Here is a 71683-nt window from a genome sequence, read left to right on the forward strand (position 1 = left end):
ACTATAACAATGTTTTAGAAGCAGGTTTTAGATATATAGGTTCGATTGCAGTGTGCCTGTTACAGTCCCCTACTCAGTTTGTGCAGCTCATTAAGTAACTAGTGCAAGAATTGCACCAGTCTGCTTGAAATGAAATGGTCACATCCACACTCTTCTATTGGGTTTAAACAGCAGCAAATACCAAAAAAAGAAAACCCAACAACAACAATAACAACAACAACAACAACAAAAAACCAAGAAAAAAACCCACCAAAAAAAAGGTATTTCCTGGACTGCCAATTTTATTTCTGAATGAGGTAATGAGGTACCACAGAATTCTCAAACATCACCAAAATATTGGTAAAAGCTTTGTAATGATAACAAAAGCTCAAGTTCTGAATGGGACTAACACCTGGGCAATCTGTGTACCAACTGCCATCCTGCTGAGCTTACCCACTTCTGTGAGTTTAACATTGAAACATAGGGAGAGAAAGAAGGGAATGGGGAATGGGGAATGGGGAATGGGGAATGGGGAATGGGGAATGGGGAATGGGGAATGGGGAATGGGCAGGAGAGGAGAGGAGAGGAGAGGAGAGGAGAGGAGAGGAGAGGAGAGGAGAGGAGAGGAGAGGAGAGGAGAGGAGAGGAGAGGAGAGGAGAGGAGAGGAGAGGAGAGGAGAGGAGAGGAGAGGAGAGGAGAGGAGAGGAGAGGAGAGGAGAGGAGAGGAGAGGAGAGGAGAGGAGAGGAGAGGAGAGGAGAGGAGAGGAGAGGAGAGGAGAGGAGAGGAGAGGAGAGGAGAGGAGAGGAGAGGAGAGGAGAGGAGAGGAGAGGAGAGGAGAGGAGAGGAGAGGAGAGGAGAGGAGAGGAGAGGAGAGGAGAGGAGAGGAGAGGAGAGGAGAGGAGAGGAGAGGAGAGGAGAGGAGAGGAGAGGAGAGGAGAGGAGAGGAGAGGAGAGGAGAGGAGAGGAGAGGAAAGGAGAGGAAAGGAAAGGAAAGGAAAGGAAAGGAAAGGAAAGGAAAGGAAAGGAAAGGAAAGGAAAGGAAAGGAAAGGAAAGGAAAGGAAAGGAAAGGAAAGGAAAGGAAAGGAAAGGAAAGGAAAGGAAAGGAAAGGAAAGGAAAGGAAAGGAAAGGAAAGGAAAGGAAAAAAAATCTTCCCCAAGTTCAGCCAAGGCTAAGAGCTAAGATAAAAGATAGGGGCACCAGCAGCAGGGCGGCGTGCGCGCTCCGCCCGGGGAAATGCCGGGGGCAGTGCTGCTGAAGATGCGGGGTGAGGAGAAGTGAGAAAGAAGCTCCTCCATTTCTCCCTCCTCATCTGTAGCGGGGTACCCGCCTCTCTGTCGACCCTCCCCGAGCCTCCATGAAGGCTTGGGTGTATTTATATATTCATACACACACATACACACACATATATGGACTTCCCGGCCCCGGCGGAGCATCCTACTTGGAACGGCGCCGCTCTTCTCACAGAGCCGGGGAGAGCGGGGGGCATCCCCCCAGCCCCTGCCGCAGGGGTGTTTTTCCTTTTACCCAAAATGGGGGGAAGTTATTCAAAGCTGAGTACAGCAATGAATTGCCAGAATTCACAAATCCAGCTTTGTTTCCAGCCGAAGAAGGAACCCTTACGCTGCTCCAAACCTCTTTGTCATTCCCATCAGGTGGCACTTGGCAGCAGGGACAATTCCATCCGTGCTGTCTGCAGTGACTCAGAAAATATCAAAGCAGGAAACTCTTAAGAAAATATCAGGGAAAAACTGTTAGAAGGCTAACTTACTGTGTATAAGCCTGGAAATATTTTTTTCTCTTACTGGCTGATGAGTCTTTACTTCCACGATTTGGAGCTCCTCGAGTAGCTCAGGATTCTGTCTTGGGATCTATGTGGGGGTGATGTGACCCGTTTCCTCTTATCTAAGGGAAGAAAGCTGCCTTGAGGGTTTGCTTTTGGAGGGCCCCTAATGTGCCAGTGTAGCCCTCAGTCCACATTTGTTAGTAGATAAGTGTGGGAGTATCACCAGTGAAAGAAACCTGTTGGCTACTGATTGCTTGTGCAAGTTAAGCCACTCAGAGTCCACTACGTGCTGTTGGTCTCGGTCAGGTTTTCAGTTTTCAGTGGGAGCCTGGATAATTTATGTGTGCTAAATCCAAGCTGAGTGTAAGAAGTCATTGCTAAATGAGCTGGGGGTTAGGTGACAGGTGTAGTATTCTAATATTGATTGGGAGATACACACCTATATGTGTGTACACAAAAACATGTGTCTATGTGTTTCTGTTTCTACAGATGAATGTATTTATACACATGGGATTTTTTAGAGGTATCCTAAAAGAGAGGTTTTAACCACAGGCTTCTGCATTTTAGTATCTCTGCCAATTTGAGGAGTTTATAGGGAGAGTCAGCCAAAAGGTGATAGCAAAAATTGGGGATTTCCTGCTCTGGCTCCTGTGGTTAGTTTGCTTATCTCCTGAAAAACCCGAGTGTGAATGTCTTACTAGATCGTCCTGTGAGTCTGGCAGTGACGTTTCACTTTCTGGGTAAGACTGGTGATAGTTCCTTGAACTGGAAAGCAGGGAGTTGGTCTTAGCAGTTGATCACCTGCAGATCAGTTAATAACTGGTCTTGGAAATGCCACACTGTCACTTAAACCTGTCTTCCCAGCACAGTGCTTTACGAGGAAACCTGCAGCTGCTGATCCTGGGGACATGCCACGTGTGGCTCTGAGCAAGGTTTTGGGGGCAGGCAGCAGTAGCATAGACTCATAGTCAGGACAGCAGCAGGGGGAACTGGAAGCTCTGCTCTTCTCTTATCAGGCCAGCCCCAGCGTGTCCTTGGTTCTTATCAGCCCTGGCACAGCTGGTTTCTGATGCGTCGAGCCTCTGCAGTCCTGCCATAGGGTGCTGTAGGGCCTGGCCCCATTCCTCCTGCTGGCACTTAAAGAGGGGCTGCAAAGCACCTTGTGACATATGGGAGCAAGGTAGGGCAGTGGAGATAGACCCGGTGAGGAGACACAATGATGGACCTCATCATCCTCGGCCTTTATTATTTCATCTGCTTCCTCATCTCCATTGCAATCTGGTGTGGACCAAAGGTACAGTGCATCTCTCTGTGGCTCTGCACCCCCCTGCAGCCAGAGGGACAACCACCCCCTGCCCACGGTTCCCCTTTCTATGTTTATAAAGATCTGTTTTAGCCTTATTGTTCTGAGGAAGTGAGGTTGTATTAGGAATTTGGGAAGAAGTGGAACACAGTAGCTAATTGTAAGTAAATTTAATGGGAATGTTGCTTTTGTCATAAAGTGGCTTATATTCTCTCTTGTCAGAGGGACAGTCTGTTATATCTTTGAAATATGTAAGAGGCAGAAAGGAAAGGCAGGCACATTTGCTAAAAATATCAGGCAGAATTCAGCTTCTCAGTAAATAATGTTTTCTTTCCTTTGCAGAATAATTTTTATTAACTTAAATCACTTCATATTTCTAGCCATAATATTCTCTAAAGAGTATTTGATTTATATGTAAATGCTACCCATTGCATACCTGAGCTGTATAATATTTTACATTTGTTGTCCTTCTGTTTGTTTGCACATGGGTTTTGAGAGGCAAAGGTGGTTTAGGTGCAGAGTAAATGAATAGTGATTGAGTGTTTATCTTGTCTTGGCCTCAGGTATCAGGTTTACAACAGCTGGTTTTCCTTGTCCTGTTAGGTCTGTTAGTGGACACACTAACTGAACATTATCACCAAGCTCTCAGCTTTTCTACCTCTGCATGTTGATAGTCTTTCACTGAAATTTTTCTCCCTTGCCCAGCATGAAATCCAAATGTGAATTGCTTTATAAGTGACCTTTTCATTTATTTGTATGTGTGTTTTAAGGATTTGCACAGCTCAAGCACAGGAAGACCTGAAATGGACCCAGATGGTCTTATATTCATTGGCAAAGAAGAGGACATAAAGAAGTCCCAAAGAATAACACCCAAAATCAACGGCAGAGAAATTGTTGTTTTCTACCATGAGGGGAAATTTCATGCTCTGGACTCCCGCTGCTACCGTAAGATATTTGCCTGTGTGATCTCAGTGTTGTTAGAATTAAGCATAAAATCTGCTGCATAAATTAATATGGTGTTCTGATGTGTTTCAGATGAAGGAGGCCCCTTATGTCGCGGAGAAATAGAGGTATGTAAGCAAAATAAAAATAATACAGAGGCATAGAGTAATGTGAAAACTTTAATGGATTTTTTCTAATGCTTTTATCTGAACATTATATTAAAAAACCACAGTCGTATACATATAACAGCGGACAGCCATACAACCAAACTACCAAACACACCTTTTGTCCTAGAATATGACTTGCTAACTTTTCTTCTTCTTCCTGCAGGATATTGATGGACAAGCATGTATTGTTTGTCCTTGGCATAAGTTTAAAATTACCTTGGAAACAGGAGAAGGATTGTATGAAGGAATAAACCCTCTGGAGCCATCACCAACACCAAAGTGGCAATCAAAAGGAGTCAAACAAAGGATTTATAAGGTCACAATAGACAATGGAAATGTTTATGTGAGTCCTCCAGATTTCTCTGTGAGCTTTGACTCTGATTATTATGCTGAGCTGTACCAAAAAGGTGGTGAATTAGCTATGGGAAAACAAAACCACTCAGAAGAGACAAAATAGATCATGGCCAGACAGCAGAATCCTGGGGATTGCACAAATGAGGAACCTTTGTTGGGAAATAAAAATGTACTGTGCCATGAAGATTGTCCTCAAATTAAATTTTAATGTTAATGTTATTTTAAAGCATTGAAATACATAGAAATGAGTAAGATAAGAAGTCCTGCATTGTCAGAAATGTGACTGATCTTGTGCTGAGGATTTTTCTGCACTTGCATTTCAAAAAAGACTTAATCACAGCAGAGCACTTCACAATGTTTGGTATTTTGATAGAACTATTTTAAATTTTAAGAGGGGATATAGTATACTATGACTTATAAAACTTTTTTTTTTCTACATAGTTTAAGGTAGATAGTCAGGTATAAAGGTTATCTTTATATACGTAACAGTTTATACTTCTGATGCCTGTGGCAAAAATGACATGAAAATTTTAAACTCTTGAGATATTTCTGTGATCTCTAGGGATTTATTAAGTGCCACAAAGGGAAGTGCAGAACTTCAGCATATTTTGGTGCACTCTTTTATTGGTGCATTACTACCTTGAGTATATAGAGGTATTTCTTTTCCTTCTGCTCACTGAACTCCTCTCTTTAACCCATTGAATAATGTGGCAAGGATGTATTATTATGTATAGCTTGTTTTTCCTGATTCTGTTGGTTAAAGAGGGAGCTGTTTGATGTGATACATGAACTAGTGGCTCTTGTTTGCTTGTTATTTATTGTAACCACATTTTTATACATTCATTTGAAAAAAAAAAATTGCTTTCTGTGTAGAAAAAAAAACAAACAACGTGTGTTTTTCTCTGTGTGTTCACTGTACAAGATCAGATCTGCCTCAAAAACCCCTTCCAAGGAAGTTTCTCTCTGAGCTCTGCTGCATTCCAGGACATGGTGGGTTCAGCTGTTCAGCCTGTGGAATTCAGAGATACCCTGTGAACACAGGGCATCACAGAATCATTGAAACTGGAAAGCACCTCTAAGACCTTAAAGTCCAACTGTTAAATCAGCACTGCCAAGCCCACCAAGCCCAGCACTGTACCATGTTCCCAAATGCCCTATCTACACACCTTTTAAATACACCATCCCACATGGCTGCAATAATTCAGTGTGGGTTTTTTGTGTGATTTGTTGGTTTTTTGCAAAGTTCATAGTCAGGTTCATGCCTGCATGCAGGCAGAAATGCTTGCTCTTTATCTGTAAGTTTCTCTTGTGTTTGCAGCAGGGGGACTTGCTTTTAATATGTGTCACAGGTAATGCCTGTGTCAACACTATTGTGGGCACACATGTGTTTAGAAGTAGTATGGCAGAGGGAAGAGTCAAAGGAAAATTTTTCCACATTGATCACAATGGAAAAAGCAAAATACACAACCAATTAATTTCACAACATCTAAATTGCATGTAACTTGAAAGAACCTCCTCTGGTCATTCCTCCTTGACATGGTTTTTGCAGCTGAAAGGGGAAAGTGACACCTTGAAAGTGCTGTTGAGGTGATCTACCCCAGTTTTGTATTTTGTAAGAACTACAGCACAGAAATACTTTTCTTGTTATCCTCCTCTTCCTCCTCCTTCTCTTCCCCTCCCTGACCATTCAGCCAGCCAGTGCCAATCATCAGATGCAAATGCCTGCCTTCTGTCAGGTGAATCACATCTTGATTATCTGCTAGAAAATGCTGTTGTGTACTGACCTGTTCTGTGATTTTTTTTTTTATTTTTTTTTTTTTTAATTACCGTTTGTTGCTTTTAAATGAATATGTCAGCTTCTCCTCTTGAAGATACCAGGTAAATGGCAGGAAGGTGGAGCATGTACCTTCCTGCCATCTACCCCAGCTGATGCCCCAAGGGGCTTGGGTGGTGTCAGGGGGATGGAGAATTGGTGCCCTTCCCTCTCTCCTCACCTAGGTACCAGCAACAGTGATAAACTTGACTACAGCTGCTGTGTCCTAGTAAAAGACATGGATCATATAAGAGGAGAGTATTTCAAGATCTTCAGATACCCCTGTATTAACTCATGTGATTGCTGAGATAGTGTGAGAAAGGACACTTGCTTTTAAAATGTCAAGGGTTTATTAAACCTTAACAAAATATAATAAAAGACTAAATAATGAAAAAAGGCAGTGCTGGGAGCGTGGAACTAAACCGCCATGTGCTCACCCACAAAAGGGCTGCTCTGCCTTTTAAACCCCCAGGGTTGCATCAGGTAACCCTGGCCCTTCCCAAAGTCTGACAATCAATTCTCCTGCACCATCCATTGGTGGAGACTGCTTTTTTGCAACTTGACTGGAGGTCAGGTCTTGCCACACCATGTGTCCTAGTGATGAGCCTTCCCTCCTCCCAAATGCCCCATGCAAGGGGGGCAGGTACACACCTTCCCTCTACATGTCCCAAATACCATGGCCATCCCTTGGCAACCAGACAAGGGGAAAGGGGACTATGGAGAGAACAGAGGATGTCCAAACAACAAATCACAGTAACATAACTATACATTAATAAAACTTCTCTTAACATACACATATTCATCCCTTAATTGCGAGAGCCAGCCATCACATTACTCATCTATAACAATAGTATTTTATAAAGATAGTACATTTCTTGAAGTAGTGTTTTACTAGAAATTGACTCTTTAAATTCATAAAAATGCTGTTCAGTTTAAGAAAGCACTGTCTCTGAACAATATGCTATTATTTGTATGATATTTAGAAGAATGATGGAAATAGGAACCTTTATTTGAAAGCTTCAATATGTTCATACTAGTGGAAGAGTGCTCAGGATTTTGCAGTATTGCATTTACTGGCTGATATTCAGAAGAGTGTTTATCCATGGGCTTAACCTTTTCCATATTGAATAAATGCAACTGTATATCTGGGAATAGGTAAATCCTTTTTCTTCAGTACTTCCCAGGCATAATAACTATCTGCAAGCTTTTATGGTTGTTTTGAGTTTTTTTAAAAGTTTTCTTTCCTAGGAAGCTTCCATTAATTTAAAATCTGAACTTTGCTCATTTGTTCCCCTTGATTTTCCTGCTGATGATCACAGAAGGAACAGAAAATCATTAACTTAGGCTGGTGTGAACAAAGCAGGGAAGGTTGGTGGGCTGTTAGTTTTACTTTATTTTACTGTTTCCTCTTTCTTCTTTTCCCTTTTTCCTTTTATTTTTTTTTCCTTTTTTCTTTCTTTTCCCCTTATTTCTTTTTTCTTTCTTTTTTTTTTTTTTTTTCCTCTTTTTTCCTCATTTTTCTTTCTTTTTTATTTTTGGCAGCAAAGAACAAAGCCTTCAACATGTTAAAGTTACTACATTTAAAAAATACATGGACTATTTTGAGCTTTGAAATACTAGACTATGCACCTAATTTGAAAATAATTTAACTATTAAACGTCCCATAGATGAACATTCTGAGTCTCTTATCTTTGCAGCCCTTTCTAGGTTTCTAATTATACTAGTAAGAGTGCATGAAGACATGGAAAGCACAGGGAGGGAAATGAGGAGTGATTAAGTCAAGGCAATGGTGCTAAGGTGGCATTTAAGGCACATTCAAGAGACAGAAGGAATGAGTAGCTGTGGGCAAGAAGTCAGTGGGTCAGTGGGTGGATAATTACCACTTCCTAGAGAGATTTGTTAATGACAGCGATCAATCAGAAGACTGTTTTGTTTGTTTGTTGGGAGGGAATTTAGTTTAATTTGACAAATTAACAAATACCATCTGTTTTTCATCAAAGATCAGCCAGGCAGGGAGCAGAGAAATACATTCTGTGCTTTGGAATAAAAATTTTTGTGATGATTCTGCAAGACATTCAGGCTCTATAATAAGCAAGCAGCTTGAAGACAGTAAATATGTTTATGCTACCATCGAAATATCTTTTCAACAGGTGCAAACTATGTAGCAGTTTGAAGTACAGCATGAGCCTTGACCTGATGTACCTGCAGTGCAAACCTTGATTAGACAGTATTGACTGTAAGGCTGGGTGCTGTTGTTTTCCTTCTATTTGTAGTGCCTTGTTTTGCAATGGTCCCCTGGCTGCACTCAGTGTTGCACATTAAATTAAGGACTCCTTCATGCTAATAAGCTGGGACTGAGAAGTTCATTATGGAGCATATTACTTGGGGGAGAACAGTTTGCAGAATGGCAGAACACAGGAAGAGAAAAATGTTAATTCTGTAGGAAAACAATTTAAAGAACAGTCTGTCACCCTTGAAGCCTTTTTCAATAGCTTTGTGCAGTTCCTAATTTTATACTTAATACTGGAATGAAATCAGGTCTGAATTTTGCATCTCTGATTTCTGAAATGATCAGAAGTATCTCATGTGGTTCAAACACTGGTTTGCTGGTGGTATAAACACTGACTGTGAGAGTCAGCATCCACTGACCCCTGTCACCCTGTCCTGCTGGCTTAGCAGCTGCTTTCCAAAGTTACTGGGGGAAGCAGGATATGGGGAATGGAATATAGTGGAGATGCACTTCAGCCTCTGTATGTGTGTGGGGAGGCTGCTCTTTGCTGGCAGAGCCGTGCAAGAGCTGCTGCCACACCAGACTCCACCACTGGGGTTTTCCCCACCCTGGATGCACCTGAGGTGTCTGGGGTCCGAAGTTTTCTGCTGGGCCTGCAAATTCAGCCAGCTCCATCAGTAAGTGAGCAGGCACCATGCTGGGAGAGTCAGTAAGACTTAAGGGGGTGTGATAAATTGGGTCAGTTCTTCAAACTATATTCTGCAAACACTGTTTTTGATGTGGCATTTATTCATACAAACCCATGGATTTCATTAAGTGGATTGTTTAGCTGGATGAAGCATTGAGCACAGTTTTCAGCCTCTGCATCTATAAACTACTGAAGTAGACTAAAAATGAAAGTGACAGTTTTGCCTGTAGGTAAAAAAAAAACCAAAAAACAAACCTGGAAAATCAGTGCAGATGTCTTAATTAGCCCATTTGTGACTCTTCCTCCATGAGATGAAGAGAGTTCCCTGACAAGAAGTTATGATGCTTGAACAATGGAATTGTTCTCCTGAGAGATATCAGAATAGTATGGTTTATTGTTGCAAACCATAGTAGTTAGAAATCCAAGGCTTATGAAGGAAAGATGACTCCAGAAATAATTATTCTATTATGCCCAGAAATAATTATTCTACTTGAAAGTAAAATATGTGTTACCTTGTTAAAACAAACAAACAAAACTTTATAATTCATTTAACTGTTCAAATTATAATTAATTGTTGCTGCAGGTGTGGTTGACTAAGGACACAGATAATGCAGAGATTAACAGTAAAGGTGGTCCCTCTTTATTAAGGCAGCCACTACAGTGAAAAAATGGTAAAGTTTTTGCCCCTACTGATGTAAGATGTAAGTCTGTTGCACCTGAAGGTTTTCTGATTTTTTAATGTATATATGTGAGTTGCTTAATGAGAGGTTTCACCTCTGCACACATATATCCTTTCTTGATTTCAATAAACATCTAAGGTTTACACTCAGGGGAAAACTATTTATTTTATTACAGTGTGTGCTGAACATCCCCTTCCCACCACCACACGCACACACACACACACCCACACACACCATACACACAAAACAAAAAAACCCAAAAAACCAAACCAAACCAAACCAAACCGAACCAAAAACAAACCAACCAACCAAACAAACAAGACCCCAAAAAAACCAACAAACAAACCCATGTTTATTTGGCACAGATTGCTCTAGGAAGAACTGAGTACTTATTTAACTTTGTTTTGACCCAAGAAAGCACAGAAGAGCAGCGAAGTGATGCCTCACTTATGCTCATTACAAACCCTTGAGTACTCCTGGCACTACTGGCTCAGCACCCAGGAGAGCAGCCATCATCTGAATTTGAAAAGCCATGGGTGCTCAGGATCAGCAGCACTTCCCTGGAGGCTGTGTCACCTTGCAGTGCTCATGATATTTTTCATGAGACTCAGCACTGAAAGAACACCTGAAGCTAGCAGTTTGGACAGCTAAATAAGTTTGGAGGTGTTCACACCAATTTTCATTTATCAATTTTCCTGGGCTAAACAGAATGGAGGTTTGATGTTAACTAAATGGATATGCAAGGTCCTGCACCTGGATCAGGGCAATGCCAGGCACAAATACAGGCAGGGCAGAGAATGGGTGCAGAGCAGCCCTTAGGAGAAGGACTTTGGGTGTTGGCAGATGATAAGCTCAAGATGAGCTGGCAACGAGCACAGACAGTCCGGAAAGCCAAAAAGGTTCTGGAGCAGAAAAAGCAGTTTGGGGCAGCAGTTGAGGGAAGTGATTCCACACCTCCACTCAAGTGAGAACCTACCTGCAGTGCTGCATCCAGCTCTGGGGTCCCACTATAGACGGATGTGGAGCTGTTGGAGCAAGTCCAGAAAGGCCACAAAGATGATCTGAAGCTGGAACACCTCTGCTGTGGAGACAAGCTGAGAGAGTTGGGGTTGTTCAGCCTGGAGAAGAGAAGGTTCTGGGGAGACCTTAGAGTCCCTTCCAGTCTCTAAATGTACTCCAAGAGAGATGGAGAAGGGACTTTTGACAAAGGGCCTGGAGTGACAGGTCAAGGGGGAGGTTTAGATTAGGTGTTGGGAAGAAAATCTCCCCTGTGAGGGGCTGAGGCCCAGATGCAAGTTGCCCAGAGAAGCTGTAGCTGCCCCATCCTTGAGATGTTCAAGGCCAGCATGGATGGGACTTTGTATGAGCAGGTCTAGTGGGTGACCTAGTGGTCCCTGCTCATAGCAGGTGTGTTGAAACTAGACACCTTTTAAGTATCCCTTCCAACACAAACCATTCTGTGATTTTGTTATTTTATGAGATGTGATAGTCTAGTTACTTTTCCCATTGATTTTAATAGCTGATAACTATGAAACTGAAGCAGAAATAAACATTCAAAATGTTTCCTAGTTTTGGTATAGAGTATTATCCCTCTATTTAAAAAATGTGAATACTCTAAATGAAACAATAAAAATACTAAATGTGGTTTTGGCATTTATGCAAACACTTTCCCCATACCCCCCTACTGCAAAACAGAAACAAGAAGGAACTCAAAATTTCCCTTAGGCAAAAGAAAATAAATCTTGATTTTTTGTCTTTTGAAGTTTAAATGAGACAAAACCAGAGCTGTTCTAAATTCCCTTCCTGAGACGACTGATAAGCAATGAAGCACATGGCCAGTGCCCCTTGTTCAGAGCAGCAGTTTAGTTCTCCCACAGTGGTGATGGGGCTGTCCTGTTACTGCAGCTGTGACATATTTGTCATCTCCTTACCTGTATAAGGCAGCTTGTCAGAAAGCTCCCAAGCCCTCCCCGTCCCTGGCTCTGTAGAACTCATACCAGAACATGTGTGGCTTGGTCCACTAGGTCTCAGATTTGCTTGACAGCCTGTCAAGCTCTTTAGTCTGTGTCTAAAGAGTTCTTATATCAGCAGGTTCAGCTGGAAACACAGGTTTAGAGTCTTTGGGCTTGTGGAATGCACAATAACAAAGGAATAAATTGCCTATAGACACACTTTATGGGGTTTAACCTGTATTCTGTCCAGAAGTGAGAGCTCTCCAGACTTCCATTTAATGAACCCTGCAGGAATTCCTGTAGGGGGTGTCAGTGTGTGCATATGTGTGTTCCATTCAGAAGCTGCCTGCAACATCATGAGACCAGTTAGCCTAGTCTCCAACAGCATTTTGTGCACTTTTACAGGCTGATGTGCTCCAAATCCAAAACTCCCCCAGCTCTGGAATGCACTGATTATGTGAGTATACAGGCAGTTCCCCCCTGCAATTCCCATCAGTTGTTTCAATCTTAGGAAAAACTTTCAGTCTTAAGAATTGTCCATCAGAGATGGTGGGGGAAAGGAGGAAGGAATATATATCTTTTGTCATTGTCACACCCTTCCAGGTCCCTTTCTAAAGGACTTGCAAGTGGGAAGAATATCAGTTTATTCAGACAGAGTTGTTTCAGCTGAAATAAAAAACAAACAAACAAACAAACAAACAAACAAAACCAAACCACAACTCCATATTGACAAACTCCTAGTTTGTTTAGTTTTAAACACCTGGATGACATGCTCTGCAATGTCATCTCTGTACCTCAGGAGCTATATAAACATTAGTTAAGAATGAATACTGTTAAAAATTCCTCTCAAGATCTTTCATATATCACCTACCTCCAAGTTTCTTTCCAGTCAGGGAAATGGAACAATGGAAGGCAAGCCCAACAACAAGCAGAATTCAGGCTTTTATTTCAAAAGGGAGGAATTGAGTTTTCCAAAACAAGCTTCCTTCACTCCTTGTAAGATGTTTTCTGGCCCAGCAGCACCTGACAGCTTGCACATCTGGCCTGACTGCAGCTGTGTCCCATCCTGCTGAGTGTGGGGCATGTGTGATGCTTACTGCTGAGATGCGATCTTGCCATGACACTCTGTGGTACCTGGATATGCACCCTACTTACAGGATTATTTTATTTAGGATTAGGGGGAGTCATGGTACATGGTTATGCATACATATGCAAATTAGGCAAGGTTTCTGAGTAAACAAACCTCTGTCTGCCAGGAGGCAGGCAATGGTGAATTGCAAATGAGGTATCTGCAAGATCCTGTCTTGTTCTGGTGTTCAGCCTTTTCAGAGCTTGATACAAGAGGTTCCAACAAACGACCCAGAAGCCTTAGAATTAGGAGTATTGTAGCACCTGCAAATCAGTGGTGCAGCAGAGCTGCTGCTTCCCCCTTGCCTCATGCCACTTTCGAATAGGCAGTTGCCCATGGGCAACTTCTGTCTTGTTGACCCTGTGTTCCTGTTCTCTCTGGGTGGCTGAGGAGTTGCTTGTGGCCAATCTCTTCCTTCTCAACTGGATACCTGCCCTTGTCCAGCACACTGGCCAGCATGCAGCCACCAGCAGGGAGACCTCCAGCAACCCAGCCATCTCTATGGGGCCAAACCTGCTGAGCCCAGCCAGCAGGATGAGGCCTCTTATTGAAAGCCATGATGGAGGTGATGGAGAAGGTGTGGCTGAACCAACCAGCTGCAGCCTTCCTGTTCCACCAGAGTTTGCATGTCCTGGCAGCCTCTTTTCTCTAACAAATGCTGGTGGAGAAACTGCTAGAAAGGCTGCTCCACATCCACAGTCTTCTGTGCAGGGGGCTGCTTCCCAACTTTTCAGGCCCTTGGTCTGAGACCAAAGTTTTGATGTGTTCAGGTGAAGGTGCTGGTGGAGTTTGTGGTTGAGAACTATGCAGGGAGGGGATGATTGACCTCTCCTGTCCATTAGCAGAGGAGACCCTCATTGCCAGTGAGAGGTGCAAGGAGGAACTAGAGTGTTGTCACAGCCTAAGGCTTGGGATTCCAGAAACCTCAACAGGGAAAGGGCTCTGGTGGGTTTTGCTTCAGGTGGTCTTGACTTACACTGCTGCACACACTTGTGTTTTGTGGACAAGCATGTGGAAGAGTGAAGCAGAACAGTGAAACAAATGGGATTACCAGGCAAAAGCCCAGACGGATGCATTGCTCTCTCTGCTAGACATCCTCAAAGAAGATGGGGGAGACACAGGGGTGGAATCCAAAAGGCAGGTATATGTCAGCTCCACAAATACTGGAATAAGGTGTCTTGGGTAGTGAGGTACTTTCTGCTGTGCCTCCTGAAAGCAGTCCATTTCTTGTGATTATGAGATTCCTCCTGTCACTGCAATAATACATTGTAACACAAAATGGGGGTCCTTTTCTCAAATGTATTAGGAATGTGTTTAATCAAATTCCAAAATTTTCTCTGGAAAAACAGAGAAAGCACAGCTGCCAACTTTAGAGGACTTTTGCTCAGCTCCTACTTCATCACAGCTTCATCCAGTCTGTTTTGGGGTGGGTGGACTGTGCAAGATGAGAATGATGAAAACCAGCATCTTCTCTGCAGAACTGAGGTGGTGATTTGGCAGTTGGTCACTTGGACCTCCAGGCTGTCTTCTGCCAAGTGGTAACACCAAATTCCATGGTTTTGGCACCTCCAGTTTTGCTTCCAACACCCCTGAGAATGTGGCAGAATCCTTGTAGGTGTGGAATGGCAGACGAGGCATTAGGAGGAAAGGAGGTAAATGGAGCTCTCTTTGGTTAAAAACAAGAACTGACTGCAGTGAATACTGGGGGGGTTTTTTTGCCTAATAGCACTGTAGGGTAAACAGATTTGCAGGGTCCCTCCAGGAAAAAGAAAATCAAAGACAAAAAAGATTGGAGGCTAGGGAAAATGAGATGGAATGTTGGCCAGGAAAGGAGGAAGAGAGAAGAAGAAGTGGACAGAAAAAATGCAGGAGGATCCAGCAGGTCAAGAAGTCCAGGTGTATCCTAGTCTCTGCTGCCCGTCCTTCCCAATTCTAAATGCTGCTCTATGTCAGAAGGACATGGAGCTCTGTCAGGGGGTGTTAGGTTGGATATCAGGAGAAGGTTTTTTATCCAGGGATTGGTTGAGCACTGGAACAAGCTCCCAGGGAAGTGATCATGGCACCAAGACTGACAGGGCTCAAGAAGCATTTGGACATGGTGGGATTCATGAAATTGTGCTGTGCAGGGCAGTAGCTGGACTTCAAAGATCCTGATGGGTCCCTTCCAGCTCAAGACATTTTATGATTCTAATTTGGCCCAAATTGCTGGCAAGGGCCTGTGAAGAACAGCACTGTGCAGAGCGTGGAAAGAACTCCAAGGCCCTCTGCTCTGAGTCCTGGTGTGTGGTGACAGGGGCCCCATGCACCTCTGCACATGCACAGGGCTCTACAGGCATCACCCACAGGGAGAAGGTGCCCAGAGCTATCCCATCACCAAAGCCAGCAATTGTTCTCTTCTGGGCCATAGTGAACCTACCCTGGGTGAGCTCCTTACTACAAAGATCACTGGCTTGATGAGAAGCCAAGTCAGGACCCTAAACTTCAGCAGAATGAACTTCCAGGTGTACAAAGAATTAGTGGATGAGATCTGCTGGGATCTGTCCTTAGGAACAGAGTACCTGATCAGAGCTGGCAACTCTTTAAAGAGACTTTTCTTGGAGCAGAATACTTTTCCAAGGTGATGTGTAAGGAATAAAGTAAGGCAGACAGGAAACCACCACAGATAAGCAGGGATCTATTCCTGAAACTGAGCAGTAAGAGGAATACTCTGCCAGTGGGAGTTGGGACTGGTGGACTGGGAGAGTACAGGGATACTGTTCAGATGTGTAAGGATGGGATCGGAAAGCCAAGGCAAATATGAAACAGGACTTGGAAAGGGGTATGAAGAATAACAAAAAGGGATTCTATAAGGACTTTAGTTGGAAAAAAAGGCCAAGGACAGTATACTCCTGATAAATAAGGAGAACTGGTGACAGCAGATATGGAGAAGGCTGAAATACTCAGTGAGTTCTTTCCCTTCAGGTTTTCTGTCTTTCTTGATTCCCTGAGGCTACAGCTGAGGACTAGGGAAGTGAAATCATCCCCTTTGTCAGTGAAGAGTAGGTTCAAGAGCACCTGATGGAACTGAATGGGCACAAGCCTGTGGGACCTGGTAAGAGGTATCCCAGCACCCTGAGGGATGATATTGTTGCCAGGATGCTCTTGTGATACTAGTAAAGTCACAGCAGTCAGGCAAAGTCCCCAGTGACTGTAAAAAGGAAAGAATAATTCCCATTTTTAAGCAGAGGGCAGAGTAAAACCCAGGGGACTACTGATCAATCTGGTGGCCTTCTGTGATGTAGTGACTGCAACGACTGACTGGGAAGACTGACTGGTATCATCTACCTCTACTTCTGTAAGGCTTTGACAGGGTCCCAAATGACATCCTCATGTCCAGATTAGGGAGACATGCAACTGAAGGCAGACTGCTTGATGGATAAGGAATTAGCTGGGTGGATGCAGACAGAGCTGCGGTCAATGGCCAGTGTCCAGGTGGAGGCTGATGACAAGTGATGGTCCTCAGGGCTGTGTCTTAAGGCCAGTGCTCTTTACTGTTTTTATTGATGACACAGACAGTGGGATTTAGTGGACCCTCAGCACCTGTGCAGATGACACCAAACTAATTGGTGCAGTTGGTGGAGAAAGATGGGATCCAGAGGCACCTGGACAAACTTGAGAAGTAGGCCCATGACATTCTCATGAGATTCAACAAGGCCAGGTGCTGGTGTTGCACCTGGGTAAGGGCAGTCTCAGGTATGAGCACAGACCTAGAGAAGAAATCCTTGGGAGCAGCCCTGTGAAGGATGGATGTTGGTGTTTGCTGGTGGATGAAACTGGACATGAGCAACCCATTTGCAAGGACCTTTGTTTAAACCTTTGTTTATGTTGTTTTGTCAGAAGCTATTTCTTACATCATATGGAGAACTATGATGCAGCAAAGGCTCTAAGCAGCTGAACACCTCTGAGAGGGCTGCCCCTCTGGAGTAAGCAATACGAGGGTGCAGGATAATGCAAGAGGCTACAAGGCTAAAATTAAGTCAGTTTCTCAAAGTACTAAGAACAAAATTCAAATCCATGAAAAACATTGAGTTATCACATACTGTTCATCCTCTCTTGCTGCCTTGATAATTGCTTCTGTATTTACAGGAATGCAGACAGAAAAGGAGGCTGAAAGTTAGAAAATATCAGTGAAATCATAACAGAAAGGAAAACAAGAAAATAGAAATCAGGAAAGTAAATTAAAAAGGAAACAGCTGATGGAAAGACTAACTCTGAACTGGATCTGTGAATTTTAGTTTCACAGAATTGAAGGGTATAACTTTCAACCTCACTTTCTTAAACTTTTTTTAAAATATGAAAAGGCCATCTTATGGCAGACATTCAACACCTGTATAATGAAAGTTAATTAACAATGTGCTATGTCTTTTGATTCTGGAAAAGTACAGTTGTATAAAAAGTGTTAGAAGGCAACTTCAAACAGGAAACTTATGAAGATCTATTTATGATTCATTGAGACTTTACAACTTCAATAAATGAATAAGTGCAGTTTTTTATGCGTAGAGGCTATGGCAAATATTTTTATATCTAGGTATAATCTTTGTTCTTTATTTTCTCTTCTTAAAATGGATATTAACTCATATGTTTTGCTGACATTATTTGATAATTTTCATTTACTATAACTAATGAACATGATCTACACTCCCATTGTAAATTTTTTAGTAAGAAAAACTGGAAACTTATACATTACTGAAAAAACATGTGGGCAGGCAAAGGGCCAAGCTTCTGCAGGAGCACGTTAAGTAGTTTGAGGCACTTCTCTGTAAAATTCACGTGCTGGGTCACTCAGTCTTAGGCGCTTATCCAGGGGATCATAAGGTGGATTAAAATAGCTCAGAACTTTCAAAACATGCTGAGTATATGCCATCCCTTCCGTGGCCCCAAATAGCAGCAGCATCTCTGGCCAAGGTGGTACTTTCTTGAGTGCCATGTGGGCGAGGACACCCAGGAAGCAGAGATTTTTGGAAGGGGTTTGATCATTATGTGCTGCTAGGCAGTTCCAGAAGGGATCTTTCCCTGCTCTCTAGTGACGATCATGTGCCACTTCCCCAATCTTTGTGTTGATTGCTCCATGCCCACCTCTCCCTGCAGCTCAGCCTCACCACGAGTCCAAGTCAACAAGCCCTGGGAAGGGGAACCAGGGTAGGCTGAGATGGGGGTGATGCTCCTCTGCACGACATAATCGTCTGTGTCCACCTTGTGGAAATGGCTTCCCTTTCTAAAACAGCAGAAACAACATACAAACTACTTTTTTTTTGATCCTCTGATCTTCATTCTAATAGAATTTGTAACACTTGTTAAACTACAACATGAGATTTGCAGGGTACAACTCTGCATCTACAGTTTGGGATTTTCACCAGTGTGAGTGGGGTTTCTTATTCTGCAGCATGTTGTGCTTTCAGCCCTTCACCTCTGAAGCAGGTTGGGGCAATTAGGCACCAGATGGGTCCCCTCTTTATGGCACAGGACCTCGTTTCTTTCACTGCCAAAGGCAGCAACCTTTCTGGGCTGTTCTTTTGTGGGACATCTGCAGCAGCAGACCTGTTTCTTGTTTTCCCCATCTCATCCTCAAAGCATTAGCAGCTTTCCATAGCTTGCTAGTTGCTTGCACAGCTCTATTCTGCCACAAGCCAGATCTATTTTTAAATTTTAAAGTGACATTTTTCTTTCTCCTTCTCTTCTCATCAGATAATTTCCCACCCCCTTCATATTTTTTTTCAATATTGAAATGATGCCTTTTCCTTGGTCCTAAAGTTAAGAACCAGACAGTTAAGGGATAAAGGGTTTTTATTTTGGTATTTAATTTACTTTGGATTTTTACAGTGCAACATTTTGCCAAGGTGGAGTATACTGAAATGTACACACATGGTAGATCTCATAAGCAATTTTATACACCTTGCAAATTGACATATCTTACAAAGATGCTCAAATGAGAGGTTTGAATGAATAGTGTGATATCTCCATATCCTGAAGTATTCCCCCTTAGATGGGCCTAATCCTAGTTTACAGGATGAAATCTAGAGGATACCTTGGTTTCTCAAGATAGTGTAGGACTTTCTGGCCTCCAACTGTGAGGCCTTTAGGATGTTAGGTCTTCTGGCCTAACAGAATACCAGGACTATGCAAAGCTATCAGACTTAGGGAATTACAAGTATGCATGCTAAGGGGATGGAGAATAAAAGGTAAAAAAGGCAAAAAATCATCAGGGCATCAGCACTGATACAGACTCTGATACACAAAGACTAGAAAGAAGTACTAGAAATAGATGTTAATAAATGAACAGGATTAGATAAAATTTTTGATAACAGTCATCAGAAACTCTGACAAGAAAAAAAAGAAAGAAAAGAATTGTAGCTGGGGTCTGGGTATCATAGGAGGCCACGAATACATTCAAAAACACTTTTAGCAGGACCTGGGTAATGCCAAAGCAGTGGGACGAGCTATTACTCTTGGTGAGATGACACAGTCTGTGACAGAAAATGAGATCCAGGGATGAGCACAGTCTGTTGGGAAGCTGTTGGAGAGGCTCCAGTGAAGTCCAGCATGACTGGCTTCTGGAGGAAGGGCGGTAAGCATGCCAATAAAGGGGGTTGTGTGGGCATAATAATCCTCTTGCACTTTCAAAAAGCCTTTGAGAAGCTTATTAAACTTTGTAAAGAAAATAAGTTGCCACAAGATTGGATGAGAGGTTGGTTTTGGAGTTGAAGGCTATTATAAGGAGAGGAAGTGAGGGACAGGGCTTAGTGGTCACTCTCCAGGAAGGAGGAGATTTATGCAGTCAGGGGATAATTCAGATCAGAAGGGACCTCTGGAGGTCATCTAACCCAGATTCCTCTCCAAGCATGTCTAAAGGGCTAAGGTTGTGCACGGACTTCTTCAGTGAAACTTGGATGTGTTCAAGGATAGCCATCCCACAACTTGATACAAAAGCCTTAGAATTTGAGCTGGTTTTACTTGATGCCTCCACTTGAGACCTCTAGAAAGCAGCGAACATTGAAACCTGTTAGGCTGGAGACACACTGGTCTTTGGCTGTGAATGCCTGTGCCATCCCTGAAACAGACTTGAATATGCAGGATGGGGTTGAATTTGGTGGTCCTTAAGGTCCTTTTCAACTCAAACCATTCTGTGATTTGTGTGTGGAAATTGAAAAAAAAAAATGTTTCCAAGTTTGAGCAACACTACATGATTTTTCTGTCATGGTTATGCTGAAAAATACTGCTGGTCCTGAACAGTGTCCCTCCATTCATTTCCCACGTGCAGATGGCTTTTGTTAGTGGGGATGTGGCAGATGGCTGCAACAACAGAAAACCTCATTTTTATTTGGTGATGCTTTGTCTGAGCAGGGGATCTTGGATGGCAGATCCTGAAGCAGCTGTGTCTAGTCTGGACAAGCACCAATAAAGCCAAATCTATCACAGGATATTTTTTTTTGCAGTATGAGGATGAAACAGCTCTATACAGTGAAGTGTATTACTGTGGTTTGGAATTATATTCTAACTTTGAAAAAAAGAATAAGCCTGGAAATTTACATCTTCTAGAACAGACCATTTTCTCTTGAACCTGAAGGTGACTACACCAGCAGCAGCAGCAGCAGCAGCAGCAGCAGCAGCAGCAGCAGCAGCAGCAGCAGCAGCAGCAGCAGCAGCAGCAGCAGCAGCAGCAGCAGCAGCAGCAGCTTTGTGCAGTGTACAGAATCAGTTAATGAGAAGATTTGGCAACGACTTTGACATCAAGTACATGAAATCTCCTCATTATCCTGAAAACATAGGCTGGATAATTCTTCATGGCTCAATGCAAGTAAGGCTACAGCTTCTACAAGGGAAAAATCCTTCTCCTTGACTTGCCTGCACTTATCTCCCTGCATTGGTAAATATCATTCCCCTTTGTCATTAACGACTGTGTATTTGTTTTCAGTGCTTTATCTGAGATACTCACCAAAAAGTTACAAAGGAAATGGTTTTTTTAAAAAAAATGTTCTGACATAAACTGCACCAGACTGAATACAGGATTACTTCCTGGACCCTGTCAAAGATTCCCTTTTCTGTAGTTTAGTCTTTGTCAGCAGCAATGGCAAACGCCTGCTGGTTAAAGGTCTGCTCATCACAGGATATTCCGCTTTCTGATTGCCAAACAGAGAACAGTCAAGCAATCCTGTGTAATCCTCTCGGTTAAACAATCTCTTACGGCTTTCCCTTGCAGTGCCCATGTAACTTGCAGACTGCATCTAGGGGTGCCAAGCAACTTCCCTATTTGTGTGTGGTATTCATTATCCTGCCAAAGTGAACTCATTTCCTTTCCTGTGTTGTTTGTTTGTTTGTTTGAAATGTATTGCACAATCCCTGAGTAATGCAAGTAAAAACAGGGTTATGGACCTACTTTGACAGGGGGACAGCATTCTCATCCAATTTTTGTTCTTAAAATATTTTTTCAGTCTTCTGATTGCTGGAAAACAGTTATTAAAACAGTTCAGTGTATTTTAGTATGTAAGTTTTAAGTGCTGTTCATCAGCTGAGATGAATGTCACATGCACCATCTCCACACTTTTCCAAAGCTGATACTTCTGTCAGTCCCAAGTAATTTCCCAGGTGGTTGAAGCAAGAACTAAGAGGAAAACAAAAATGTTTTCTGTGACCCTCCATCTCAGTTGGTACTCCTACCCTTGGCGCCCCTGGGCAGGACTAGGTCTGCAGCAATGAATAAGCTATGTTAATTGGAGTTTGGGTTAATTGGGTCATTCCTCATTAGTACCGCCTTATTTACCAGTCTAGTTTTTCTTGGTGCTACAATTATCTATATGTATCCACATTTGTGTGTTTTATTTATGATATGCGTGCATGTGTTTTAAACATATGCTTATATAAATCTGTGTATGCATATTTGTCTGTATCTGCATGTGCACATTTATTTATATATTTAGCTATTTATGCATTTAGCTATACCACATCAGGCTCATTAGGGATGCGAACAACATTTCTCCTGAAGATTTCCTCATTTTCAATGAATAGATCGCTACAAGTGCAAATTAAGAATTCCAAGGGATCTTCAGTGACCTTTAAAAAGTACATGAATAGTTATGGCTGCAAAATTTTGAGTGCTCTGTTGACTCACAACATCATATACCCACTCCATGCACAGACACCATTGATGCTTTGGATGTGGAGGGAGATACATCACAGTCAAAAGACCATCTGGGAAAAAAAAAAAAGCAACAAACCAGTGGTTGCCTGTGATACTTTTTAAAGCTTACCTAAGAAACATGTATTCTAACTTCTTTTTTGTAGGAGAAAACAAAGCCACAACCCCCACTTGTCATTTGTCTTTTAGTTTTCTAGAGCAAAGCTAAATTGAAAAGCAGAAGCTAGAATGGAATAAAATGTGTGAAAACAAACAGGTTAGTAAATTATCTATGGTTTTGTTCTTTGAATTTTTTCTTTTTCAGTAGTGTCTGTAGAATTTGTAATAAAAATAAAAATAATTAATTAGCATTCATCAGCAGATAATAACACCTAAATTCTATTAATATGGTCTTGCTGTTCAGTATGATATTGGTATAAAACTTTGGTAGTGACATCAAATGGCATCTCCTACATTTGCAAATAGTGGAATAGTAGTTTTCTCAAAGTATGGCTTGTTGCAAGCAAAGCTCTATTCATTATTCTGTTGATAATCGTATCAAGTCCTGTTTTGAATGAGTTCTTGCCCTTGGGATTAACAGCAGCATGCGTTCACTTTACAAAGAGTAAAAGAGTATTGTGTATCTCTAGTACTCTAGAGGGTCTAAATTTTTTTTTTTTTTTTTTTTTTTTTTTTTTTCAGTGTATACAGTGGTATGTGACAGCAAATGGCATTTTAAGAATGCATTCGGTATATTTCCTGTATAACCTCTGCAGGTGACACTATATTGGGGGTTGGGACTAGGTGATCTGCAGAGGTCTCTTGCAACCTAAACCATTCTGTGAGTCTGTGGTTTGTGTTTGTTTTGCTATAACGCAAGATCATCCTTTTGGAAAACTGTGCTTTAAACATCACATGGACTCTAAAAAGCCTACATAGCATTTAAGAAATTATCAGCCTAATATTGAAAATATAGATAATATTTAAATACTAATAAAAACGTTTAAATACTTTAAGAGAAGATGTTCACGCTACTCTCTCCTTTGGCTGATGGACAGTCCCAGGTCCATCCCCTGGTGCAGACACGTGGCGGCACCGTCCCCTGGTGCAGGGATGTTGGTCCCGCTCCTGCGGGGCGGCAGCAGAAGCAGCGCGGGGTGGGACACGGCTCTGCTCCAGCGTCTCTCCCTGTCTGTCCCTGCTCACCTGGCCGCACCTGCCCTGGGCGCGTCACCTGGCTCTGCCCACCGCCTCCGGGGGCTCGCTGACGTCAGGATGCGATGGCTGTGACCGCCCGCCTGGGCACTGCCTCCCCTTCAGCGACAGCGACAGAGCACCGCGGCCACCACAGCCCGGGCTGCTGCTGCCTCTGCCGCTCCTCCTCCTCCTGCTGCTCCTCCTGCTGCTGCTGCGGATCCTGCTCCTGCTCCTGCTGCTGCTGCCGCTGCCGCTGCCGCTGTTATTGCGGCTGCTGCTGACCCCGAGTGCAGCCCCGGCGTGCGGCTGCAGCGCACTGCCCGGAACAGCCAAAATTATCCAGCCTGGCCACAGCCGAGGGAATGCGGCAAGAGTCCCCGAGGTCACCGCAGCGAGGCTGACCGCGGACACCAAGGAATAACAAGCCAAACCCGCTGGGGATTTGCAATGCAAGCAGCCTTTCCAGGTTTCATTTCCGCTTTGCTCCCACCCTGCTGTTGAATTTGAGATCATGTATGTGTTTTGCTGTTGATTACAGGAGGGTGTTAAAATCTAGGGAGGGAAGAGGATTCGGAAGGATTAATATGTTAGTTTTGATTTAAGGGGATTTTGTTTTCTTTCCCCTTATCCCTGCCCTTCATCTTTGTTAACACAACTTTGTCTTTATTGTTTTTATTTTAGGTCGGTTAATATTGTAGCTTTGGGGAATGAAAGAGATGGTTTTTCTGAGGACAGTCAGCAGCCCAGCCTGATCTCGAGCTATCTCAGGAGAAGTGCTCTCATTTCCCAGATCAACAGCAACTTGTCTGCCAGTCATGTTGGAAACCAAGTTTTTACTGAGTACCAAGCCTGTGTATTTGGAAATGTCAGACTGGTGGTACACGATTGTCCTATCTGGGTAAGAGATCCATCTCAGTCTTTTTAACAGCACTTAACTGTGTGAGCTGTTTAAGTAAAATAAATTCATATCCTAGTTTTAAATGGTTTTCATTGTTGTGGGATTTTATTAGTAGTTTTATTTTTGCATATAGTAAAAACTTATAAAATGTTACTAGGGAAATCTCAAAGGCTACAAAATTGGCTGGCCCCTGCCAGCCTCCCCTGTAAGAAGGTGGTTTTTTCAACTGTGTTGCTTAGAGGAAATTTTGTGAAAGATAGTCCAGAGGTAAAGAAGAATGCCTTTTTTTGTGACACTGAATCATAAGCTCTCTCTCCAAATATTTGTCATCAATAAAAAAAAAAAACAAAATTCTGTTAAAAAAGGCAGTAAGTTATCCAGATCTGAAAAATGACAGATTAAAAGATCTGATAGCTTGCAAAATACAATGTAGGGAATAATTTTACTCCTCCTACAAAGAATAATCACGTCTTAGCATTATTACCTTTATCTGATGGTAAATAAAAAAGATTTTGGCACTGATACAAGTTGTCAGGACTTTTGTTAGTAAGTGAGAAAACTTAGTTTTGAGTGTGAGCAGATCAATGATTATGTAAGAAATGATACCGATAATCTAAATTAAAACATATTTAATGACTACTTAGTAGCCTTAAAAAAAAACCTCTCAGCTTACCGGCTTTTAGAAATTAAAACAATAACCAGTTTCAGCTCCATAATTTTTATCCTTTGGGTGGTTTTTGTACTCCTGTAAGGGAAACCTTTTGAAGAATCTGCAGGAATCACAACAACTCCAAGAAATACATGACCAGAAACCGACAATCTTAAAACTAAACAATCCAGTTGAGCCATCCTTCTGTTCTTTATTTCTTTATGCTAGCTGCACTTACATACAGCAGTTCAGATGGACTGAGGGATCCTGTTTCTAATCTGTGAAGCTGCATGTGACCTGCATGTGCAGTTTGCTGGAGTCACTGGAGCGCAGCAAAGAGTAAAATCTCCTGAATATAAATGAAGTCTGTAGGACTTCAAAGGCTGTTTCAGAGGGATGAAGGGTGGTAGTGAAGGTGGGAAGGCAAGTGGGGGTAGCTGAGAAAGGGAAAGGAAGGATGCAGATTAGAGACAGACTTGATGTGTTTTTACATTGCTTTAATTGCATTTGGCCTTCTGCAAAGCAAGGTTGTTCAGTTCTGGAGACCTTATAAATTCTGCCCTTCAAAAGCCAGCCTATCTGAGTCATTGCACTCCTGAAGCCTCAGGTTTTTTCTTTCTATCAGATAAAGGTGGTAGAAGATGTATTGCTGATAATGTTGAGAACAAATTAGCATTTTTCTCCTCATAGAAGACATCTCAGGTAGCAGGACTGGACTCTGCAGGAGGTCATTTGTCATGCATAAGCAGTGTCCTTGAAAGGGTAAGGCAGAACAGGGCTATTTCCCACAGTCTGTGTGCTTGAGGTTTACTATCAAGCCACAGTGGTTCCTTCAGGGCTGCTCCTCTTCTAGCCTGGGGAAACAGCACAGAACAATTAAAAATGTTGACGAATGTTGCCTCAAGTCATATTCTGCATGGAAAAAGATCCCTATTTCATGTTACCAAAATGGAGAGGAGGTGGTATGGTGGGCCTTGCAGTATTTCAGCCATTACCATCTGAGCACAAGGCAAATTTGCATTTTACCTGGGATTTGTACCTCATCTAGATTAAACCAATATGATTAAGGCAAGACTGTCCTAGACATGAACTTGGCTACTGAGTCTAGTGATAGTTGTGAGTCTCAAAACTCAAAGATGCCCAGCTGCTCTTTGCCTTCCATGACCCTCAGTTTGAAAAAGCAGTGTTGATGTATGTTTGCTGAGTAGAGCTCCACAGTGAGTGGGGGGATCCTTTTGCATGGCAGATTGTAGTGCAGTTTAATTTTCTTGAGTTTCAGTCTGCTGCTGCACCTATCTGTCAGCCCAGGACACTGCTCAGCCTTTTGGTCTGCAGGAGGGTCAGCAGGTCAGGTGTCTTTGGGAAATCACAAAGATAAATTCATATTTGCCAACATGCAAACATGCATGTTGTGAGGAGCTCTCCTTCCCCTGGCTGGTAATGCTGGCTTTGGTGATCTTATAATTCACTCAAATATTATAGGGCTGTAGAGACAGTCATGTAACACCATACTTCTCAAAATCTGGGGACAAAATGTCAGAGTTTCCAAGGACAGGTTGCTCTTTGTATGCCACTCTCTGGGGGTACCACTGTGGCTTGCTGCGTGTGGCCCTGCTCTGGCAGAGCTGTGTGCTGTATGCAGGGGACAGATGTACAGTGCACCAACATCTTTATAAATCGTGTTGCTTCAAAATATTTTCTCAAAAAATGCAAACCTGGGATAGGAGAAGACATAAAGAACTAGGAAAAACACATGCGTGGTAACATCTCTGCTAAATACTGTGACTTTAATAGCTGATCAGTTGCTAATGCATGCTTAAGCTGCTCTATAATAAGGTATATTGAGTAAGAATGTCCTAGTTTTTCTAATTTTGGAGGGGTGAACCTCTGTATGGAGCTAGTAACTTATAAGGGGTAATTTGCAAGATGAATTTTAAGATTTGCTTTGGAAAAACTGCTTTAATTAACACTCTGTGTTAGATTTGACAGTCTTCAGGACGGAGATGCTGTTTTATTTACTTGCATGTATTTTGCAATTTCTCTTTACGCTGAAATTTTTTATATTTCTGCAGAAAAAATGCAGGCAGAATTTTTAATATCTAATAGCAAGTGAACCTTCCTCAAGTCCAGAATTAAACATAGCATATAATTCATATTTTGATTCATTTAATTATAGTGCTGGAAAATGGCAAAATAAAGTCTTTTGTAAGTGTTCCCTACTTGAATTAACTCTTATTCTCCCCTCTCTCACTTGGAGCACTACCCTAAGGATATGAGGGTGTTTCTGCCATGGCCTGGAGGTCTTGCTGCCTTTTTTTACTTTTTCTACTAAGAGCCACCTGGTTTGGGTTGTTTGTTTTTGTTTTTGTGGCTTTTGTTTGGTTTGTTTCAGTTTATTTTTCCCCATGGGAAAAATTCCCCAGAATTTTTTCTTTCCCCTTTTTTATAAAAACTGCTTATTTTCTACAGAATTGCTGACATCATCAGTACAGAAATGTTACAAAAAGAGAAAATAGAGCATCTGGGTTTTGGAGAGTGCCTAGTGTGGGATTGGATACTTGCAGAGGGGTGGATGCTCTCCTGTGGCTGCTCAGAGCCTTGCACAGAGCTGCAGACCTCCATGGGGCTCACTAATATATTAACTGCAACTTAATTATACTAACTACAATTTTGAGAAGGTGTTCAGTGAATTATTTTCTAATTCTCACTTACAACAATGTCATTCACTGAGTCCTTTTGTATTTTTTCTTTGTTATTTACTGCACCAACAGGAGTAATCCCTCAAACATTGTGAACTTTCTTATGACAATGGTATCATCATAGTGTAGTTCTCTGGCTTTTTCCTGTTAATCAGAATTCTTGTACTCCTGGTGCTGCCAAGGCTGGCCAACCCTTATCATGTCTAAATATAAAGGAATTTGAGCCACTTTTAGATTTTATTTATTATTTTTAGAAATTTAGACCCATTAGTGCTTCAGTAAAAAATGACAGCTTATAACTTTTCATTTTTCAGGATGTCATCTCTTCTCATTTGTAAGCTGAATGCCAGAAGTGGCAATTTACAACAAATGATCATCTCCTTTGATAAATGATCAGTAGTAAAAAACACTATTAAATTTATTTATGAGAGGATGACACAGGCCGATATGAACTTCCTTTGTTTTGTGGGGGGATGTTTAGGGGGATTTCTGAAGGAGATACTTCAATCTGTGCTGCAGGGTACTTATCTGAGTATGTTCAGGGGACTAGTAAGTTGTGGAAAGTACACCCATAAAATTTGCCCTGCTGCAGACCTGATAGAAATTGCAGAGGAATCTTGAAAAAAGGCAGAAAGGCTCTGGTATGTGGTGCAGAGAACATTAGTGTGAAGAAGGTTTTGGTAGTGGAGACTGAGTCTGTAAATGGTTCATGGAGAGGAATAACTCTCCAATATTCCCAATGCAGCTCTCTTTTGGATCCTGGGGAAATCCCAGGGGAACATTCCTAGGGGGTGTCCAGGTGCACTTTTCCCCACAAAGAGTGGCTGGCATTGCTGCTGCCTCAGATCTAGGGCTGGGATGGTGGGACGTGGGGACACTTAGGAGCAGCTTTCAGAAAGTGTGTGGGCATTGCAAGGGCACTTGTGTGAGGAATTTCACTGCCATTTAGAAAGGCATTCATAAATCATTTTTAACAAAGCAACTATTGTTGTCTTGGGGGTTGATGTGATTTTGTAGAAAAATCATATCTTCAATGCCTCTGAAAGCTTTGTTTTCAACACTGAATCTTGAGAAGTGTAATTTATTAATGCCAAGAATATGTAATGAAACATTTAGAATAACAGCATACAAGAAAAGAATGAAGATTTTTTCTAATATGTCCTGAGTGAAAGAGCATCAGAAGTATAATTATAATTAATGAAGTCATATTAAAATAACCTAAATAACCTTGGCTGTGCAGATACTTCTTCCTTTTGCCAACAGCTGTCTTTGAAATGGAGCAGGAAGCATAATGAGGAGTAGCTGTTATAAAAATTTCATAGATGGTACCTGAAATTAAGATTATTTCTGAATCTGAATGGCTATTCATCATCTGAAGAAATTCTGTCATTTTTGCATGAAAGGTTCTCTAAAAGCAATACTGAAGGAGGCTCTAGATGCTCTGCCTCAGGGATGCCATGTGCAAATAACCCATTGTCAGAGATATTTTTTAGAGTTTTCTGGCACATGAGATTTAGCTCCTTTGTACACTGGAATGAGTGAGAAACAATATAAAAAGTGCAATATTAATTCCATAAGAAGTTTACATAAGCATTTTTTTATTACTCATGCTTAAAGCTTTGCAGTGTATTTGTGCACCTGTGCTCTCCGCTTTTCTTATGATACCAACCATTGTCTCCATCTTGTAGAAATGGGCAGGTGCAAATCTGAGCTGATCTTGAAGATAATCAGCTGGATGAAAATTGAAAAGGAACAGATGTGCTTTCTGTCTTCTAACAGAACAGAACAGAACATATAAATATTCCATGTTATTTTTTGGATTGTATTGTATTTTTCCTTTGAAACTTTGTTGTGTTAAATGTATACAACTCTGTTAAAAAATTCTCCATTGACATCTTCATCAACTAAAGAGTACTGAAGCTGTCCCTTGAAAATTCTGAATTTTTGCCTCCTTCTATGATCAAATTCTCCAAATGTTCATCTAGATGGCTGCCTTGAAGCACTGTAGCTGGAGTCTTACTGCTCAAAGTGCTAAATGTGCATTTATGGGTAAATTTTATTAACTGGGCCTAAATGATTGTATTAAGTGTTAATTGGGAATGTCCTTAGCCTGGGATTATAATAGCCTCTAATTGAGTTGTCTCAAAAACACATATCAACAGCAGTATACTTGATCTGCACTCTTGTCAACATGGTTCATCCTGTAAGAGCTATTCCTGATAAATTGTTAATTGTGGTTTACTTACTGCAGAACAAAACCTTCTCTTACAGAGATCAATGGAAATGCCTACTATAATTTAAATCCTGACGTATTTCTTTATAAGGTCAAGACCTGAATTGGGAATGATGTGCAGACAGTTTAGGCAAATAACTCCTGATGTTGACTTCCATCAAGGTCATACTATTTCTTGTAGTTAGGAGCATTGCAGCTACCTTAACAAAATTTCAAACAACAACCATCTTGACGTGATCAGAAGAGTTATGTTGATAATGCAAGCCATACCCCTTCTTGATATTGCTAATTTTTTATATATTTGACTCCCATTTATAGTGCTCTTATTTCTGTGACTTGCTCTTCAAAACTCACATTGATCCCCCCCAGCCCAAAATTCTGCCTTTTTGTCACTTCTTGTCTGCTCATTTATTCCTGTTTTCACATTGTCTTTATTTCATTACTCTTAATTTCCAACTTTTTCCTCAGGATCCCAAGTTCTTCTAGTTTTGCCTCATGCTGTGCAGGGCTGCCATAGAATCACAGAATCCCTGAATTATTTGAGTGGGAAGGAACCTTAGAGATCATCTCATTCCATCTCATTCCAACCCCCATGCCATGGGGGGTTTGCACAAACATGTTCTTGAGAATTGTTAGTTCTTTCCTGCCATGGGCAGGAACACCTTCCACTAGACCAGAGCCTCTTTCAGGTTGGCCCTGAACACTGCCAGGGATGGGGCACCCACAGATTCCTGGGGGAAACTGTGCCAGGGCCTGACCATCCTCTGTGTAAAAAAATGTCTGCCTTATGTCCAACCTAAATCTACCCTCTTTTAGTTTAAAACCATTGTCCCTGGTCCCATCACAACAGGCTCTGCTGAAGAGTTTGTTCTCATCTTTCTAGTAGGTACATAAAGGGCAAAAAATCTCTATCGCCTCTTCTAAGAGGTGATAGTATTTTGGGTTATCAGGGTATTTTTTTCACTTCTCTGGACCACTTCCAGACTTCTCTCAAGTTTTCAATTCAGCATGTATTCAAAGCCAAGGCTTCCCCTGGTATTTTTGACCTACCTACAGGTGAAGCAGAAATTGTGGAATTACAGTTCCATGAAAAATACACAAGTAATAACTGTACATTGCATGTGGATACAGCACAGCTGTAAATTAACAGAATATCAAACAATTTTAGAGGTTAAGTCCTTTGCACAGAGCAATGAAAATTTGAATATGAAATTGAAAAAGAAAGTTCAGGTATGTGATTGAAGTCTTTATCCTGAAGACATTAACACATGGTAAAGCTATGTGGAAGCTCTTGTGAGGCAGATAAAAATCACAATAAATTATTAAGTTTGTATTTAAAAGTTCATAGGTACATAGGATAGTTCTATGTAACCCTTTCCCTAAAAATGGTTTGATTGATAATGTTTTTGTATGAATTGCTGAAAACCTCTACCACTGAAGATGCTTTTATTTCCTTAAAGAAACAATTTTAAAGTTAAATAAATAAACCAGCAAAATTTCTTCCTGAAAAGAATATTTCCTGATAAACCCAATTTTTAATTGTTCTTGCAGATTTCCTAAAATAATGGAAAATATTTATCATTTATTATAACAAACAACTTGCTCTCCAAACAAGGAAATTATAAAGCAGGAAGTCTCCTCATTGTTGCATTTTTTCAAATAAGATCTAATTAGACAAAAACACTTATGTGAAATTTAGGAATATAATATATTTTGTCTTTTTCTTTATATACAGTAAATTCTTGATCAGTATCTTTTCTTTTTAGGATATATTTGACAGTGACTGGTACACTTCCTACAGGCTCATTGGAGGAGCCGATATTATTGTGTTTAAATACTCTGTTAATGACAAGACTTCATTTCAAGAACTGAAGGACAGCTATGTGCCAATGGTAAAAAAAGCACTAAATCACTGCTCAGTTCCAGTAATAATTTCTGCTATTGGTGCAAGAAAAAATGGTATGTATCCAACCTCCTGTAATAACAGATAAAATCTCATTTTGAAGTTGGGTATAGTGTAATTTCAGTAGAAGCTGGATGTTTTTCCAAGCTGCAAACAGAAACAATTGGGCTGTCAGGATGACAGTAATATGGACATGTATTTTGGCTCTCTAGAATGATGTACTGATATGAACATTGGGCTTAATTAACCCCAGTGATGAAAGGCAACCTATCCTTCTTTGACCTCTGCAATGGCTCTTCTTGGGGAGCCACCACACATGGGGATTAAATCCAGTGGTTCGGATTAAGGAACATAAATTTGGGTATAAAGTATCTCTAGTATATGAGATTAAAATTATATCCAGCAGTCTGAAAACACTGAGTGGGAAAAGCCTTGAAATTCTCTGGGATTCTTTTCCTAAAGCAATGAATGAAAAACACAACCCTGGCTTGTCTTTTACTTCATGACACTTTAATATAACAAGTGTTTCTGAGCATTCCTCCTTTTAATGAGTAAGAGACATGATGGATGTAGATGTAAACGTTTATTTTGCAATGTATATAGAAACATTAATCTATATGTTCTCTGTGGATGGAATCTCAGTGTTGCCAAGATTCTACTTATAATTTTTTTCGCTCAGTGACTGATAAAAGACAGGTAAAAAGCTCCATAACAGTTAAATGTTTATTTTCTTCCATTTAGTAATTCACTGATCATGATCAAAAGCTTTTATGCTCTGATTTATACAGGAGGAATAAATCTCTCATTCTAAAGGCAAGGTCATGGTAAATTATTTTTCTTCCTCAAGCATTTTCTTACACTTTGTTTTTAAGAACAGGATATCACTAAACTGTGTGACTTCTCTAGTGGTTGTTTTTCTCTTTTCGACTTTTTTTTCTGTCTTCCTTCCTAAATAAAGTGGCCATGGTAGACATCAGGCTGGACCTCTGGGTTTTACCCTGGGACCTGCCAGAGCAAACTGCTGTGCACACACAGAACCCTTTTGTTTCTAGGCAGCAGTTGTGAACACAGCAGTTTGCTCATACATATTACTAAGATCTTAATCCTCTGTAGTGGTAAGTGTTGCTGCTGAAACAAATGATTAAAAAAAAAAAAAAGAAAAATCTGTTTTATTATGTCATCCATAGGTCTAGGCAGGGGACATTAACATGGAGCATACACAGCACTTTTGAAAGCACATTCATGGCTGGCAGGCTCTTACTGTCATTATGCAAAGCTGACACAGTATGCCTAAAAGATTTTTTTAACGTTTGAATGGCATAATCTTAAAAGAACCTGTTTTGTTTTTTAAAAAAATGTATGTAAAATGCGTGTAAATGAATCAGATCTTGTAGTATGTAGAAATCTATCAAAGATTGGTCTGGAGCTGAAATTTTCTTCTCTCATAATTGTGTATGCTTTCTGTATGAACAGGCCACAATAATTCAACAGGTTTAAGGGTGACATTCATGAATGATAACTCCTGCAGGCTAGTACAAGACCTAGGCATGCAAAGGTCTTGAGCCAAAGACAAATTCAGTGTCCAGAAGTCTGGACTTTCCATCTTAACAAAATCAATAAAGTAATGCTAATGTAATGTGTACAGACATTTCTAGAGTGGCTAGTATTGTGAATTGATTATTAAGAAGCTGAGTTTTTTCTGTAATTACCGATTTTTTACTATAAAATTACTATGTTTTCATTTCCCTCTTTGTTCTCCTTTAAGTAAGATATCTTTACAATTACTTAGGAATCTAAGAATTCTGCATTATTTGGACAAAATGGTTTTATTCAAAACTTTCTACTCCAGGAGTGCCTTGCTCCTGTCCTCTGTGCACATCAGACAGGAGGAGCTGTGTCACAACCTCTGAAGGAGTTCAGCTTGCAAAGGAACTTGGAGCTACTTACCTTGAACTGCACACTCTTAACGACTTCTACATACAGAAATGCTTTGGAGGAGTGGTGAGTGAAAATCTACTGTTTTGGAAGTGAGGTTTGGAACATGCAGGAGGTGCATGACTGATTTGAGGGCTTCAGAGAGCCAGGGGAGGCACACCATGGGCCCTTCCAACAAGTGCCAGGTTCCCACTGATACAAGATTCAAGTCAGATATTAGAAAGAAATTCTTCACTGTGAGGGTAGTGAGACACTGGAACAGAATGGTCAGGGAAGCTGTGAGTGCCCCCTCCTTGGTAGTGTTCTTGGCTGGGTTGGATGGGGCTTGGAGCAGCCTGGTCTAGTTTGGAACCTGGAAATTGTCCCAGCCCATGACAGGGAGATTGGAACTCAATAGTCTTCAAGGGAGTTTCCAAGCCAAACCATTCTAGGATTCTATGATTCTATCTGGATTAGCAATACCAAGGTTGCTCTGGTTTAACACAGGAAGATTTAAGAAAGCCACATGGCACACTGCAGTAAGTTTTCCACTTGCATTCTTGTCCTTTTTTCTTGCTAGATAGCTGCCAGCTGAATGAGGCCACTACCCAAGATAAAATTAGCATCTAAAGAGATTGGTAAATTGAATATCTTTGTGTCTGTCAATTCTAGGAAGATTAAATATGCAAAAATTAACCACGATCATTTAAATAAATAGGCTTTTAAATTGTGCTAGTTCTATCTAAATATGGTAGCTTCTCATAAAGGAGTTTTGTGACTCTCCTGGATGACTGATAATAGTGTCAGTAGCCTTAGCCCTGCATTCAGAACCTGTTATATCCCTTATAATTTGTTGCCTAGAATGTTATTAAATAGCAAGGTTTTTTAAAAAAAATATATTTCTTGTCTTAGCTGGAATATTTTATGATCCAAAGTTTGAATGGGAAGTCATCTGAAAAAATGAAGAAAAGGAAAAAGATGCAGAAGTGCTATCGAGTCCAACCACCTCAGCTTGAGCAGCCAGGTGCTTGTTGATATCTGGTCTCTGGTATAATTTCTAACGTGTGTCACTTTATTTGCACAATGAATATTTTTTCTGCATTTTTTTGCAAACAATTCTTACTGTGAGCTGTGATATCTATTGTCAGCTATTCTGGTTATGTTGCATCATCTTTTAGCGATAGTTTAATTTACTTGGGGAGAATTGTATGACAATATAAACATTGCAATGGATTTCTAGTTTATTTTAGATGTAACTAATAGGAGTGGTTTTCTGGTGGACTTATAGAATAATGAAAACATGAATTGATAAAAGCTTTACATAAAATCTTAACAGATTACAAAGGGAAGTTGTTAGAGCATGAATTCTTATTCTACCATATCGTCAAGTAATGTTTTTGTTTGCTGCAATTAAAGCAAGAGAGAGAAGTATGCACTTTTATGTGATTTCTGAGCATCTGGTGCATTTGTTCAGTGAAAAAATTTCTAATAGTTATCTCTAAGTCTGTAATTGTATCTTCTGTATTCTAAAAATTTGCTCAGACTTTAGATTTGGAATACACAGTCAAAGTTTCTATAAGTGTACCTTTCTATAGAGGGTTCATGAAAGGACAGACGCTTACTATTAAACTAAGTATTTCTTAACTTACTGCACTAAATATTTCCATATTTAGAGTATTTTACTCAAGATATTCTGACAGCATATAAGAAATATTCTTATTGAACACTTCTTTTAAAAATTAAACCAACCTGATAAGGTCAGTTGTCCTGTGGTTAGCACTTGCCCAAGTTTTACTGCATGATTTCTATTGCAGAAAAGATGCCGATCCTGAAGGGTGAAGCCTCACACTACAACGCAGACCTGCACAACCTGCTCTGCTGCTGCCAGTGTGCAGATGTGGCCTTCTACCCCGAGGACCTCAGCACGGCAGTGGAAGCTCACAAGATCATCCTCTGCTCTGTCAGCCACCTCTTCATGCTGCTGTTTGGGGTGAAGAGCCTGTCGGACACCCACGATGACTCCATTGTGCAGCTGGCACAGAGTCTCTTTGCAGTGGAGCCGGAGGATCCCTTCCCCTCATCCCCCCATGGGGCCCCACCCTGTGTCCTGCCAGTCAGGGTGGTGGTGAAGGATTCTGTGTTCTGCTCTTGTCTCCCAGACATTCTCCACTTCATTTATTCAGGTACCTTCTGGGAACAGGTCTGACTACTCATTTCCTATTGTCTCATGAAGGAGTATGTGCATCACCCTAGGAACGTGGCTTTGCTGCTGTGAGATGATGTTTCACCATATTTCCACACCTATTTTATCCCTTGTGATTACTATGTATAATGAAAAAAGACCATCACCTATATTTAAAAAAATTAAATTAGTTGTCATCCCAGATTTAATGGGCCTAAATTAAATAATTCCATAGGCTTATATCAATACTATTCTAAAATGTTGCAAAAAAATAATTTGGAGTTTGAGTCAGTTTCAGATCCTAGGCTTTTAAAATATTGTAAATGGCTGATGTTCTAAACACAAGGGCAAGAGCGCAGATCTACTTAATAAAACTCAAGTAACTTTTATTCTGAGTCTTGTGCAGCTGAAGAGAAAAAAGTGATAAGTGTTTGTAGTGTGGTAACCTCTGATGTGTTGCATGAGTTTTGGTACCAGTTGGTGCAGACTGTGACCTCATCTACATAATGCCAGCTATTAAAATGGCACTGATATTCTTTTAGCTTTTCAGATGTTGCTTAAAAAGCCTCAGCAGAAAGATTTTTGGGTTTTTTTTTGAAGTAGCCAATGCCTATTTGTTCTTTGTAAAATATTTTCCAAACTGTCAGAGAATCTTTCAGCTTTCAATTGGAGTTTGTACATCAATGGCAGTTCTTTCCAAAATAGTGAAAAACATAAAGAACAGAAGAAGAAGTTTTTCACTGAAAAAAAAAAATCCCTGAACAGATTATTATTTTGTTTTCATTTATTTTAGACAAGGATAGGGAATTAAAACTGGATTTTTAGCATATGATGGATACAGTATTTTTTAATTCATATAATTACTTAGTAATTTGGGTTGGAAAAGACCTTTAAGATTATCAAGTTCGACCACTAACCCATCACTGCCAAGCCCATCATGTAAACCATGTCCCCAGGTGCTGCATCTTTGAAGTGCCTCCAGTGATCGTGACCCACCACTACCTTGGGCACCTTGTTTCAGTGCTTGACAAGCCTTAAGGTGAAGAAATTTTCCTGATATTGAACCTAAACCTCCCCTGGTGCAACTCGAGGCTGTTTCCTCCACCTATTACCTGGGAGAAGAGACTGTCCCCAACCTGCTTACAGCCTCATTCCAGGCAGTTGAAGAGAGCAATGAGTTCACCCCTGAGCCTCCTTTCTTCCAGTCTAATATCTTTGTAAACATCTTCATCTGTTACAATCTACAGCTTATGTCTACTGCCTTGTGTGCACTAATTTTCCTTTTTTACTTTCCTTTATGCCAGCCAAGGAGCTGTAAAATTGTGTAGTTGCAGGCAGAGCTCTGCTTTAGGTCCCAGCTCCCAGCCTAAGGATCATTGCCAAAAGTTATTGACCCTTTTGGTGCCTCTCAGAGGTGATCATGTCTCTTGAAGGTGCTTGAAGCACAGGATGAGAAGAGAACAAATTATGAGTTTTCATTGTTTCAGGACTGTGACACGATGCCCATGAGGTTATAAACTGTTAATCAGTGTGGTGTGGATGGGAGTTAACTGATGATGCCATGCACTGTAGGTGCTGATTCAGCCTCTTGACAGCAGAGCATCTTCAGGGCTGTGCTGAGTTGGGCTTGTCACTGAGCTTGACCTATTTCTATCTCCTTCCTGTCCTGGGTTAGAACTGAAAGTTACTGCAAAGCCACATGGTGCCTCTGTGACTTACTCCAGCAAAGTGCATGAAGACAAATTATCTTTGTTTTTATTCTCTTCATTTTTCCAAGAAAGCTATTGAGACATATCAGTGAATGTCATGGCTTTGACTGTGAAAACAAGAATAACAGCAATTCTACTGTAAACTTTGTGCTGGTTCTAGCTATGAGGGCTGAGAATGTAACTGTGCATAAAGTTCTTCTAGTTCAGACACCTACAGAACAATGCAGCCAGCAGCATGAGCAGAAGTTTGAAAATTTCCACAAATGTTGAAACATAAAGGAATTTTTTTCCTGAATTGCTACCTGCAATATGTGGTGACTGAACTGGGAAGAATTCATAGGTTGAGTGTGCAATCAAATGAGATGCTCTAGTCTGTTTGTACTTGGTTACACTATAAAAAGTACCATGGAAATTTAATGTGCAAAAATTGCATCTTGCCCTTCCTAAAGCAAAGATCTGGCTGATTTATGTACATCTGAAGGATGTGTTTGGTATTGATGAGTCATCTTTCCTCTGCCTGCTGAGGCCTGTGCCTTGCTGATTTATAATCTGTCTCCTCCTGGTTCTATGATAGGTGCTTTCCAGTGGGAACGATTAGAAGAGGACATAAAAAAGAAGTTGAAGGATCCAGATAAAACAGAACATGTGCTTGAGAAAGTTAAATGCATCCTGAAAACTCCAGGGAAGGTACATCTGGCTCCCTTGGGTCATCATTAGTTACTTAAGTTTTGAGAAATTGTTTTGTAGGCAAGGTTTTCTTGTCAGTCTTTGTTATAAAGTCACTTTGGCTTACACAGCCTGTACTTTTTCATGTTTTCAGTGGATTGCTTGCAGTCAAGTACACAGAAATCCTGATATAACATGCAGAATTAATGTAATTGATAAAAATCACACAAGCAGGTATTCTAGAAGGATTACTTATATTCACAGCTTTGAACATTGTCTATAGGAAATAGGATTATGGATTTCTAATTCCCATATAATAGAGGCTGCCCAGGAAAGATTTGCTCCTGAACACATGCCAAAAGTTTGGCTTCTGCAGTACATCCAGGGGGTTGGTTTCTCATACAAATGTTGTGATGTGGAAAGCTGTCTGTAACTCAATATATTTAATTCAGTAGAAGACCACACAAAAAATGAAATATATATTGTATCATTAAGTTAATAAAAAGACTCAATGTAGAATTAGTTTTAATATAGAATTAGTTTTTACAGACTTTTCCTCTTGGAGCTCATACATTCCTTCATAATATTGAACTTGGCCTAATGATTTCTGTTGATTTATATGGGAAAACCTCTCAGATACTCTTGGAACAACACAATTTAGAGATCAAAAAGTTACTGAGCTGTTTTCAGCTTTTGACTGCTCTGTCTTAGGCTTACCAGCCCTTAGTGTCCACAGTGAAAATATTTATAGCTTTGGCCTTGGAGAACCTGAAGACTTCTAAGAAAGTGAGCCTGAGCTGTTATCATTTTGTTTATTTTTTTTTATGCCTTCAGGGTACTCTTATTTCCCATTTATGGCTTTTTCTTTGGAGGCCAAATAGAAGGTATTATGATTTTTCTTAATAAAACTAAAAAAAATTATACATTTCAGATCTCAATTATAAATTCAACCTCATTTGAATTTCACTTGGCACAATCTAGCAAGCAACATGATTTTGATGTTATTGCTTTTGGCAGCTTTAGGTTACATTTTTAAGGTAAGATAACCAAAACAGAAAATTAACTGGGAGTACTGGGTTTTGGAGGGTCTTGGCACTACTAGGTTATTGTGAGTGGAGTCTGTGCTCCAGCCTGTGAGCTCCCCCTTGCCTCTGTGGAGGCAATTCCAGGACAAAATAAAGAAACACAGAGCTTTCAGCTGCCTTGTCCCTGTACACAGCATTGCAATGCAGAGTAGTCATGTGTCCCCCCGCTACCCCCCTCAAGCCTCATTTTGCTGCAGCATTGGGTATGGACAGCAAATGTATGAAAAAGTTTTGACTCCAGAAAATTGATGAAGCCCAACCTGCCTGTAGGTGCTGGAGTTTCATCGAAGGTCAGGAACACCAAGGAGAGAGCTGAGGTATGATTATGGGGGACAAGAGACCCCTCAGAGCTGCTGTATTGTAGGAAATAAGAAATTAGAAGAGAAAAGGTGGTTTCAGAGGAATGCACACGTGAGAAACTGTTGTTTATTTTCCCATATAAATGATGTCCCAAAATATTTAGTTCTGTGGGCAGCCACACATGACAGAGCTTTATTACCAATTTATTTTTCAGCTAAACACTGTAAAGGACTGCAAGTCTCACCAGATAAAACAGCTGAATAGTACTTCTCTCAGGCTATTCTTTAACACACCTGTGCTGGCTGATGTAATCTTCAAAATACAAGGTATGGTACCTCTCCTCCCTTGCCTCCAACCTTTATCCTTTTTCCTTTTTTCCGCTCTTCAGGAATATGGGACACAGAGATGACATGTTCCATGGAATCAAAACTAAAGAAATATGAATGCTTTGCTCTCACTGTGGAAAGCAGGGAAAGCTTGTCTCTGTGGATGTCCTGTAGCAGTGTCCTCTCCCAGCATGGTTTGTCTGGGCTGAGGCTATAGGAATTCCCTCTCCCTGTCATGGCACACTGTGCCTCCCTGATTGACATTATTTTTTATTCTATTTTATTCTGTTTTGGTTTACTCAATTTTGTTTTGCATTCTTTCATTTTACATTTTATTTTAATCTCACTCTTGTTCCCAAGTGCACAAGCACTAGGACATTCTCAAGGGCTCTGCCCGACATCACACCTTGGAGAGGCATGGGTTTCACTTCTCTGGTTGTTGCCCTCACTGAAAAGACAGAGATGGTGGTTATTGACTCCTGGCCAACATCCTGCTGTCTGTCTCAGGCAGGTGCTGGCTGTGGAAGAACCCATCTTGTCCCCTCAGAAGCTGACAGAGACTGGCTTCACTGTCCTTGACACCAGGGTTTGGTGACGTGCAGATCTGCTGCCATTGACACCACATTTTACTGCCTGAGGTGCTCAGTGCCAGGATTCAATTTTTTGTCTGGAAATTAAATGTGTTCATCCTTATAATAAAAGATGTGGTGGGAGAAATGTGTTGCATGCTTTTTTAAGAATAAGAATGAGATGGTTTTTAAAAGCTAACACTATTCTCAGTTTGTCCATACTCACCCTTTATTCACCTTCATAGAAATGTCTTCTAGAATTAAATAGCTGTTTAATTATTTTCAGATGTAAAACTCAGGGACAAATATGAAACATTAACTTCTCAGACAAGCACAGAAGGACAAGCAGACTCTTTCTAGATGTTCTGTTTAATACACAGAAAAGATCTCCACAAAAATATCTTTGAAAGGATTTCCCAATACTGATTTTGAGTTCAATGACACGAACAATTCACCTCAGTGTCCCACTCCTGAGAGTCTTTGTGGGAAGCTGATGAAATGAGGGCACTATATATTTTACAGAAATAAACCCCAAATCTCTGAACGGGTTGACATGTACTTTAAAAAAACATGTTTATCCACTAATAAAATGTAAACTGTTTTTCTTAATAATTGATACATTTTCCGAACTTTTTTCTGTAATTCCTCAATCAGAATAACTGTATCAAAATTAAATAACTACTAAGAGAATTTCAAGAGCCTAATATTAACCAGACAAATTTGTGTCTTTTTGAGCAATTCCTTTGATACTTAGCATTGCTTTGAGCTTTCTAGCTTATGGAAGTATGTGAGACAGGAAAAATAGGGGCCCATTTTGTCTGTGTAAAGACACAGAATATGGCTGAACTTCTTGATTAGTAGATAAATGTCCATTCACAAAGCACATACAGGACATACAGTGTGCAGCTTAGACATCTTGAAAGTAGAAGTACAGGGGGTAGAAATAGAACAAAAGACAAAAATGCCGAAAGGCTTGAAAGAATTACTCAGGTGCCAATGTTGTGGTTAAAGACATAATTAAAAGAGTAACTTCTTTATAAGTATATATAGTGTATTTATCTTGCATGTCAGTTGATCTGTTTATTATAATTTTGATTAAAACATTTACATCCAATTCTAAGTGCTCATTTTGGTTTTGGTTGTTGTCCTTTGGTGACTGGCACTTGCCTGGCACTTCCTTGCACACAGAACTAGACTGCTCAGTCCAGCTGCACTCTGCAGCCTGAAAGGCCTCTACCACCCTGGGCTTTGGCCTCTCCAGTTCTTTCTAATGTTGTAGTAAAGCAAAGGATTCACTTGCAAATAATAGAAAATTAATAAATTTCTGGAAAAAATCATCAGTATTTTTTTTCATAAGAAAACCCATCTGGAAATTCACTTAGGCACAATATTTAAACTTATACATACTTCCTGGACTTAATGGAATTTCATCTGGAAAAATTTGCCTTTCTCTGTTTTATGTGGTTATTCTGGTACAAATATTAATTACTAGTAAGGTTACTGGTGAACATAAATGACTCCTCATGGAATCATTCAGGTTGGAAAGACCCCATAGATCATCAGGTCCAACCATTAACCATTTGCATAACGATTCATAGCACTGAATGCTTATGGACTGGGTTGGAGGTCCAGTTAGTGTGAACAGATGTATCCTATTTTGTCTGTTCTCTTTCGGTTTAGTCTATTCCAGTTTGGTTTAACTATTTTTTTCTTTGTCGATTTTGCTTTATTTTACTATTAATTATTCATCTTAACTGGAATGCAATGAGTGTGTTATTAGTTATTGTCAATTTTCAACACTTTAATCGCATTCAGTGGAGTGAAGAAGACATGAGCTTTAAAATGAAGATCATTCTGTATTGTATAAAGTCATTCTATATTTATTTTTTATCTTGCATCCTGCAGGTGCAACAGTACCAGCCCACAGGGCAGTTCTGGTGGCCCGCTGCGAGGTTATGGCAGCTATGTTTAATGGTAATTATCTAGAAGCAAATAGCATTCTGGTTCCAGTGTATGGGGTTTCCAAAGACACTTTCCTGTCCTTCCTAGAGTACCTTTACACTGACTCTTGCTGCCCAGGTAAGGAAACTGTGAAATATTGCTCTATATCTGTGACTCATTTTTCCACAGCAGGGAACTGAGAGACCGTAATGTAACAGCAGCTATTTAATTGAAAAATGCTAATATTTGAATGTGCAGTGTCTCGAGAAAGAGAACTTTTTTGTATTGTGCAGCAGAAAAAGAAATCTGTCCTATACAAGTAAAATAGAATAAATATTTCTAATAAAATTATGCATTTGCTTTGTGCTTACATAACAAGACTCAAAGAAGTTGCAATTTCATTTCTGATTCATTATAATATTTGCAATTTTCTCTTTTACATTACAGTGATATTCCTTTCTAGTCTGGATTCTGTGCTTTATTTAAAAGTTGTCATTTCTTGAACACACATATAGCTGAGCTTATTATAAAAAAGGTTAAATTGCAGGAATACCTTACTTATACATGTGGTTATCTAATGTGTATGTGAACCCATAAAAATATGTCAAAAGGAGTGTTTGGCAAGAAAATTTGAGCTAAAATATTCTTTATGTCTTGACCTTTATCTTCTTCTTATGAGAAGGAAATCTGCATACTAAATCTAAAATATTATATAAATGCAGCTAATTTTTTCCTTGAGATAATGAATAAATGATGTTGTAGTATGCATTTTTGCTTTTGTTTTCTTTTAAATAATTATTCCATCTTATCCTTAGATATTCCATGTTGCTCTTTTCACTCCACCTAATATTTTCTTGTTTATCAGTTTAAAAATGCAACCACCGTGCTATATATATAAAAAAAAAAAAAGTTACTCTTTGTCTGTCTTTGCACTTTTGTCCGTATTTTTTGCATCATAGAAGTGCTTTTCTGATACAGAACTTATCTAAATCCAGTTAATAATTATCACTTAATCTACATAGATCAGCAGCACTTAACTCCTCATCTTCAAGATCCGAGATATTGACAGCAATTCTTTACACCTATCTACCAAAAAGTTCTTAACACTTTTTTCTTCTTAATTGAATAGCTTATCTGGAAAAATAAGGTGATACAAAGCAAACAAACAAAGCCTTTAAATAAAATGTATGCAATTTATTAATGAAAATTATAACAGGGTGATCACAGCAGTCTTATTTTGTGTTGTTAGGTATGTAAAAGAAAACTTGGTGAAAAGTAGCTTTGATCATCTTGTCAAAAGAAGTAAAATACATGTAACTTGTGTCTTCTTGTTTTTTAGTCAGTATTCTTCAAGCAATGTCTCTGCTGATCTGTGCAGAGATGTACCAAGTAATGAGACTCCAGCACATTTGTGAACTCTATATCATCACACAGCTTCAGAGCATGCCTAGCAGGGAACTGGCTTCCACGAGCCTCAGTATTGTTAGTTTGCTCAAAAAAGCTAAGGTACTTATTATCAATTATGTATATAATCAAATGAGAGCATATATGTTGACTTTATTAAGTTGTTTGTTTTTTAAGATTTTTAAAATCTTAACAACAATTTCTGTTCCCAAGGAAACATGTTGATATAAAATCTGTTTATTAGAGATAACTGGTGACACAAGGCTGGCCAGAGGAAATCCTTCAGCCTTTACTTGTCAAAGGTGCAGTCATAGAATCACAGAATTGCCTCTACCACTGTACCCAAGGCAGTTCGCTCAAGATATTGACAGCCCTTGCCATAAAGAATTTTTTTCCTACTCTTTAACCAAAACCTCCCTGGCACAACCTGAGGCCATTTTGTCTTGTCCTGTCACTTTTTATATGGGAGCAGAGACCAACCCCCACCTGTCCACAACCTCCTCTCACGGAGTTGTAGAGGGTGATAAGGTCCCCTTAAAAGAACCTCTTTTTTTTCCTCAGTATAAAAAGCCCCACCTCCTTCAGCCACTCCCCATAAGTGGGCTCTAGATCCTCTAGTCACACCCTCACCTGTGGAATTTCCTTTATTCTGGACATACTGCAGTAATTCAGCTTAACCACAGCTCTTCCAATAAAGAAGCTTGTGTTTTAGGCAAGTAAAGATGTATTCGTTCCTCTTTTAGTCAAAAAGAAAATTATGTGGTATACAGGTGACAAAGGAGCTCCAACTGGATAGCATATTGAGACAAATGCATAAAAGCATGAAAAGAAAATATTAGAGGCTGAAAAAAAGAGAGACAATAAGGTAAGTTTGGAAAACAGAAGAGGAAAATAAAAACTGGATTGCAGGATATTGCCTTAACCAAATAGGATTTTCTGCAGAAAGAGGAAATGACAAAACCAACATGCTACATCCCTTCCCTCCATTTCTGTGAAGCTCGGCCTCTGTGCAGATGACAAAATTTCCAAGATTCATGATTCCTCAGGGTTTTTTTCTACCTCTTTCTACCTCTTTGTAATTTGCTCTTGGGTGTTGACCTGTTTACATATTTCCATTAAATGACTTTTCCTTCATTATCTTCCACAGTCAAAACTTTATTTAGAAAATTGCTTAACAGTGGAAACCTGAAATATTTTGACATGTGAGATATAGTTATGCTTCAGACATGATAGCATTAAGTGTTTTTTGTCTTTTCTTTCTTCCCACAGTTTCACAATTCTGATTGCCTTTCAACTTGGCTTCTTCATTTTATTGCCACTAACTACCTCATCTTCAGTCAAAAGCCTGAATTTCAAGAACTCTCAGGTATTCTTCTGTTCATTTTGAAGGGATTTTGTTTTTCTGGTTTGCTGAGATGAAAAGCGATGCTCTGAATAATACCATTTTTGCATGAGAAAATAATTAGGGTTTCTTTAGGATATTTCAGCAGGATATTTCACCACCCTATTGTGGGATCAGCACACAACATGACACAGCCAGCACTGCATCACCACTTTTTTGGTTCCTATTGCGATTGCCAGGTTAACACTCACAGCTGAATTTGCTGGAACAGTTTGGTCATTGTATGCCATCCCCTTCATGTTATCTGCATAATTTAAATCAAGGTAATGGGTTGTTTTTTGACACTTTTTCTTCAAGTACTGGGGTTTTCCTTGAAGAAAATAGGGTTCTTATAGCACCCCAGCAGATCCCATAAAATGAAAAATCTACGGTCCATTCAAGTAAATAAATCCAGCTTCTTGCAGTGACCTGATATTTATTTTTCCAAGCATTTGTATTTGCTTCTGATGGAGTAACTAGAAAATTTTGTTCATTGCCTGTGATTTGCCTTCACCCTGATGAGGGGTGCATCTCTTTGACCTATATTCATCTCTTTGACCCATGACACCTCATCACCTCGAGATTCAGGACAGCAAAACAGAAGCAGGCAGTGGTTCTCCAAGGGTTTTCCAATACCTTCACAGAATCACAGAATCAGCCGGGTCGGAAGAACACACAAAGATCACTGAGTGCAACTCCTGGCCCTGCACAGCACCATTCCCAAGAGTCACACTATGAGAGTATTGCCCAAAAGCTTTATGAGCTCTGTCAGGCTGGTGTTGTGACCACTTCCTTGGGGAGCTTTCCAGTGCCCAAACACACACTGGGGGAAGAACCTTTTTCTAATCCCACCTAAACCTCCCTGACATAACTTCAGGCCATACCCTTCAATCCTGTCACTGGTCACTGCTGAGAAAAGATCAGTGTCCGTCCCTCCTTTTCCCCTCTGCCCCTCTTCTTCCTCTCACAAGGAAGTTGCAGACTTCACTGAGGTCTCCCCTCAGTCTCCTCCAGGCTGAACAGACCAAGTCCCCTCAGATGTTCCTCACAAAGCTCCCACTCAAGGTCCTTTACTGTCCTCCTTAGGACAGTCTCTAATAGTTTAATATCATTCTTATAATGCAGTGCCCCAGTCTGCCCCAGGACTTGAGGCAGTTCCATCCCAGTGGACAGAAGAGCAGGATAGTCTCCTCCCTTGCCTGTCTGGTGATGCTGGGCCTGGTGCCTCCCAGGGACAGGGATGTCTCTTCTGGCTGCCAGGGCACTGCTGGCTCATGTCTAACTTGCCATCAACCAGAACCCCCAGGTCTCTTTCCAGGGCACTGCTCTCCAACAACTTATTCCTCAGTCTGTCCACACATCCAGGGTTGCCCCATCCCAGGTGCAGAGTCTGGCAATTTCCCTTTTTGAACTTCCTATGGTTGGTGATCAGCCAGTCTTCTAATTCATTGAGGCCTCTCTGTAGGGCTTTTCTGCCTTTGAGGAAGTTAATAGCTCTCCCCAAATTTGCAGCATCTGCAAACTTGCTCAGTGTCCTTTCCAGTCCTCCATCCAGGTCATTTATGTTGAAGATATTGAAGAGCACAGGGCCAAGGATGGGAGCCTTTGGAACCCTGCTAGTGATAGGTTACCAGTCTGATGTCACTCCAGTCATTTTAACATTTTGTGCTTGACCTGTGAGCCAGTTGCTCACCCTTCACATGATGTGTTTATCCAGCTGTGGCCTGTACCTTTTGTCGAAAAGGATCCTGAGAGAAACAGTATCAAAAGCTTTACTGACATCCAAAAACATTACATCAACTGGCTTCTCATCAACTAGATGGTTGCCTTGCCATAGAGGAAATCAGATTTGATATGGGGATTATTCCCCTGAAGAATGAAGCCCTGCCTTGTGCCCAGTGGACTGCAGTTTGCCTGCCCTCAGGCTCCCCAGGCTGCAGGCCTCTCTGCTGTGGTTTGGTCTAAGGCCTTTAAGAAACCAAGAAAAATGGCTGCAAGCTGACACTGGAATAGAGGGGTTAAGGGGATAAAAATGCATATTTCTGCAAAAGCAGAGAGGAATTCATCTAAGTAATATGGGTAAAATACACTTATATGACTTTGTTGGTGATAAAAACCACATGCAACAGGAGAAAAACATCTTGCCGAATTCTCAGCTGCACTCTTCACCTTTTTTTCTGTACTGATCTTGAGACAAATTACTGGCACAGGCATTGTTATATCCTGCTTTATATTTCTGCAGCATAGAAAAATCTTTGCATACCACATATAGCTATTCTCTAGGAATAAAGTATGGTCATCTTTAGGAATATCTCACTGATGTCCTTAATGAATATTGTATTCATTTTTACAAAACTTGTTTATTACTAACTTAGTAACAAGGAAACATTGTGTAGTAATTCTTACATCTGTTCCATAGCAGAGTTCAATGCAAAACAGGCAGCACTTATCTTTACTTTTGTACTTGTATTTATATCCTTAATGTTTTAAAATCTATTTTAAAGGACTTTTTGATGCCTGTGCCCATGTGTTCTATGTCTATATATTACATTTAATTCCTTTATTTATTTTTCTAGTGGAAGAGCGCAATTTTGTAGAGATGCACCGATGGCCTTCAAACTTGTACCTGAAGCAGCTTGCTGATTACAGGAACTATATCCACTCTCAGAAATGCCACTGCACAGTAATGTAAAAAGACTGAATACACACAAAGTGCATCTCAACTGCAAAATTTCGGATTGGGGATTATATAGAATATAAAAACTGTGTCAAGAATGAAACCTGATGCTGATCTCCTCTGGAAATTACAGACATTCTTGGTTTTGCTAGGAAATCACTCTAATTTTTGAAGCATTAAGAAATGTATGTTGAAGATTTATTTTAAGCACAAGGACTTCATATTCATGGAGATTAAATGTATTACAGGACAGTGCCACAATTGGCATCTTTTCCCCCTTCTAATTTCATTTTTTTTCTTTTATTGTTTTTCATGGTTATTTGCTAAGCTGAATCTGCTGAAAATAGACTGGTTTTGTAAATCTGTGTGTAATAGAAGAATTGCAGTACAGTACAGTAGCAGTGCAGGGAAGCTGAGAAACCAGGTCATAAGTTCTTTGTATACTTCAGGAAGCAAAAATTTTCTGCAGTATTTATTAGTTCATAATATAAAGGGTAAGCTTAAGAAGCATTGAGGTCACTATTAATTTATTACTTCAGAGAAAGCCTGTAGTTCTTTTACAACCCTATGAGTAGATATTTTAATTCCAGAGGAATGACTATGCATCACTGTATTCTCTAGTGCCTCCCAAATATCTAAAAAATGACATAATATTTTCCTGCCAGTAAGTAGGCAAAGAAAGCCTATTTTAACAATCTGCAGAACACCTTTATTAGTGTGGTCATACTGTATTTTTCCCCATGAGAAATAAAGAGAGGGAAAACTACATATTCTCAAAGCATATCTGTATGGTACTGATGGACAGAGAAGGAAGGCAGAGGGATCAGCAGCCCTTCATGGGGTCTGAGCAAAAAAACTCACCAGCAAAAGTGACTTTTTTGGAAAACTGTGTCTTGTAATCATAGGTCCCCACAATAGCTGGCAGCATAAATGTTAGATGTGCTGGTTATAGAGAAGATGATCCTCACAGATTTTCCAGTGCTGACAGGGATGTTAGCTTTTTTGCTGGGACTTCAAGCTCAAACTTCCCCAGCAGGGACTTAGTTCAAATTTACTTATCATTGTGTGCTCATAAGTACACCGTGTCTCACCGTGTGAGACAAACCTAGCCGTGGATTCTTTCTGAGATACAAGAGAAAAAAACAGAGTATTATGACTGGTATGATCCTTGCAGATGCTATTTAGCATTTTCCTGACCAAATCATGCTGCTGACTTTTGTGCACATAGTATATGCTATGCTGAAATGAACCCAGCTGTTACCTGAGCATAGGTAGAAGCAAAATCTAATCAAGGAACTAAATGCCTCATTATCATTCTTGTACTTTCAATTCTGCTTTTTCATCTGCCTTTGTAATTTGGTATGTAGCCTGAGACTGTGGCATTTCTACCACGTCAAATATACCTGGAAACTGCACTTGTGAGAAGAAGGTGGAAAAACAAATTGTTGGAGCTGATTTTTTTTTTAAGGTATAATAATTGCTATATTTTTCAATACAGTTTTATAGGGAAATTGTTATTTTCAAATTCCATTCTAGAGTCATAGAGATTTTTTTTCTGGTGATCCTTTGCAAAGCTTCAATGGGTGTTTCCTTCTCTATTTTTGTATATACACAAAATAAAAAAGAGTTTGTAACTCAGCTGGCTGCTGCAGACTCAAAATTCCAAGGTTAGTTTTATGCAAGAATGATTTATTTTTTTTTTTAACTCTGCATCTGCAGGTCCTAAAGATCTTTAAAAGATTAATATACTTATCTATGTCTTGCATATAGGGAGTCTAAAATATAGAGCATTACGTTGCTTTTTCACGATCATTAAAACAAACTGAAATTATTAATCAAAAAAATAGTAAGAAAGTAATATGTATGGAACTTACACATGAAAAAAGTATTTCTAATTGTTATATAGTTATCAAATCTTAGGCAAAAATTAAATTACTGGATAGATATGAATAAAACTGTAAGGTTTTTGAAGCTTAAAGTCATGGAAAAATTTGTGCATACTACTAAATTACAGCTTGTCTAGACATCTCATAGCAACCTTGGGTGCTTCTACCAGAAGCCAGCTCAATTATCAAAAGTGGGGATTAAATGCTGACATCCTATGCAAAAGTGACACAAAAGCTTTGTGAATGTTAATCTAAGTAAATGTAGTCCTGCATTTTTAATATTTTAAAAGCTTTCCCAGTTTTTTCACTAGAAGTTAGTCTGATGCCCATGATTTATGAATAGATAACACATAAAAAGTACTGGTTTTAATTTTCTAAGTGTTTCATAGGTATTTAAAAACAGGCTTAATGGAAATATAAACACTTTATATCCAAATCAGAGAAACATTTTGCTATTATGCATTTTAGTCTGTGATAGCCATAGGTTTTATAAAGAGAAGTCAGGCAGTATAAAAATACTTACTGTATATTCAGAGATTAATGCTTACTATTATTCAGACAATAAATCAAGTTTCCATTTTACTCTGTGTCTCCATAATGCTGCCCGTATCAGGTGCAGATGTGCTGTACTTGCAGACATAAACCATCTGATAATTTTTAATTCTTAGAATAAATCTTACTAAAAATTCTTATTTTCATTCTCTAAGATGATTTTCTGTAGAAATGTATGTATCTTAAAGCTGTTTTTAAACCGGATACTTTTAGCATTTAGAAACATGACTGAAAGTAGATAATGATGCTTTCTGAGTTGCCATTCTTAGCCAGTTTTAGTGGAGACTTTATCACTGTATCCATCACAGATAGTCAAGAATTAGGGCATACTGAAATTGGTTATTTATTGATAACTGTGTATGGCATAAAGTAAAAGCTGCTATGATATAAACCCCCCACCTCATACTATGGCATGAAGTAAAAATCAGGAAAAATTGAAAAAAAAAAAAGTTATTTAGGAAGTGGTTTTGAAAAAAATAAAATGTTTCTGGAATGCTTCCACTGGTTCCAACACCTCCCAAACTCCCCTGGCACTCACAGCATTGGGATCAAGGAAGGAAGTCAGTGGTGAATTTGGATGCTCCTAGGCAGTACCTATAGCATTTGAAATTATATATTTAGGCTTAAGTTTAAGTAGAGATGCAACTCCTGAGTCCTTCGTTAGAGCTAACTCTCAAAATTACCTTTTAGAAAAAAATTTTTGAATAATGGATTACATCCTTAAGTTTTGCTGTCTTATATATGTGTGTTCTTATCCCAAACTAGCCCTAAGCTTTACAGAGACTTTAACAAAAGCTTTTTGCACTAGTAAAATTTTCCATATGATAGTCAGAAAAATCTTTGCTATTGTCCTTAGGCCATGGTGTGTTTGATTTGAAAAAAAACCAAACAAACAAACAACAAAGCTGTTAGAAAAAAGAATAACTATTTTATTAGGCATGTCCTGAAACCCTTTTATGTCTTTCTTTTAGTGTACCCTGACTAAATGACACATTTTTAGATTGAATACATAAAATTTTGATCCAAAATAATAATAATAAAAAAATCTCTATTCAGTCTCATGTGATTATTATGGATACATAGTAGCATACCTGAGTGTTACAATGGAGGTATTTTTTGTAGTTTATTGGAATCATAGAACCGTACTGGCTTGGATATTGCCATTGGATTGGGTTTGATGCATGGTGTTGATTATGGATCCCCAGTTATGGACCATTGGAAAAGCCTTTGTATGAAACATCAGAGGAATCCAAGGAGTTGTTACACTGGACTCCTAAATGTCCAACAGCCTTTTGATATCTTATAAAGTCATTGATGACAACACCCGCTCTAGGGTTACCAGAACTGACCGAACCCTTTGCACTGTCCATACATGAGTGCCTTTGCCTTGCACATAGCTCCATATTTAGCTCAAAGGCTGGGAATATAGGAAAGAACCCATTGGAAAAGAGTGTATTTCTCAAGAAACAACTAAACAATGTACTCGAGGGATGGCCAGTGCACCTCAGAGCAGGAGCCACCACAGTCCTGAATGATAGAATAGGCTTGAAAACTAATGGGGAAAAAAAGTCACTTTATGTCCTGGACATGGTTGTGTCTGGTTTAGTGCAAAAAGGAGGTCACTGGTTATCCCTGAGCAGAATCTTAAAGTAACAGTTGGTACTCCTAGAACAAAAGACGTGGTGTTAACCCTGCTATGTTCCTCAATCCTTCTGCAAGGAATCAGTATCTTCAATCAAGTATGGAAAGCTTTGGGAGTGTCCAGTTCCCTGCCAAAGTAGCAATAATGCACAGCAAAGCTCACCAGTTCATGAGTCAACATCAGAAACTGAGTAGCAGACAAAACTGCTAGAGAGGTGGCAGGAAAAAGCATCTTGTTGGCAATTTTTTCCTTAGTCATAAACCTTTTCAAATCAGTCACAGAATACCATGATGAAGACAATCAACGGCCAGAACCTTTTAATTCCTGATTGAATCCTGAAGGGTGCTGGGTAGCAACAAATCAACAAGTTAGACTCAAGCAATAATGAGATAAATTGTAGAAGACAAACATAAAGGAACTCATTGGGGTATTGAAAGTATAGTAGATAATTTGAAAAGGCAAGTACTTAGTGTTAGGCTGACTGGGATTGTGACAAATATAGTTACCAAATGTGAAATCTGCTTACATAGCAATGCACAGTTTTACAAAAGACTGGCATTAGCGATCGCAAAAAAGGGAAGTAATGCAAGAGATTAATGCCAAAGAGATTTTTCTGAGTTACCTCAACAAGAAGGACACAGGTATTAGGTTTAGTAGAAACATTTTCTGCATGGCCAGAGGCTTTTCCTTGTCACACCAATGAAGCTAAAGAAGCACCTCAAGTAATAACACTCAGGTTAGGGATCCTGTTTGGAATGTAATCAGATAGATATTCCTATTTCCCAAAACTGTACAAAATCTATGCAAAACACTCCCAGCTGAATGGGACCTACAAGCCCATGGAGGTCGCACCACAGTGGCAAGATTGAGAGAACAAATCAGAGTCTAAAACCAGAAAGGAGTAAAATTGGCCAGGAAACCACACACAAGTGGCCACGAGTGCTTCCCTTTGCACTACTGAGAAGCAGAATTCAAGTGGCTTCTAAAGAAAAAGTGAGGCCATAGGAAATTCTCTGGGGAAGACATTACCAAGTTAAAATCCTTTCAGGAGAAAGTCATGTGATAGAAAAGAATAAGTGAAGTCCCTATGTATTATCTTTGGGAAAAGTGCTCTCATCTTTGCACAGCTTTCTGGTTTGTGTAGGAATACAGCTAGAAAGCAGGACTCACAGTACTGCTGAACTCTTGACAGATTTGGACATTCTGAACTTGGCAGGCCAAAAGCCATGGGAGATTCAAACAGAGATTTGAGGGAGGAAGGAAAGGAATGTTGTATTTTCTTTTTAGGTAGCCATAAAAACTGCACCTGCAAAGATTGTAGTTTAGCACATTGGTAAGAAACACGAACAGCAGAATATTCTATTCAAAGCTGTAAGGCTATATAAGCTGAGCCCTGTAAGTCAGTAAAATTGACTTCTTGCATCCAAGCAGTAAGTCCCATCTCTTCAATCGCTTGACAGGTTTGACCATCCCTGATGACTTTGGATGCTCTGGTTCATCCTTATCAACCTGGGGACTGTGTCTATGTCAGTATGCAGAACAACAAGGCACCTAAAGAAAAGTGGCAAGGATCATTTCAAGTAGTCCTGAGCACTCCTGCAGCAATAAAAAGGCACAGGATCAGTGCACTGATACACCTCCCCTGAGGGAAGCCAGCCCCGACACAAAAGGAACCAGAAGGGAAAATAGATTCAGCAGAGGATTTGAAGCTTCACCTGATTAAAGAATGAAAATACGACTTCTCTTCTGCTATGTAGAATTATTTAGAACAAATGCCATGAAAGTAAAGATATGTCATGCCAGGTAAGCTGTGACAAAACCTACTAAATGTGAAAATCAAGCTTGTGGAAACCATGAAGGCTACAAATTGCTGGATTTGTTACAAGAATGCTGATGGATTTGAAATCCAGGAATCTGGAATATCATCAATCCAAAAAAGCAATTTAAGAATGGAAGAAGACTAAAAGTCCCCCCTCTTGATGGGACTGGCTTTCCTCATGGCTAGCAGACCTTTAAAAGCTTAAAGAATTATTTATAATCCATGTTGGAGTTGCAGTTTGCTGCCTTTTTTTTTCTTTTTGTGTGTGTGTGTGTTTGTGTGTAATAGTTCACAGTACTCCACTTTTCATGAGATGTTTTGCAAATATTTGTAATAAATATTATTATCATAGATAAGAACTAGAGTTTTAGAAGTTAAACTTCCAAGAAAAATCTTGAAAGTCTCTAAGTGGGGGATTGTTGTAAATAGCTTAGGAGGAAGTAGTGGTTAGGGGAACACCGAGAGCTCTGAAACCACCTATGTCCCAAGTCAGGTCAGAGCAATGCAGTTTGTTCAAGAACATATTGTGCAGCTCAGATAACCAAGATGAAGATGACTACTATATGGAAGACCACAATGAAAAGTCAACCAAAGTCCAAAAGCTCAGTGACCACTCAGGCTCTCTAAATATCCCCAACGAGACCCTCAGAGACTAACTGTGCAGACTCAAGCAATTTATGCATATTTAATGATTTTTGAGAAATAGAATGCAAAATATGTATTGCATACTCCATGGTGACCTCACGGCTGGTCTTGGTTCTGTCACAATGTGCTCTGCCCCGCCACCTGTACCAAAAAGCAGGTCAGCCCCCCAGAACAGCACTCATCCAAAACCATGATGCCCTGTCACGGTCGGAGAGGACGCCGGAGCAGGAGCCGCAGGCGCTCCCGGAGCCGGGGCGTGGGGAGGAGGCGCCCGGCCGTGTCTCTGCCGCAGATACCGCCGGCACTGCAGCCGAAGACGATGCCGCTGCTACTGCTAAGCTGAGCCTGCGGCTCGACCCCATACAGCCAGAGCCCGGAGGGCGCCAGCCGTGGCACAGGCCTGCCACTGCCAGTCAAGCATAGACAGCTCACACCAAAGTGTGCATGTCCTGCGGGGCCTCTGCGCCGGCAGAAGGTGTCGCTTGGTGTCCGCCCGGTGTCTGTGTGTCTCTGCTCCCCCAGGGTTTCCCTGGCCCAGGAGATCCCCGTTCTCCACTCTGGACAGCCCCACTGTTAGTCATGCCTCTCAGAAACAGAGCCCGTATTGCATGAGTGAATGCCATGAGACTCAGGCCCCTCAAAAACTTTCTTTGTCCTTGCTGCACATGTGCCAAGAGCGACATGTGGGCCCACCCTCCTGCCGGTTCAGTATGTGCAAAATGGTACTTAAGTGCTACTTCTGTTCAAAGTTTTCTGAAGGCAAAAAGGGAGCTGGGGCAGGGGTAGAGGAGGGAATGTCAATAAAAGTCCCTTTTGCCGGGGCAGGTGCCATGCAGGTCACTTAGTCAAAGCAAGAGCCACAGGGCAGACAGATCTTGTGTGCTGGATCCAGCCAGGATGGGGGTAATTTTTGCAGCAGCCAGGAGGAACAGGGTGAGGACCTTGGGGTAATTGGATACCACCATCCACGTGGCAGAGGGAAATGGAAGGGATTTGTTCTTCTTTGGCTGGTGCGCCCAAAGTTGTGGGGTGTGCCAAGTTCTGTGTGGCGAATGATCACGTGGGCCGGGGAAAACTCTGGGGCTACAGACTCTCTTCCTTTTGGGGCCCCAGACCCACCTGAACAAGTGGCCCTGTTCTAGCCAGGAGCAGAGGTGTTGTGCCTTCTGCCCTGGGCATAGGGACCTGCCACTGTCACCACCTCTTGCCACAGGTCCTCCTGATGCTGGTCCTGCCCTGCAGGGATGGGAACAGGTGGGAAATGGCTGTGGAACCCAAGGCAGGAGTTTAACATTGACTGCTCTTGATGAGTTGTCTGGAAGTGACAGTTTTCCTTTTTTTGCCAACCAAGGCTGTCATTGTTTCTGTGTTTGTATTAATGAGAAGGGTACAGTGTAGGTTTGTGGTTTAATGGAGAGAAAAGCAAATTTTCTGAATTCAATTCCCCTGCAAGTGGCCCAACCATCAGCAGCTCTAACTGGGCTCTTGGAACTCTTTATTCAAGGAAAAGTTATTTCCCTCACATACTCCCAGGACAATGGTTTCTCTCCCTTCTAATGCCCTTCCCCTTCCCCTTGTGCCCCACCGTGGGTGACCACATGGAAGCAAGTTTCCCCAGACGGCTGTTTGTGTGAGAGTTCCTACCTGTAGTGGTGTGTTTTGGGGTTTTTCCTGGTTCCTGTATGCATCTGTTTGTTTAATACTGTTTTCCATTGTTCTTTTCATTGTACTCCATATTTTACCCCATTATGGTTTACCCCAGTTACTGTTATTAATCAATCATTGTTTATATGACACCTGGGTCCTGTCTGTCACTTTGAGGCCTCACCCTGCAGTTTAGAAAATTCTGGTGAGGAACCCCAGTGATTGGTAGGGTCCCTGTTCTCCTTCCCCCTTTGTTTCTTGATTTGTTCTATGGGTTGTCACTTTAGTTCAGGGTCACTCCCTTCCTATTCTGGATTGGTTCCAAGCTGTAATCTTCCTACTCCCCCACCCCCATATTTAAGTTGAAACTCCTCGAGTTCAGCAGGCTTTTGGCAGGCTGACTCCTGGATGACAAGAGATATAATAAAACCCAGTTGAAGTTCCCCACCAGAGTCTCATTCCTTTATTTCTTGCATTGTTCACGTTGCTGCTGAGACAAGAACCCACAGGAACGGAACTGTAATCCAAAATCCAGAACTGTGCCTGCTTGCGGCGACAGGGCTAGAGGTAGCCAGGAAGAGTGGGCAAAAGCCCCGAGAGAAGCACCGCACCACTGCACCCACCCACAAGACAACTGTTCTAGGTTGTCAGTGGGGGAAATTCCATGGTAAATTAAGAGGCTCCTCTCGTAACGGATTGATTAAAGACTATATTTAAATGATGAAAGTGACTGAAAATCACAGGTTTTGTCTCTATGTTGTTTGTAGAAAAGTGAACACTTGTGGGAGGAAGAGAAGGGTTTTGAAGGTTTCTTTTATTTTCTTTTTTTTCCTTTTTCTTTAGTGTTAATAAATTATCTGTTTACCTTAAGCTGGGGCCTGTTTTGCCTTTTTCTCCCAAATCCTATCTCCCAGAGGTAAAAAAGAGCAGACACTCAAACCACTACACTAAGTTTGGCAAGACAGAAATTCAGTGAACATGAAACCACTACATGTGCTTACTTCACAGTGGCAGACAAGGAACAGCCACCAAAAAGGACACTGAAGACAGACCCCAAGGAACCACATAAGGTCTTCCAATAAAGGGTGCAAATTTTTAAAATAAAGCAATACATATATATCAAGTAAGTGAGGATAGCTAATGAATGTGTAATCAGCATTTATGATTAAAAACTCTGTTTACCTGGCACCCAGGGCACTAGATTAGAGGAAGGATCCTCTGAGTGACCAGCATGGTGTAATAAAGCATGCCTGCTTTCTAATACTCAAGACTATGTTTAAAAGTTTCTAGTTGGCCAATTTCAGTAGCAACCTCTCCTGGCACAGCTTTGAATTATTCCCCTGTGCCCTGTCACTGTATCCCAGGGAGAACTTTTAAAGCAGGATTAGACACATGGCCACAGACACATGATGCAGGTGACCAAGAGAGAGCAACATGGGAATGTAGAAGTTGGAAGCAACAAATATTTCTTTTTTTTTTTCTCTTTCTCCAACACCATGTACCTAGAGGGATGGAAGGCCTGCTGTGACTACACTGAGTGGAGGAGGCTGATGTTACCAACTCATGGACTGTGACATCCCTAAGCAATGGGTTGTGACCTTACTTTCCTCACTGCTTATCTTGGGGTGACCAGAAGGTGAAAAGCCTCTTTTGCTGTCACTGGTGAGTGGAGGCTGTTGTCACAGAGCAGTGAACTGTGACATCACAGAAGGAATGGATGCTGACATTGTGTCCCTCACTGCTTATATGCAGTTGGAAGAGAGCGGGTCAGTCTGGCTCCAGAGTGAACTCCATCCAAGCACCATTGTGAGGACTGGAGGTCAAGCCAGGCTTCTCTAGTGCTGGGTGGCACCTGATACTGGCAGATCTTGGTGCCAGTCCCAGACCCATCACTCCTGTTTCCCTGCCCTGCCTGCTTCAGGCAGCTGAGCACTTCAGATGCAGCACTGAGGGTGAGCTCTGCGGGAAAATGTCCCAGTGGGGTGGCCGTGGGATGTGTGATGGGACTCAGGGATTTGGGAGGGTGGCCTTCTCCAGGGGCTTGGCCATTTCTTCCTCCCTGCCCTAGGACAGCCAGTGACCATGACCTCTCCCTCCTGCAGCAGGTAGCAGCAGTGAGGGCAAACAGCCCCTGATCCTTATCTCTCCACCACGTGCTGCAGAGCACAAGAATGTCCACAGAAATGGACAGCAACTGCCCCATCTGCCAGGACACTTGTGAGGATGTGGCTTCTACTCTGCCCTGTCACCACCAGTTTTGCCTGGGCTGTATCCTGCGGTGGACACAGAGAAATCCAATATGCCCACTCTGCAGAAGGACAATAGTGACTGTCAGATTTTCTGTTCATGGAGAAGATGACTATCTGGAGACATCCATCACAGTTCCTGAGGAGCTGCCAGATGGCAGCAGCCAGGCAGAGAGAGCTCCTGGCAGCCCAGATGAGAACAGGTCCCATCCTCCTGTGGTGTCCCCTCCATCTTCTCCACAGGGGACACTGTCTCCAGCAGAACAGGAAGATTCAAGGCTGGAGTTAGTGGGCAATGTCCTGCCTGAGGTCTGGGCAGAAATTTTCCGTCAACGACGGCATCTCCTGGACCCTGTGCAGCCCTGGCTGCATGAGAGGTTGCAGGGAATATACCAGCGCTGCTGGTGGGTGGTAGATGCCATAGAGAGCAGCATCTTGCATGGCCTTTGCATCTACGGGCCAAATGCTGAGATGCTGGTCGAGGTGCTGCAGCCTCTCCTTGAGGAACACACGGCACCGCTGGTCCATGATGTCATCAGCATCATTATGGGCCAGTGCTGCGAGGAGGCCCAGAGGCTGCTGTGCTTTGGTGCTGTTAGGGATGAGAACAACGGCCCTGTGGCCAGCTCCAGCTCCACCAGTTCCAGCTCCAGCTCCACCAGCTCCAGATCCATCAATTCTAGGATCTCCAGCTTCAGCAGCTGCAGCTCCAACAGCTGCAGCTCCAGCAATTCCCAGCAAGAGACTCCCAACATCAGCCCCACAGGCTGTGATGAGGAGGAGGAAGCTGGTACGTCAGAGGTTTCCCCCTGCCCAGGGCAGAGGTCGCAGCCTCTCTGCACCCAGAGCAGGGACTGATTGTCCACTGGGCCCCAGCATGTCTGAAAAAAGAGGGAGCCCAGGCCCTAGAACTCTCCCCAGGCCTGCCAGAAGCTGCCCCATTGGCAGCTCTAGCAGGGCTCTTGCAACCACTTATTCAAGAAAAGGAAATAAATTGTTACTTCCATTACAAAATCTCTGGGCGCTGCTTTCTCTCCCTTCTAATGCCCTTCCCCTTTCACCCACTATAGGTGTCACTCAGGTGCTGGGGGGCGTGGGGGGCACAGCCATGGGGTTCCAGAGGCATTGGGCCATGGCAGTAGCGTCTCTTCCCACAGTTTCCTGCTGCAGCTGCACAACCAAAGACCAGCAGATACCATAGGCAGAGCAGGCATCAGGGGCAGCTGGTCCTGTCACATGACCATGCCCTCAGGCTGCCTCCATATTTTCTCTTACCTGACTTTTGAGTTTGGTTTTTCCTCACTGGAGATTCTGGTGGTGGTTCAAGAGAGTCTTTTGCCCTCTGAAAGCCTTGAGCAGGATGCGAGAATGAAATGGAGTCTTCAGGATCTTGTTTTTCAAGGTTTCTTGCATGTTTATTGTTTCTTATTTTACAATTTTCTCTGTGCCCGGCTGAGATCTGTTCTGTTGCTCAGACACAGGACGACTCCCCCCTCAATGGGAGGTTGCTAATTTCCTATGCAGAAAATTACATATTTATTATTTACAATTATGTGCTAATACTTATAACTTATATTAAAGGGGTCATCTCTACTCTGACTCAATATTCTCGAACTACTGTGTGCCCCCGTCACTGCATAAGATGGATGCCAAGGGAGAACAAGAACAACCCAAGGTACCACTCCATCTTGTTCCCCATTCGCCTCCATTCTAAGAACCTCAAAACTACAAAATTTTCCACCTGGTGATAAACTACACTACTGTCTGTCACACCTTTGTGACTTGGAATTCTTCTCTCAATGTTAGAATCTTTTTTCTAGAGACTGAAGTCAAAGACTGTGTCTTCCTGGGCTCTGTGCCACGGTCTGCAACTCCTCTGTACAGATCTCAAACCCTCTTTTTCAGGTCTCAGGCCTCTCTGCTGAGGTCTGTGGCCTTCCAGGGTGACCAAAGGAATGCCCTGGACTCTGACACCTGACCTCTTGGGAAAGGGGAGTGATACAGTGGCTTTGGTGGGGGCCTGGCCACGGTCCATCCAGTCAATCCATTAGATTTTTGACATCTTGTCCTGTCCTGAACTCCCCAAGGGCTACTGCATAAACAGTTTAATTTATTCAGGACCTGTCCTGGACCTTGGCATTTCTCCAGTGCCAGAGGGACTGATAAGAGACTGAGAGAGCTGAGCTATACCTGCAGGGACTTTCTGAGTTTGCCATCTCACCTCAGAGCGATGAAAGGTTTTATTGTTTCATATTATTCATTTTTTGTGGTTGTGGGCATTTTGTTTGTTAAAGAAATAAGTTTTTTCTGCTTTTCTCTATGGAGATCTTTTCCCAGACTGATTGGGGGAGGAGACATTTGGGTTTGCTTCCCAGGGACCCCATTCAGAAGTTTCCTACCAAATTTGCCCTAAACGAGGACAACCTTACTGTGTTTTATGACAAAACCAGCTTTCAGGAGAATCTTCTGGATTATCTTCTCTCCTTTCCAAAAACTTCCTCTGCTGTGCTGCCTCATACAATGATGTGATGGATGTACTGCAGATGTTCTGGAGCCTCACCCTTTTCCATGGTAAATAGTGCCATGGTAAATAGTGGGCCTGCGTTTCCAGCCTTGGGATGGGATTTCTCTGCAGGTGAAGCAAACTGTCCCTGCACTCTCCTGATGAGGAATGGAGAAAAATGCATGGGTAATGTCTATGATGTCACCACTTTGCTGCTGTGGACTCCATGCTGAAGTTTGAGTACGTTTGGCATGGCAGCACTCGGTGGTGGTGTGGCTTCATTCAGGCCATGATACTCCACTGTGAGTCTCCACTCTCCCTTAGACTCAAGGACAGGCCATGCAGGACTACTAAAGGCTGAGTGAGTCTTGCTGACCACTCCTGGGTTCTCCAGTTCTCGAATCATCTCATGGATGGGGGTCACGCAGTCCCAGCTGGGGCAGTATTTTGTCAATGCACTGCTGTGGTAGTGATCAGTACCTGTTGTTCTTTGACCCTCAGCAGTCCCACAACAGAAGGGTCCCCTCAGGACCAGGGACCAGCTCTCTAATTTCCTCTGTCTCCAGTGCATCTATCCCAAAAGCCCAACAATGCCCTTTTGGGTCCTTGAAATACCCTCTCCTGAGGTAATCTATGCCAAGGATACACAGGCCTCTGGGCCAGGGATGTTTTGCCATTTGTGACCAGTTGAGCTGAAGGCTCACTCCAGCTTTCAGTACAGTCAGCTGTTGGGATTCCCCTTGTCACCCCAGGCACAGAGATGGATTTTGCCCCTTCACAGCTCAGTGGCATCAGGGTACATTCTGCACTGGTGCCAACCAAAGCTGCCCACTCTGGTGGGTCTGATGTGCCAGGCCATCAATCCACACAGTCCAAGAGAGCTGACTGTCCTATTCCTCCACTCAGCTGGGGACAGAACCCCTCTAGTCCTGGTCATAGTACTCGTCGCTCACGTCTAATAAATATGAGCTGGAGGTCCCCACAAGAAGATCAAAGTAACATCAACCCTTCTCTTCTGTTTGAGAACTTGCCCACCAAAAACTAGAGCAGATTTATCCTTGCAATTTATCCTACGCTGGTGCCAGGGACTGGAAAGACAATGTTTTGAGAGCTTTTGATACACGTGTGTGTGGAGGAGGAAAGGTCAGGCCTTCCCCAGGCCAGGCAGTGAACTGCCTCACACATCCCAAAGAGCCTGTATCCCAGGCTGGCTGAGCTGCCAATCATTGGAGGAAATGCCCCACACTCCACCCCTGGAGCCCCTGATCCAGCTTCTGAGTGGCCAAAGGACACAAGTCCCACCTGGAGGGTGAGCCCTTGAAAGCTGAGGGCTATTTAAGGCTCAGGACAAAACCACATGTCTTGACGCTCCCTCCATCTTGAAGCATCTATCTGAACACCACTGGAACTCAGGAATTCAAATCTATGTGTGTGCTTTTCTGTATCTTTTTCTTTCTCTCTCTTCTTCTAATTCCCTCTTCTTGGAACAGATAACAACATCAAATGGGTTTAAAGTTTGCTAAGTGGAATGGGCCAAGTTAATGCTCTAAGAAGTGTTTTATGTTGATTGGTTGTTGTAGTGAACTTTTTGCCAAAGCTTGCTGATTTTCTAAAGTTTGCCAGTAAAGTTGTTTGGACCTCTTGAGATTATCTTTTTGGGTTTTCTCCCATGCATTTAACCCAGAGTACAAGAACCATTGTAGCCTAACCGCTTTCAAAAGCCCTTTTAGCAAGTTGATTAGGGTCTTACAGATGGTTGTTCTTCCTCCTAACTCTCTCAAAACACCTTTCTCTGCTTTTTTTCTGTGGAATTCCAGCCTTCAGCTGTGATTTGATAACTCGTGGAAGCCCCTGAACCCCTCAGCAAAATCTCCAGAGCTGTGGAGAAGAGCTGGAAGAATCTACCATAGGGTTTTCCCACCTAGGCTGAAAGAAAAGATTCTCCCCCATGGAGCCCTGCAGAACCATTGCCAATCTACCTCGGTTCTGCTTTCCCCATTGGTCCATGGACTTTGCCCACCTCTACCGTTCACATATGTCCCTAGTTCTCAAGGTTTCCCCTTTCTCTGTTTTCCCATTGGTTGTGTTATCTCAGGTGCTGTGCCCCTGCATCCCCTATATAGGTCATTGCCCTTTGCCCTGCCCTTGTACCACCACTTGACTTTACACCATGGGCTGTAACCCCATAGTTAACCCTGGGCACTCCTTTGATCTGCGGCTTTTGTCCCTGATCCCTTTGCTGAGCTCCCTGTGGTGTGTGTGTGTGCATGAAATGATTGTTCCTGTGCTCTACCCGAGTGGCTTCTGAAGGAGACACTTCGAGAAAGTGACAGCATTCCATCCTACCACACTGTTACAGTTACCCTTTTGCTAAGGACAGATTATTTCAGCATTAAATGGCAGCTTTGCTGGGAAGATGAGGATGTACATTTAAATCAGCACCAGCCAAGCTCCACAAGTCAAATGGGCAGGTACATTTCACCAAAAATAATATCTCAAAAATATTAATCAACACTGCCGTCACCAACAAAAACCCCCTGTATTCAGAAACAAAAATATAACTGGTTTAGAAGCACATACTGTAAAGGCAGAAAAACATTGTTATGAACGAGGCTGTAGACCCGGTGTTAATTAAAAATGGCCAATTGTTTATTGTAACAAAATGACTACTGGAACAGCAGAAGTGTCAGGCTAGTCCCCAATCCTTTAGGACAAGCCAAAGTAACAAATACATATAGTACTATACAGGCTCTTCTCCCTTCAGGAAAGAGTATCCCTCAGGGAAAAGGCCCCCCCTTACGCAGTCAGTCCCTTTTATAACCTCCTTTCTTCCAGTGATTGGTGGATTTTGGATCCTTGAAATGATTGGCTCATTCTCTGGGGTTCTATTGGTCTTTAGCAGGAGCGCCTCTGGACCAATCATTCCTTCCCACCTTCGAATGATTGGTCAGTTGTGTCCAATCACGGCCCAGAGTGATGTCCTGATTCGGAGCCTTCTGTGGAGGAAGACAGATCCCTTCTTTCCTCTCTATTTCTCTCTGGTGTCAGCCTTGTAAATACTCTAGCAACCCCGTAACTGTAACTTCTTACACTCAGAACTATTCAGAACTTGTAGTGACAATTTTACAAACTTGCAATTATAACTATACAGAACTTGTAGTAGCAACTCGTACAAAGTTACAGATGGAAATAACACTTATAAGACACAGAAACTTCTGTGACAAACCCATACAAAGTTACAACTGGAAATTAAACTTGTAAGATACATCTCTACACCCTTATAGCTAAAATATCCAACTCTAAACATTCCTGACAAACATCCTACATTAACGTTCCTACGTATTTCACACTCAGTATTAAGATGTTGGCTTGTTAGGCTTAACCCATAATCCCATGAATGACTATGTACCTTCGAAGGGCCAGAAATAGGATATTCAGGTAGAGATGAACTGAGGACGGTAGTGGTTTTCTTCTTGTTGCTCATTTTACTGACATTAGGGCAGAATATTTCATTTCAGCAGAGAAAATGGCAATCTTCCAAATGAGTTGAGCTTCCAGAAACTTCATTTATTTACTCTATTCTACAGTCCTGCTCTATAATCCTACTCAATAATCCTACTCTATACTCCTACTCAATAATCCTAGTCTATAATTCCTACTCAACAATCCTACTCTAAGGTGGCTGGGAGGAAAACAGTTCTAAAATGATTGCCACAGGGCCTTGTCCGTCTTCCTCTTCACTAAACTGATGAGTGGCACCAGGCTGGATGCAGGTTTGGCTGATGTTACGAATTCATGCTGCGCAAAGGCAAAAAAACAAACAAAGAATAATGAACTGCAAATTTCCAAGCTCAGCTCTTCAAAGACAGGTGTAATGTTTTTAAAAGAAACAGGGATCAAGTCAGAGTAGGTCTAAGGAGCATGATGCAATACTGGCAACAGGTTGACCCAAGAGCTGGTAGGTGCCCCATCTCTGGAAAAATTCCAGGTCAGCTGGGACAGGGCTCTGAGCAATCTGACCTCTTTAAAGAGGTCCCTGCTCATTGCAGGGCGTTTGGACCAGATGACCTTCACAGGTCCTGCCAGCTTGGCCCAGTCTAGGGTTCGTCACCATTTTCATTTGAACATCAGCAAGAGTGGAGGTGAGGACTGGGGCCCAACTGATGCCTTGGATTTCAGTGGAGGAGGAGCCCATCCCTCGGGCACTGTTCCACCTGCAGCCCCTTGGCATTTTACCTGCAGCAGCTCCTTGGCAGACCAGCGCTGTGCCTCGTCTGTCTGCAGGCAGCAGCTCAGGAAGTCCCGCAGCAAAGCTGAGAGGAGCTCGGGCTGCTGCAGCTGTGGGGTCCCTCCTGTTGCAATCAGTTGTCGAGCCTGGAGAAAAAGGAAACAAGAGGCTCCATCTGTTTCTTTCCCATCTGTAACTGCTCTCCCAGATCCCTTTGTTTAAGCTCCACTCTGTGGTGGCAGTTTCTGTCCTGGCACAGAGGCAGAGATGACTTTTCTACACCAGCAAGCACCCAAATCCCAATGCAGCCACAACTTTTCCAACATCCGGCAGATCTTGCCTTGGCAGCTGATTTCATTGACTGACCTAGTTAGTGGGAACTACGTCAGCAAAAGCATGTTTGCTTCTGTGAGGATTCACACCAGCTTGACAGGGCTTTCTTGCAGAGGGACTTCCCTATACTAACTAACTAACTCTACTGTTTCCAAGGATTAGTACAGGAAAAACATCTCTGCAGTGCTTGTTGGTCCCTTAAGCGCAGCTTTCATTAAACAAAAGTCACCAAGCTTTCTGTCCTATTCTCGAAAACAATGGCAATTGGAAGAAAAGAAAGGAAACCCATCAGTTATTCCTCAGGGAAGGAAACCAACATTTGGAACCTCATATTCAACATAGAAAGATTAAGATCCATGCACTAATATATTAGGATGAAAATGATTTTTTGGGCACACAGGAGCCGCCTGCAGCTCTGTCTCTCAGCAGTCCAAAAATTTCAGCTTCCCTTACATGGCAAAAGAAAAACTTTTCATTGTCTAATCAGAGGAAGAAGTGCCATCTCTGTGATAACCCTCTCCTCATCTGGATCAAGTGAGAAGAATGGGGATGCAGTTAATTTCTCAACACCTTTGTTTTAGGAACCTTGCTTGATTTGGGTTTCTGTCCTTCAATTCTGCAAAGATAAAAGTCGCTCTGAGACACGTCTTTTGTGTTCTTAGGACCGTCTACACAGACAAAAGATCTGGAATGACTTCAAACCCAAAGGAAAGTGTTGCTTGAGAACAGGAAGATTTTGCATGGGATACAGCTTGAGTTCCACCACTGACAACCAAACCTACAGCAGATGCTGATGAGCCACAGGGACATTTTTCAAAAGGGGCCTTGGTGGAGGTGGTGCCAGCAGATGGCAATGGGATTTTGTCCAGTGGTACACGGAACATAGTGAGAAATACAGTGGAATCGAGGAGTATTTGCACCTTACCGAGAAAGAACTTTCGTTGCCGTGAGGGACGTCTCCTTCCACCATTTCAAAACCCACAATTCCAAATGACCATATGTCCACTTTGGGACCATATGGTTTATGTGTCACAATTTCTGGTGCCATCCACCAAGAAGTCCCAACCATTGAGGTCCTTTGATTCTGGTCAGTGATGAGCAGAGTAGAGAGGCCAAAGTCAGCTGAGGAGAAAACAAAATATTGGTTTTCTTTTAAGACTGTGCAATTAGGAAAACAAGCCATAGAATTTCCCAATCTAAATGTGAGAATGCACTGTTGAATCTGCTGTGAAACTGTCCCTTCTCTGTTTCCTCAGGACTTTAGCCAAGATAATATGGAACTGGCCACTTGCAAAATCCCCACCTTTTTTATACTGCTTTCAGCAGTGGCTTCTATTCCCTGGAAGTTTTAGACTAGCTCCTTGCCTCTGGAAGGGGCATACACAAAGCAGTGCCTCTCTGAATTGCTTCTTCCTTGGGATGCCTCTGTGCATGTTGCAACTGTGCCTTCAGCAGGGGCCCTTGCACTGCCTCCAGCACCACTTTGGGGGAACCAGCCATCACTCCAAACCAGCTTGACACCCAACATCCCTGGAACCCTGCGCAGGAGCAAGAATGTACCAACCCAGTTTGACAGAGCCATCCCTTCTGAGAAGGATGTTGCAGCTTTTCACATCTCGGTGGATCATGAGATTCGAGTGAAGAAAGTCCAGGCCTTGTAAGCACTGAGAAAACAGAAACAGGAGTGTGTCACGTTACTCACGTTTGTGGAAGCAAATGCCATTTGGGGTGAACTACTATCCTTTTCAGCTGAGGACTAAGAGTAATGAATCTTTTTTACTTTGCTATTAGTTTCAAATCCTGCCACCAGCACCTTTGCTTTTACAGGCAAGGAGTGCAGTGCAGACAGGCTCGAGGTAAACATTTAGAGAGGCAAGGTGGAGAACAGCATACACAAATACAAGAGACAGAGTGAGAATACCACAGCAGGAGATAAGAGTACAGGAAGAGAGTACAGTGAGTGCAGGGGTACTGGCAGGCAGTTCCCTTGAGATGCTCTTTCTTGCCCATAGCACACCAGCACTACAGAAACAAAGCTTGGCACGAGAAATCACTCCAGTTCTGAGCCCTGTTTCCCAGACAATCCTGCCCAAGGCCTTGGAAGCACAGGTGGGATCCCTGACCTCTCGACTGACAGCTGCAATCTCGACTTCAGACATCTGAATCTCATTGATGATACTGCTCAGAGTGCCTCCATCCATGTATTCCATCACGATCCAAAGTTCCTCATGCAGAAGATAGCTGAGAGAAGGAAACAAGGGTGTGGAGATGAACATCCATGGCTATGTTGCTATTTGGAAAAGACAAGGGGTTTTTTTCTTGTTTCTGGGTCCCTTTGAGACAATGACAGAATAAAAAAAATAGACATTCCCTCTTGGCTGTGCAGTGTTTGCAATCTGTCTCAAGGAGAAGGGCACAGCTGTGAAAATGGAGATGTCTTAGACAGCCAGCAAGTGAAAAATGCAGTTTAGTCCCAGCCCAGATCAAAACCTGTCATGCATAGTACTTCTGGAAATAAGCACCTAGTCTTCTTGGCATGCACAGCAGGGGAAAAGAGGGACAACAATGCAAGGAAAATCCTCTCTAGGAGAGTTCATCAACACATAAGGGTCTTGAAAAAAGTAAAGCCCTAAAACAACACAGTGTCAGTGAACTTACAGGATATTGACTTTCTAGGGTTTTAAACTATGTGTGCCAGGGAAGATGTACCCTCTTCCCATCCACTGGCGATGAGCAGAAAAATCATGATTAATCAATAATCAAAAGCTCTGTTTTCTGCCAGTGACTGAAGTGGGTTTTTACATGCTTCTAGTATGTAAACAAATATTCATGGGATAAGACCACACACTGACCTGTCTAAATAGTTGACCAGGTTGGGACTCCTATTCCTCTTCATGACCATCAGTTCATTGAGAGTTACTTCTTTAGTCCTCAGTCCACGGAGATTGATTTTCTTTATGGCCACCTAAAATAACATTGAAAATCAGTCACTTGAGAAGCTGGTGGCATGAGACCACAATGCACATGAAGTGAGTGATTTTACATAGCTGATCTATGCCAAAGTGCCTTGTGATTCGACATCGGAGTCATTAGGAACCGACATTCCAACAGCCCATTTCTCTGCTCTTTTCTGGGCCAGTTACAGGACACGTGGCCACTGATGTTTGTCTTGTCCACTTGGTAACAAAGGTGTCTCAAGTATCACCCACAAAGCTCTGACCACACTCTCTGCTGCTCTGTCTGGACTTCAAAAGATGTAATCTGTGCCTTGGGACTCTGTGGATATGTACTGGGCTATGGGCAGGGCTTAGAGCTTTTAGGTACGCCTTGCAGATCTCTCTCGATGTGCAGTGCCAAAGTGCAGCACTGCAGGTGGCTAAGGAACTACCAGTAACATTCAGATGTATTTGCTGGCAGCCAGAAATGAGAATTCAGGACTCTGAAGCTGTAGCCCCAAAGAGCAGTGAGATGCTCTATAAGGCACCACCTTTGTTTGAGCAATGAAGAGCGAGTGAGCATGTCCTTCTCTGAAAGGAGCCACTGCCCTCCTTGTCTTCCTTCTGGCAGCTGAGAAAGACAAAGACTGTTCCTAAATGTAATTTGCGTGCTGGCACCAGTCTGTGCTTCTTGTGCTTTTTCAGTACAGCTCCAGCCAAAGCTCCAGCCACAGCTCATGCCACAGGGGAAAGCCCTCAAGAGCAGCAGATTCTGCAGGGGCTGTTGACATTTACCTCTTCTCCTGTGGCAATGTCCAGTGCTCTACAAACTTCTCCGAAACCCCTAGAAAGAAAACAGCAAAGAAAGGCAAAGCTGTGGAGAAGCTTCTCATTCCAAGAAGGTCTTAGAGTGAAAGCCAGCTCACACATGAGATCTCTGCTGTAAGGGCTTAAAAGCTGCAGGGTGCAGGAGGAGTCTCCCAAAAGGCAGATGAGGCGTCTTCTTCTCAAGTGCATGGGAACTGGGCCTGTTCCTGAAGCACTGGGGTTAACTGCCTCAGCTCAAATCCAGAGCTTATTCTTTCTTCTCGGGTTTCAGTTTCTAAACTTCAGTTCTAATGCTGGCCACAGAGTATTTCCTTCAGCAAACTCTTGGAAAGAAATATTCCTGAGAACTGTTTTCTCACAGCTATCATAGGGAGTAGGTTGCTCTTTCAGGCAAGCAAGATTCTCCTCCTTTCCTTAGTGTGGCCAGGTGATTTAGAGATAGAAAAAAATGCTAAGGAAATTAACACAGAGCTGTCCCATACTTGAGACACCAGAAGATCCTCCCGGTGCTATGCCTTGCTGCAGGCAAGACCTTGATAGCATGGAGATGTCTTTGACAATGCCTTCTGATCACACTTAAAATTTTTGGTCAGTACTGAGTGGTAGGGCTATCTAACCCCAAATTTAAAGATGTTTTCAGCTTGCCTGACTTCACAGCTGATAGATATTCCACCAGAAAAACATGTGCCCCATTATTTTGTAGATGTAGCTGTGATTAGACTCACCCACAGCCAATATGTTCCAGTTCAGTATATTTCATCATGGGATTTTCCATGTTCACCATTCTGCCTGAGGGAAACAAAATGCAAGATTCTCACTTTGAAGCAGAGATGCCAGCTTCCATGAGATCCAGAAGGCAGCTCCACTGTCTGGGGCTATGAGCCCTTTGTGGTCAGCTGGGTAACAATGACAACACCACCACCACCAACAGCACCAACACAGGCAGCTTTGAAGCACAAATGGCACTGATTTTGTGCAGTGCTTTGAAGACACCTCTTGACAGGAAACAAAGCACATTCCCAGGAGAGGAGGGCCTAGCAGCAGTTTGCCAAAAGAATGCCTTTCCGTTTGTAAACCAGAGCAGCTCACACTACAAGCAATCCTAACAGGGCTTTCAGCATCAGGACCCTCACCCTTTCTCAGCAGGCTGGGCTCAAAGATGCCTTGCCTGTGGCCCATGTGAAGAACCATGCTGCTTCTCTTCACGCTGACAGCACGGCTCAGTGGCTCCCACTGGACTGGCCCTCTGGGCACCACACACATCCCCATCTTCCCAAGCCTGCACAGGGGGCAAGAACAACAAGGACAGCAGCGCTCCTCAGGTGCCAGCGTGGTAGAGAGAGATGCCCAGAGGAGATGCTGCCCCTCTCGTGAGTGCGGGCCATGCAATGCAGGAGCCAGCCCAGAGCAGGGGCTGCTGCTTTGGGGCAGCTCCGCCCTGCAGCGGCCGGGCGGCAGCAGGACTCTGCCAGCTAAGGAAGGCTCCAGCCTCTGTAGTTCCACCAGCCATCAGGGGCAGGGCAGCTACCATAACAAGGCTGGCAAAGCCCCAGCATGAGCACTGACAAGCAATGGGAGGAAGGCACAGCCGGCCTGAGCCCCTTACAAACTGTTTCCCCCATTCAGGACACAACAGGATTGGCTTTGAGATCGGACACACCAAGGTGCAGATCAATGCCCTTTTTGTCCCAAAGGATGATGGTAGACACAGAATCAACTGGGCTCTGCTCTCAACCTCACCAGGTCTTATCTGAGAGCACAGCACTGGCAGCTGTTATGGGCAAGAAGAAGATTCAATGCGTTGTGCTGCAGAATCACAGAGGGCTTGATGTGTTTTCCTAGAGACTGATCTGAGCAGAGGTTGGGCCAATGGGCAGGATTTTAACAGTCACGGGAATGACTGGGAATGAGGTAGGAAAATGTACTATGGATCTGAGGCATATACAGCAGAGGGTCTGGAGGCTTGCTTGTCAGAAATGCTTACTGTGTAGTTTTATCTGATTATGCCACATTGATGTGTCTCTCCGACACACCTTTATACGCATCAAACTAGCATATTAAACACAGATCATGATAGAAGTATCATCTTTTTCTTTGGTGGAACAGTAAAACCACATCTTGCTCTCTATTTGTGCTGTCACTTGATGTTCTTTAAAAGGAGTCATCACTGACAAAAATGTAGCCTTCTCAAAAAAACAAACTGTAGATGTAGCAGTGGTAATGAGAACAGTCATAAAAATAATACTAGTAAGACAGCTGGGACAGAAGAGCTCATTGAGGATGGAGGGGGAAAAGAAAACAACAAACAAAACAAACAACCCCACCCTCCCCCCACCCCAAGCACTTACAATCCCACAAATAGACAAAACCTCAAAACCAATCCATTTCTCGGAAGTATTTTGGTTGTGACAACTGGTGGGAAGTCCCAAGTCTAAGGAGAGTTTAGAAAGCCAAATATCCTGTTCAGTTTGGTCACTGGCACACAGGACTTGTCTGGATCACTTGCTAGGTCA

The 71683-nt window shown here is 41.9% G+C and overlaps 2 protein-coding genes across 3 annotated transcripts; both read left to right on the plus strand.

The window, feature by feature from the left end:
- The first annotated feature begins 2814 nt into the window (after positions 1–2814).
- Positions 2815–7883, plus strand: RFESD (Rieske Fe-S domain containing). Of its 2 annotated transcripts, none has more exons than XM_083882873.1 (4): positions 2815–3060; positions 3840–4014; positions 4105–4139; positions 4342–7883. In XM_083882873.1, the coding sequence occupies exons 1-4, from the start codon at positions 2983–2985 to the stop codon at positions 4633–4635; spliced, it is 582 nt and encodes a 193-aa protein (XP_083738999.1). In that variant the 5' UTR covers positions 2815–2982; the 3' UTR covers positions 4636–7883. The 2 variants fall into 2 exon arrangements, with proteins under 2 accessions (XP_083738999.1, XP_083739000.1); XM_083882874.1 differs by lacking the exon at positions 2815–3060 and adding an exon at positions 3109–3229.
- Positions 7884–22666: 14783 nt separating this feature from the next.
- RHOBTB3 (Rho related BTB domain containing 3) lies at positions 22667–51360 on the plus strand. Its single transcript, XM_083884135.1, has 12 exons — positions 22667–22951; positions 24054–24270; positions 31618–31810; positions 33604–33755; positions 34581–34692; positions 35483–35851; positions 38134–38246; positions 39825–39936; positions 42411–42584; positions 43786–43952; positions 45120–45216; positions 47808–51360. The coding sequence occupies exons 1-12, from the start codon at positions 22917–22919 to the stop codon at positions 47921–47923; spliced, it is 1857 nt and encodes a 618-aa protein (XP_083740261.1). The 5' UTR covers positions 22667–22916; the 3' UTR covers positions 47924–51360.
- The last annotated feature ends 20323 nt before the right edge of the window (positions 51361–71683 follow it).

This window comes from Zosterops lateralis (genome assembly GCF_965231275.1).
Source record: "Zosterops lateralis genome assembly, chromosome: Z".
In the NCBI taxonomy this organism is placed as follows: domain Eukaryota; kingdom Metazoa; phylum Chordata; class Aves; order Passeriformes; family Zosteropidae; genus Zosterops; species Zosterops lateralis.

Bases quoted from the DNA above. Each gene is read 5' to 3' on its own strand.
- RFESD (XM_083882873.1), top strand. From the start codon at position 2,983: ATGATGGACCTCATCATCCTCGGCCTTTATTATTTCATCTGCTTCCTC. The intron at 3,061-3,839 runs GTACAGTGCATC...GTGTGTTTTAAG, and splicing joins CAATCTGGTGTGGACCAAAG to GATTTGCACAGCTCAAGCAC. The intron at 4,015-4,104 runs GTAAGATATTTG...GATGTGTTTCAG, and splicing joins TCTGGACTCCCGCTGCTACC to ATGAAGGAGGCCCCTTATGT.
- RHOBTB3 (XM_083884135.1), top strand. From the start codon at position 22,917: ATGCATTCGGTATATTTCCTGTATAACCTCTGCAG. The intron at 42,585-43,785 runs GTAAGGAAACTG...CTTGTTTTTTAG, and splicing joins CACTGACTCTTGCTGCCCAG to TCAGTATTCTTCAAGCAATG. The intron at 43,953-45,119 runs GTACTTATTATC...TTCTTCCCACAG, and splicing joins GTTTGCTCAAAAAAGCTAAG to TTTCACAATTCTGATTGCCT.